General features: G+C 46.4%; 2 protein-coding genes across 2 annotated transcripts; one reads left to right on the top strand and one right to left on the bottom strand.

The window, feature by feature from the left end:
• Positions 1-30,119: 30,119 nt before the first annotated feature.
• LOC103650430 (uncharacterized) lies at positions 30,120-33,212 on the top strand. Its single transcript, XM_035966249.1, has one exon. The coding sequence runs from the start codon at positions 30,366-30,368 to the stop codon at positions 33,051-33,053; it is 2,688 nt and encodes an 895-aa protein (XP_035822142.1). The 5' UTR covers positions 30,120-30,365; the 3' UTR covers positions 33,054-33,212.
• A 10,059-nt stretch (positions 33,213-43,271) lies between these two features.
• Positions 43,272-60,710, bottom strand: LOC103650429 (E3 ubiquitin-protein ligase UPL1). The gene is made up of 17 exons (XM_008675998.4): positions 60,494-60,710; positions 60,205-60,343; positions 57,379-57,474; positions 57,093-57,296; positions 49,823-56,300; positions 48,575-49,644; positions 48,205-48,498; positions 47,908-48,115; positions 47,541-47,794; positions 47,196-47,464; positions 45,230-46,340; positions 45,000-45,146; positions 44,820-44,900; positions 44,386-44,611; positions 44,163-44,302; positions 43,895-44,001; positions 43,272-43,786 (listed from the first exon to the last, which is right to left on the bottom strand). The coding sequence occupies exons 2-17, from the start codon at positions 60,310-60,312 to the stop codon at positions 43,684-43,686; spliced, it is 10,896 nt and encodes a 3,631-aa protein (XP_008674220.1). The 5' UTR covers positions 60,313-60,343; positions 60,494-60,710; the 3' UTR covers positions 43,272-43,683.
• Positions 60,711-72,089: the final 11,379 nt, after the last annotated feature.

The raw sequence follows: 72,089 nt of genomic DNA, 5'->3' as shown, positions 1-72,089 counted from the left end.
CAATTGTTCCCAAAATCTGGCAACAAATTGGGCTCCTCGGTCAGAAACAATGGTCCGAGGTAATCCATGCAAACACACGATCCGGTCGATATACAATTCTGCATACTTCTGAGCCTTATCAGTGGTGTGCACAGGAAGAAAATGCGCCACTTTCGTCAATCGGTCCACAATAACCCAAATTGAATCATGATGACGAGAGGTGTTGGGTAGACCCACAATGAAATCCATGCTGATGTCGTCCCACTTCCACGAAGGTACGGACAGTGGTCGCAAAGCTCCAGCGGACTTCAAGTGGCTTGCCTTTATCCTCTGACAGGTGTCACACTCTGATACATACTGGGCTATCTCCCTCTTCATTCTGGTCCACCAGTATAAAAGCTTCAAATCATGGTACATCTTGGTGCTTCCCGGATGCATAGAGAATTTGGAGAGATGAGCCTCATCCAAAATTTTCTTCTTGAGATCCTGGTCCTTAGGAATCACCAATCTGCTTTTGAACCATAATACACCCTTCTCATCCTGGCGGAAACAATTATACTTTTCAACCTTCTGATGGAGATTCTTCTTGATAATCTGCACTCCCTTGTCACTGAGCTGGGCCATGATAATCTGGTCTTGCAAAGCTGGCTCAACAGAAATGTGAGACAAAGAACCAGAAGGAATCACTTCAATTTGCATCTTGCTCAACTCATCACACAAGGTGTTAACACGAGAATCCATCAGAATACAGTTGCATTGCATCTTCCGACTCAAGGCATCAGCTACCACATTAGCTTTCCCTGGGTGATAATGTACCTCCAGGTCATAATCCTTGATCAGCTCTAGCCATCTTCTCTGCCTCATGTTGAGATCAGCCTGAGTAAAAATGTACTTAAGGCTCTTATGATCAGTGAAGATGTTGCAGTGGGTTCCCATCAGGTAGTGCCTCCACATCTTCAATGCATGAACCACTGCTGCTAACTCAAGGTCATGAGTGGGATAATTCTGCTCATGAGGCCTGAGTGCTCTTGAGGCATAAGCAATGACTCGGTTGTCTTGCATCAAGACACAACCTAGCCCGGTGCCAGAGGCATCGCAATACACATCAAAAGGCTTGCTGCTGTCGGGTTGCGCCAATACTGGTGCTGTGGTCAGATGCTGCCTTAACGCATGGAAGGCATCTTCGCACTTCTGACTCCACACGAACTTGACCTCTTTCTTCAGCAACTCAGTAATAGGCTTCGCAATTCGAGAGAAGTCCGGAATAAATCTTCGGTAATAACCAGCTAATCCCAGAAAACTCCGAATCTGGCGAACAGTCGTTGGTGGCCTCCAGTTCATCACCTCTTGCACTTTATCAGGATCAACAGCTATTCCATCCTGAGAGATAGTGTGACCCAAGAATTTGATTTCCTTTAGCCAAAAATCACACTTGGATAACTTGGCATAAAGGTGGTGCTCTCGCAGACGTTGAAGCACTACATGCAAATGCCCGGCATGTTCTTCTTCGTTCTTTGAGTACACCAGAATATCATCGATGAAAACCACCACGAACTTGTCCAATTCCGGCATGAAAACAGAATTCATCAGATACATGAAGTATGCTGGTGCATTTGTCAGCCCGAATGACATCACCAAGAATTCATATAGCCCATATCTGGTTGAGAATGCCGTCTTCGGAATATCACTTGCTCGTATTTTGATCTGATGGTAGCCAGAGCGAAGGTCTATTTTGGAAAACACCTTAGCCCCGACCAACTGGTCAAAGAGAACATCAATACGAGGCAAAGGATACTTGTTCTTGATAGTTACCGCATTAAGAGGGCGGTAATCTATACACAGCCTCAAGCTTTCATCCTTCTTCTTCACAAATAGTGCTGGACATCCCCAAGGCGAAGTGCTTGGGCGAATGAATCCCTTATCCAGCAACTCTTGCAACTGCTTCTTCAACTCTGCCAACTCAGCGGGTGGCATTCGGTAGGGCCTCTTGGAAATTGGGGCCGTTCCCGGTTGCAACTCGATGGCGAATTCAATATCCCGGTCCGGTGGCATTCCTGGCAATTCATCAGGAAAGACATCTGCATACTCACAGACCACTGGGATCTTCTTCAGGGGTAACTCCATCATAGAGAAAGCACATGACTGAGAAGAACCCTGACTAGGCAGAATCAAAGTGAAATTCCCGCAGAAAGGAGAATTAACTTCCACGGTACGACTGGCTACATCAAGCACAACTTGGTGCAAGGTCATCCAATTTGCTCCTAGAATAATGTCCACATTTTCCAATCCCAACACAAGAAGAGTGGTTTTGATAATGTGGCTTCCCAGTTGAATAGGCAGACTTTGGTTTAATTGATTAGTTGCAATTTTACCCCCAGGTGTGACTATCACGAATGACCCTTTTGAGTGAGAGAATGGCAGTTTGCATTTATCACTAAACTTTTGGCTAATGAAACTATGAGATGCACCAGAATCAAACAGAATTAAAGCAGGTTGATTATAAACTAAAAAGGTACCGGTCATGATAGGAGCTCCTTCTGGCACTTCCTCTAGAGCAGTGAAGTTGAGCTTCCCTTGCCTGACTTGCACCTTCTGCTTTCTTCCCTTGTCTTGATTCGGTGCTGGCATCTGCCTCTGCTGGTTCCTGGGACAATTCTTGGCATAGTGGCCCACATTGCCACAAGTGAAACACTTGTTCCCATTGCCCTGGCGGAACTGCTGCTGCTGCGGAGGCTGATTGTTTCTTGGGGCGGGAGCTAGATAGCGGTTGGGTGCCGGCTGCTGCTGCTGCTGAGGTGGCCTGATCACCCATATGCCTGCCTGCTGCTGAAAACCCCTGCTCTGATTGTGAGAAACAATCTGGAACCTCTGAGCCTGAGCGGATGGTGCTGCCATTGGTGCCTTCCTCTTCTTCTCTGCCCGGTGAGCAACAATGCAATCCTCCTGAGAGATGGCCATGTTGACCAACTCATTGAAGCTATCGGCCCGGACAGTATTGAGTCGTTCCCGCAGTTTGGTATTGAGACCCCTGCGGAAGCGATCCCTCTTCTTTTCATCAGAATCAGCATGATACCCTGCATACTGGCATAAGTCGTTGAAGGCTTGCGCATACTACAGTACCGTGCGGGTTCCTTGATTGAGGGCCAGGAATTCATTCAACTTCCGATCAAGAATGCCAGCTGGAATGTGGTGTCCTCTGAAGGCAGTCTTGAATTCCTCCCAAGATACTTCACGATCAGTGGGGAGCATAGCACGGAAGTGATCCCACCAAGTCCGAGCTGGGCCACGAAGCTGCTGTGCGGCGAAGCGAGCCTTGGCCTCATCAGGGCAGTCTCCCGTGAGGAGGGGAAACTTGGACTCGACGACGCGAAGCCACACGTCGGCGTCCAACGGATCCTCTGCCTTGGTGAACAAGGGTGGCTGCGTGCTCAGAAACTCCTGGTATGTTGCCATAGCCGGAGGTCGCTGATGCTGGCCTCCACCATGATGCTGTTGGTGGGGCTGGCGCTGCAAGAGCTGTCGCAGAATTTCATTCTGCTGGGCCATCAGCTCCTGCACTGTGGGAGCTGGAGGAGGTGGCGGGGGAGCTTGCTCATTTTGCCCGCGACGCTGCCTCGCTGCCATCTGAAAACAGAGATTGTCGCCATTGTTATCCCAACTCACATTTCCGAACGACAAGATATCGTCTCATATGGAAGGAAAATGCCATAATCATAATATTAGGTTCGAAATGAAGATAACATGGTGACAAGGATCCCACAGATGTCAAAAGTTTACAGGGTTACATTAATTAGGGGAAGGTACCCACAAGCCTAGTCCAAAATGTGATACTACTAAGCTCGCATAGGTTTCTATCCACCTAAAAATGTCAAAGCGACTGCTTAACCCTGAGCGGTGGAAGCGACACTGGATACGGGTGAAGGGGGCATCGCGGAGGTAGTCCCATTGGCACCAGGGGCTGGTCCTAGCTCCTCGGGAGCCTCTTCTCCCTCGCTTCCTGCTTCATTGGCCTCCATCTCCAGGTGGTGCATGTCCAAGTGGTCATTGGCTTCCTCAAGTTCCCTCTGCACGTCGTGAAGCTGGTTCTCCAAGACATCAATAGTGTTGTCTCGGATCTCCACTTGCTGCTCCAGGGTGGTAATACGCTGGCTCAGCCTTTCCACCTGCAGATCCTTCTCCACCAACTCTGTGGATAGGTCGACCACAAAATCTTCCCGACTGTCGAGAGTGAGCTTGGCAGTCTGAGCGGTGTTAGCAAGAAGTGTCATAGCATCGCTCTGAAGGGCCTGAAGGCGGTACAGCGCACTCATGCACTGAACAGTGACCCTCCCAACCAAGTCAGGATACATTGCCCACACATCCTTCACATGGCTCACGCGGTTACACCACATGGGATCATCCTTCTTCTCAGCAGGGAAGAGTCCCAAGGGGTGCATCACCATCTCCAGGGGATGGTAGCCACAGAAAGTCGTCAGAGTCTTCATGGCTGCTGCCTCAACGGTGTCGTCCGTCCTGAGTCCAATCGTCTCAGAGTCAAGAGAACGCCAACCCGGCTGAAGGGGATGAGCCTCCAAAGTTAGCCAGACCCGACAACGAGGTACCCGATGCTCCTCATACAACTGCACTGTGTACAAAGGGGGCGTAGGGTAACCGGCGGAGTTAAGCACTTCCCACAAGATGGAAGGAAAGCCATCGCGAGAAAGGAAGTCAGAACTGAAACGAGAGTCTCCTCCACTGGCGGGGGTGGGTGAATTCATCTACGGAAAGGAATCAGGATAAAGATTATGGTGGAAGGAAAAAGAAAAAGAGAGCCCGGATGATTTTGAAGAAAAAGGGGGTTAGCTCAATTTTTAATTCCTCTTTGTGTTTTATAATGCATGCATGCGGAAAGAAACGTTGCCTCTCAAAAGGAAAATAGGGTGCCTTTTTAGGGCATCCCAAAATATAAGTATTGGCCCACAGGGCCTAATTAATTAGCCACCTATTTCTCCCTCTATGCCTAAGGCCTTTCGTCCTAGGTCTAGCGGTCTAGTCCTGACGATCCGTAACAGTTTCTAGGCAAGTTTTAGATTTTGAAAATTGGTATTCATGGTTTATTGTCCTTCTCTGTGGTGGAATTTGCTCCGATACCAGCTGTGGCAGAACCACCCGAATTATTCCAGCTTAAGTGCCTAAGTCACGCCTCAGGGGCCGTAACACACTTAAATCGGAATAACCCGTCAGTCCCTCAGATCTAGTCTGATAGAGCCACTTAACCAGGATCAAATTCCACAATCTCACTCGAAGGTGAGTCACAGAAGAGATACAATAAAACAGGAAACCTCAAATTAAGTACTGAGTTATTACATAAATCGGAGTTTTTGGAGTAGCAATTAAAGTTCACAAATTAAAATGCAGCGGATAATCGATGTCGTCGGTAACGAGGAAATGGGCAAGGCCTAGCCCACTACTCCTCATGCTCCTCTCCTGCCGGAGCAACATCCCACTCGACCGTCCAACCCGGTGGCAGGGTGGTAGGCCAAGTCACACCATCAACTACATCCTGCATGGTACCTGCAAAAATGGTGCCACAAGCAAGGCTGAGTATACTAATACTCAGCTAGACTTAACCGGTGCGAGGAGTCTACTCCTCTACCTCTAGACTATGCAGCTGTTTGGCTGAGGGGTTTGGTTTGCCAAAAGCACTAGCTGTTTCTAAAATCAATTTTTAGCTTTTCAAATTCTACCATCATTAACTTAGCTAGGTTTGCTCCTTCTAAGCATACATGGTAACAAGCAATTAGCTCAATCAACAAGTTATCTCATGTAACCCACATTTCACTTCTTACTCGATGCAGTACAAGGAATCAAGCAGTCTCATTAGCTGCGAGAAGCAGACGATTCGAATCGAGTTTTAACCTTGCAAGGTAAACCTAAACACACGGCATGTCAGGGTACTCCGACCCCACACATGACAACCGTCCCCATCGATTCCCCGTTCGCGTCCAGGCCTCACCGCCTTGGCATACAATGCTCCACTGACCCCGGCTGCCGCCGTGCAGTGACCGCACTTGTACCCACCATAGCTAGCATGGGAGACCCTGTCTCAGGTCGCATGAGGGATAAAGTCCGCGCCCGGCTTCACTCAGGTACTAGGTTTACCGGTTACCATTTTTCCCGGCATGTGCTTAGTACGTTCAAAAGCTTGACTCAGGTATCCACACATTAATCCTTAATTCATTTTTCCCGTCTTATGGACAAGGCATCCTCCCTGGATCCAAGTCCATAGACCAACATATATCCCATTATCAAGATGAATACAATCAATTCCTGACCTCGCGCGAGTGCTAGAAAAATCACTCGACTTCTACCGAGATCCTGATTAGCAAGCAGCTACTCGACCTGGCATACTAGTATTCATCTCAAAAAGGAGTCCTAAGTTCATGCAACTAGAGGTTTCAAGCAACTCCTACACTTAAGTGCACATTACAGTCCTACAAGCATTAAGTGTAGTAAAGTAGCATATATTAACATGGTTATGCATAAAACCGGGGCTTGCCTTCAATTGCTGGGGCTGCGGGGAGATCTTCAATAGCAGCCTCTGAAGCCTGCTCCTGGTCCTCCTCTTGGACAGGTCCTTGCTCGGGGATGAGCACGTACTCTCCGTCGGCAAGATTACAATCTAATGAATGCAATGCGTAAGATATATGCATGATACTATATGTGCTTTAGAATTTACAACTTTAAAGATGTATGGTCTTTTGAGTTTAAACAAGTTAACCTTACTTATGTAAAACCCTTTAGTGGTATACTTGGTAAATTGGGTTAGTTTTAGTGGGATGAGTTTTATTCCTTCTTCTCTTTTCCTTTATTCTCTTTAATGTTTTGGAGTAGGTTTGAACTACAAGTTGCTTTTATAAAATTCCAAAAATTCTGCAAAAATTACAGTGGCTTTCTACTGGTGTATGATTCTCTGTCTCAAAATTTGGGGTTCAGAAAGTGAATGGTTTTCTCTGGACAAAATTACCAAATTTTAGGGCAGAAGGGGTACTTTGAACTACAACTATTATTTAACAGTGGGTAATTCTTTAAAACTTATTTTTTCTGGCTTTTAGGTGTCATAACATGACTTGATACAAATTTCTAGTCATTAATACCTTTTAATTCTTTTCCTATGGTTTTCTTAAGGTTTCTAGCCAAAGGGGTGCTTTCTACTACCACTATACTTGAAAAACATCAAACAACAGAGTTCTTATTTTTCTTAGCTAGTATTTTGTGCAAGAGCAATCATTCTGGAGTTTGGCTTCTTTTTGCTTAAGGGAAGGGGTGGTATGCATTATTTGAGCTAAATGGCCTTTCTCACAAATTACTAGCAAAAGGTATGGGTTCACTTCTTTTTCATGGGTTTGCATTTTTCTCTGGTGGTTTATCTCATCATGGACTTAGCTAATTTTTGGTTGCCCATTATCACATTAAAAAGGGGTTGCTTATGATTTATTGGAAAAATGCCTTATTATCATTCTGTATTTATTTTCCCTACTTAAAAAGTTAGGCTGGGGTGTTCTGTATTTTTGTAGTGGGGCTCTGGTGGTTATAAGTTCACTGGATTTTTGTTAACCACTTTGGTTATGGTTTTGCAATTTTAATAATTGATTTTCAGTCTTCATAAGGCTAATTAAAGCATCTTAATTAGAAACTGGTCCTAATTAATGGTCTCTGCATTTTTCCTAGGTTCTTGGTTGCATAAGTAAACTAGGAAAAATATTGCTAATCACTGTTCAACATTTTCAAATGCTTTTCTGATTTTCTCTAAGTTTTGGACAAAATGGCTTTAAATGAATAACTACATCATAATCTCTAATGCTGGGGCTCCTACTATTTTTAAACAGTGTCTAATTAAGGTATAAGCATCTACAAATTTTCTTAAGCTCAGCACAAAAGAAAAACTAATTTTCCTTAATTAAACAAGGTTTAGGGGGTTTCTGTTTTTAATTTTAAACTCTAAAATTTAGAACAGAAAGCATATGGTTCACTATTTTTAAATGAAGGATCATAATATTCCAGAGTTAGCAAAATTGGTTTGACAGCTTTTCATTAAGATTTCATCAAGTTATGGATTTTCTAAGTTCTCTGGTTATTTTAAAAGAATAACAGAATTGATAAAAAGGAAAACCACTTTGCACTGGGGTCCCTGGCGGTTTTTCTAAGTTTTCCTTCGCGAATCAGTCCTTAGGTTACTATTCACATGAGTCGCTGACATTACAGAAAACCCCTCGGGTTCTACAAAACCTAACCCGAGGTCCTTCTTCTACCTCAAACAGTAGTCGCGGCGAAGAAAAGGGCGGAGGGGCTTACCGGCGGCGAGACTGTTCCGGTGAAGTGGTCGAGGATGAAGGGGAGGTCGCGGGGATCACAACGGTGTGCGGAACGCCGTCGGAGATGGCCGGAGTCGGTCGGTCCACGCGCGCAGGCGGGGATGCTCGTCGGCGGCGAGGAGACCGGCCTGGTCACGGCGAGGTAGTTCAATCAAATAGGTCAGGGAGGTCCACGGGATGCCAGAGAAGCTATGAGCGCAAGGAATTGGTCGGAGACTCACTGGATAGCTCGGTCCACGCGCGGCGGCGGAAGACCGAAGTCCGGTGAGGTCGATCTCGGGCCTCCGGTGAAGTCCGGTCGGGTCCGAGGGCTTGGCAAGCTTCACGGGCTACTGGCGGAGCTAGCCGAAGCACTGGTTGGGCTGGAGGGTGGCTGGAGTGAGCTGGCCACGGCGGCCGAAGCTCTGGCGGCAATGGCGGGCGGAAAAAACGCTCGCCGGAGCTAAGGAACGGTGGCTGGCCGGTGAGGGTGAGTGCGGGGCGAAGTGGGGCGCGCCTGGGGAGGCTTTATAGGCACGGCGCGGTGCACGGGCGGTCGTGGACCGGCGGGTGCGCGCGGGCGTGCACTGGGAGGGCGCGGTGCGCGAACGGGCGTGAACCAGGGGTGTCAGCCGCGGTCGAACACGTGTTCCCGTTGCCTCTGCCCCTGTTCAAGCGCCGATTGGGAGCAAATCTTCGCGAATTTGGGCAAGATCACTGCAAGGGATTTGTTCACCAGACCAACCTTTGTCTTTTGTGTATGGATGACGTGCGGTTTTAGGCTAGGGACAGGGAGTTGTAGCGTCACCAAGGTGCCAGTGTCAGAATGCCTGGTCCCGAGGTTGAGCTACGCCAAAACCGTGTCAAATGGATTTGGTTTGAGTTCAAATTTTCCCAGAATGTGTTCAAGGTAATTTGGCACGACTTTGATATTTGGATCTTCTGGCTTTGAGTTTGGAAAAGCAGAGAACACAGATGATCTTTGAGAAGAGGTCTGAAATTCAGAAATTCAGAAACCTGAATTTCCCTAAGGGTTCATTGATCAAGGGCTGTTTTGGGGATTTAATTGAGTTATTTTGGCTAAGCCTTCTTAATCTTTCTTGTTACTTAGTAAATATACTTTAACTTATATAATTGGCTCAACTCAAAATTTTAAACTTTTCATTCTCTTTTTCACATTTCCTTGAATCTTGTTCATGGGGTTCACTTAGGGTTTTGAATTAGGGTTTCACATTCTTATCTTTCAAAAGTCTCAATTGTTTTGATCATGACACTTTAAGTATATATGCTTGGTGAATTCTTTCTCACTTAAATTGTTTTGATGCTCATGCTTACTTTGGTTCACATAAAATGATGGTTCTTGGTTTAGCTTTTTAAGAGAAACCCTAGGTGACACTGGGGTGTCACAGCCTTCCCCCCTTAAAGGAATCTCGTCCCGAGATTCGGGCCAGAGTCCTCCCGGGGTGAAGCGAAGGGTGAGACTGATAGGAAAAAGGGTGATGATTGTTATTATTAGGGCAAAACTGCTCTTCGAATGTCATTCTCTTTGCAACTTCAGAAGGAAGTCCTTTTAAGTTTTACTTTATAGTCACTTCATTCTGAATTAAGATCATATTTTTAGAAATTAGATTCGAAAGGCAGGAGGAGGGGTTGGGGGTGATTACATACCAGCTTCCTTAGGTAGGCAATCGGGGAAGTTGGATCTTAAGAATTCCTCGGTTTCCCAAGTAGCTTCCTCCTCTGAGTGATTACTCCACTGGACCTTAAACATCTCAATCGATTTAGCCCGAGTTGATCTTTCCTTGCAATCCAGAATCTTGGAGGGGTACTCTTGGTACGAGAGATCTGGCTCTATCTCCAATTCTGGCTCTGCTAGAATCTCGGTCGGCAATCGAACACACTTCTTTAGCTGAGATACATGGAATACGCTGTGAATGGCAGACATCTTTGAAGGTAACTTCAGCTTGTATGCCACGGGTCCACATGCTTCAATGATCTCATAAGGTCCAACGTAACGAGGGGCTAGCTTGCCTTTGATCCCAAACCTCTGCACTCCCTTGGTGGGTGATACCTTGAGGTATACAAAACTTCCCACCTCGAACTGGAGAGGTTTCCTTCTTCTGTCATGATAGCTCTTCTGCCTGGCCTGAGCAGCTTCTAGATTCTTCCTGATCAGCTTGACCTTCCTTTCGGCTTCAGTCACCAAATCAGGTCCAAAAACTTCTCTTTCACCAGGCTGAGACCAATTGAGTGGTGTCCTGCACCTTCTTCCATAGAGAGCTTCAAAAGGTGCCATCTTTAGGCTGGACTGATAACTATTGTTATAAGCAAACTCTGCCAAGGAGAGGTGCTTATCCCAGTTCTTGCCACAATTGATCGCACAAGCTCTCAGCATATCTTCCAGAATCTGGTTTACCCTTTCCGTCTGACCATCAGTCTGTGGGTGGTAAGCTGAACTCCTGATTAGCTTGGTTCCCAAAGACTCTTGCAATTGTTCCCAAAATCTGGCAACAAATTGGGCTCCTCGGTCAGAAACAATGGTCCGAGGTAATCCATGCAAACACACGATCCGGTCGATATACAATTCTGCATACTTCTGAGCCTTATCAGTGGTGTGCACAGGAAGAAAATGCGCCACTTTCGTCAATCGGTCCACAATAACCCAAATTGAATCATGATGACGAGAGGTGTTGGGTAGACCCACAATGAAATCCATGCTGATGTCGTCCCACTTCCACGAAGGTACGGACAGTGGTCGCAAAGCTCCAGCGGACTTCAAGTGGCTTGCCTTTATCCTCTGACAGGTGTCACACTCTGATACATACTGGGCTATCTCCCTCTTCATTCTGGTCCACCAGTATAAAAGCTTCAAATCATGGTACATCTTGGTGCTTCCCGGATGCATAGAGAATTTGGAGAGATGAGCCTCATCCAAAATTTTCTTCTTGAGATCCTGGTCCTTAGGAATCACCAATCTGCTTTTGAACCATAATACACCCTTCTCATCCTGGCGGAAACAATTATACTTTTCAACCTTCTGATGGAGATTCTTCTTGATAATCTGCACTCCCTTGTCACTGAGCTGGGCCATGATAATCTGGTCTTGCAAAGCTGGCTCAACAGAAATGTGAGACAAAGAACCAGAAGGAATCACTTCAATTTGCATCTTGCTCAACTCATCACACAAGGTGTTAACACGAGAATCCATCAGAATACAGTTGCATTGCATCTTCCGACTCAAGGCATCAGCTACCACATTAGCTTTCCCTGGGTGATAATGTACCTCCAGGTCATAATCCTTGATCAGCTCTAGCCATCTTCTCTGCCTCATGTTGAGATCAGCCTGAGTAAAAATGTACTTAAGGCTCTTATGATCAGTGAAGATGTTGCAGTGGGTTCCCATCAGGTAGTGCCTCCACATCTTCAATGCATGAACCACTGCTGCTAACTCAAGGTCATGAGTGGGATAATTCTGCTCATGAGGCCTGAGTGCTCTTGAGGCATAAGCAATGACTCGGTTGTCTTGCATCAAGACACAACCTAGCCCGGTGCCAGAGGCATCGCAATACACATCAAAAGGCTTGCTGCTGTCGGGTTGCGCCAATACTGGTGCTGTGGTCAGATGCTGCCTTAACGCATGGAAGGCATCTTCGCACTTCTGACTCCACACGAACTTGACCTCTTTCTTCAGCAACTCAGTAATAGGCTTCGCAATTCGAGAGAAGTCCGGAATAAATCTTCGGTAATAACCAGCTAATCCCAGAAAACTCCGAATCTGGCGAACAGTCGTTGGTGGCCTCCAGTTCATCACCTCTTGCACTTTATCAGGATCAACAGCTATTCCATCCTGAGAGATAGTGTGACCCAAGAATTTGATTTCCTTTAGCCAAAAATCACACTTGGATAACTTGGCATAAAGGTGGTGCTCTCGCAGACGTTGAAGCACTACATGCAAATGCCCGGCATGTTCTTCTTCGTTCTTTGAGTACACCAGAATATCATCGATGAAAACCACCACGAACTTGTCCAATTCCGGCATGAAAACAGAATTCATCAGATACATGAAGTATGATGGTGCATTTGTCAACCCGAATGACATCACCAAGAATTCATATAGCCCATATCTGGTTGAGAATGCCGTCTTCGGAATATCACTTGCTCGTATTTTGATCTGATGGTAGCCAGAGCGAAGGTCTATTTTGGAAAACACCTTAGCCCCGACCAACTGGTCAAAGAGAACATCAATACGAGGCAAAGGATACTTGTTCTTGATAGTTACCGCATTAAGAGGGCGGTAATCTATACACAGCCTCAAGCTTTCATCCTTCTTCTTCACAAATAGTGCTGGACATCCCCAAGGCGAAGTGCTTGGGCGAATGAATCCCTTATCCAGCAACTCTTGCAACTGCTTCTTCAACTCTGCCAACTCAGCGGGTGGCATTCGGTAGGGCCTCTTGGAAATTGGGGTCGTTCCTGGTTGCAACTCGATGGCGAATTCAATATCCCGGTCCGGTGGCATTCCTGGCAATTCATCAGGAAAGACATCTGCATACTCACAGACCACTGGGATCTTCTTCAGGGGTAACTCCGTCATAGAGAAAGCACATGACTGAGAAGAACCCTGACTAGGCAGAATCAAAGTGAAATTCCCGCAGAAAGGAGAATTAACTTCCACGGTACGACTGGCTACATCAAGCACAACTTGGTGCAAGGTCATCCAATTTGCTCCTAGAATAATGTCCACATTTTCCAATCCCAACACAAGAAGAGTGGTTTTGATAATGTGGCTTCCCAGTTGAATAGGCACACTTTGGTTTAATTGATTAGTTGCAATTTTACCCCCAGGTGTGACTATCACGAATGACCCTTTTGAGTGAGAGAATGGCAGTTTGCATTTATCACTGAACTTTTGGCTAATGAAACTATGAGATGCACCAGAATCAAACAGAATTAAAGCAGGTTGATTATAAACTGAAAAGGTACCGGTCATGATAGGAGCTCCTTCTGGCACTTCCTCTAGAGCAGTGAAGTTGAGCTTCCCTTGCCTGACTTGCACCTTCTGCTTTCTTCCCTTGTCTTGATTCGGTGCTGGCATCTGCCTCTGCTGGTTCCTGGGACAATTCTTGGCATAGTGGCCCACATTGCCACAAGTGAAACACTTGTTCCCATTGCCCTGGCGGAACTGCTGCTGCTGCGGAGGCTGATTGTTTCTTGGGGCGGGAGCTGGATAGCGGTTGGGTGCCTGCTGCTGCTGCTGCTGAGGTGGCCTGATCACCCATATGCCTGCCTGCTGCTGAAAACCCCTGCTCTGATTGTGAGAAACAATCCGGAACCTCTGAGCCTGAGCGGATGGTGCTGCCATTGGTGCCTTCCTCTTCTTCTCTGCCCGGTGAGCAACAATGCAATCCTCCTGAGAGATGGCCATGTTGACCAACTCATTGAAGCTATCGGCCCGGACAGTATTGAGTCGTTCCCGCAGTTTGGTATTGAGACCCCTGCGGAAGTGATCCCTCTTCTTTTCATCAGAATCAGCATGATACCCTGCATACTGGCATAAGTCGTTGAAGGCTTGCGCATACTGCAGTACCGTGCGGGTTCCTTGATTGAGGGCCAGGAATTCATTCAACTTCCGATCAAGAATGCCAGCTGGAATGTGGTGTCCTCTGAAGGCAGTCTTGAATTCCTCCCAAGATACTTCACGATCAGCGGGGAGCATAGCACGGAAGTGATCCCACCAAGTCCGAGCTGGGCCGCGAAGCTGCTGTGCGGCGAAGCGAGCCTTGGCCTCATCAGGGCAGTCTCCCGTGAGGAGGGGAAACTTGGACTCGACGACGCGAAGCCACACGTCGGCGTCCAACGGATCCTCTGCCTTGGTGAACAAGGGTGGCTGCGTGCTCAGAAACTCCTGGTATGTTGCCATAGCCGGAGGTCGCTGATGCTGGCCTCCACCATGATGCTGTTGGTGGGGCTGGCGCTGCAAGAGCTGTCGCAGAATTTCATTCTGCTGGGCCATCAGCTCCTGCACTGTGGGAGCTGGAGGAGGTGGCGGGGGAGCTTGCTCATTTTGCCCGCGACGCTGCCTCGCTGCCATCTGAAAACAGAGATTGTCGCCATTGTTATCCCAACTCACATTTCCGAACGACAAGATATCGTCTCATATGGAAGGAAAATGCCATAATCATAATATTAGGTTCGAAATGAAGATAACATGGTGACAAGGATCCCACAGATGTCAAAAGTTTACAGGGTTACATTAATTAGGGGAAGGTACCCACAAGCCTAGTCCAAAATGTGATACTACTAAGCTCGCATAGGTTTCTATCCACCTAAAAATGTCAAAGCGACTGCTTAACCCTGAGCGGTGGAAGCGACACTGGATACGGGTGAAGGGGGCATCGCGGAGGTAGTCCCATTGGCACCAGGGGCTGGTCCTAGCTCCTCGGGAGCCTCTTCTCCCTCGCTTCCTGCTTCATTGGCCTCCATCTCCAGGTGGTGCATGTCCAAGTGGTCATTGGCTTCCTCAAGTTCCCTCTGCACGTCGTGAAGCTGGTTCTCCAAGACATCAATAGTGTTGTCTCGGATCTCCACTTGCTGCTCCAGGGTGGTAATACGCTGGCTCAGCCTTTCCACCTGCAGATCCTTCTCCACCAACTCTGTGGATAGGTCGACCACAAAATCTTCCCGACTGTCGAGAGTGAGCTTGGCAGTCTGAGCGGTGTTAGCAAGAAGTGTCATAGCATCGCTCTGAAGGGCCTGAAGGCGGTACAGCGCACTCATGCACTGAACAGTGACCCTCCCAACCAAGTCAGGATACATTGCCCACACATCCTTCACATGGCTCACGCGGTTACACCACATGGGATCATCCTTCTTCTCAGCAGGGAAGAGTCCCAAGGGGTGCATCACCATCTCCAGGGGATGGTAGCCACAGAAAGTCGTCAGAGTCTTCATGGCTGCTGCCTCAACGGTGTCGTCTGTCCTGAGTCCAATCGTCTCAGAGTTAAGAGAACGCCAACCCGGCTGAAGGGGATGAGCCTCCAAAGTTAGCCAGACCCGACAACGAGGTACCCGATGCTCCTCATACAACTGCACTGTGTACAAAGGGGGCGTAGGGTAACCGGCGGAGTTAAGCACTTCCCACAAGATGGAAGGAAAGCCATCGCGAGAAAGGAAGTCAGAACTGAAACGAGAGTCTCCTCCACTGGCGGGGGTGGGTGAATTCATCTGCGGAAAGGAATCAGGATAAAGATTATGGTGGAAGGAAAAAGAAAAAGAGAGCCCGGATGATTTTGAAGAAAAAGGGGGTTAGCTCAATTTTTAATTCCTCTTTGTGTTTTATAATGCATGCATGCGGAAAGAAACGTTGCCTCTCAAAAGGAAAATAGGGTGCCTTTTTAGGGCATCCCAAAATATAAGTATTGGCCCACAGGGCCTAATTAATTAGCCACCTATTTCTCCCTCTATGCCTAAGGCCTTTCGTCCTAGGTCTAGCGGTCTAGTCCTGACGATCCGTAACAGTTTCTAGGCAAGTTTTAGATTTCGAAAATTGGTATTCATGGTTTATTGTCCTTCTCTGTGGTGGAATTTGCTTCGATACCAACTGTGGCAGAACCACCCGAATTATTCCAGCTTAAGTGCCTAAGTCACGCCTCAGGGGCCGTAACACACTTAAATCGGAATAACCCGTCAGTCCCTCAGATCTAGTCTGATAGAGCCACTTAACCAGGATCAAATTCCACAATCTCACTCGAAGGTGAGTCACAGAAGAGATACAATAAAACAGGAAACCTCAAATTAAGTACTGAGTTATTACATAAATCGGAGTTTTTGGAGTAGCAATTAAAGTTCACAAATTAAAATGCAGCGGATAATCGATGTCGTCGGTAACGAGGAAATGGGCAAGGCCTAGCCCACTACTCCTCATGCTCCTCTCCTGCCGGAGCAACATCCCACTCGACCGTCCAACCCGGTGGCAGGGTGGTAGGCCAAGTCACACCATCAACTACATCCTGCATGGTACCTGCAAAAATGGTGCCACAAGCAAGGCTGAGTATACTAATACTCAGCTAGACTTAACCGGTGCGAGGAGTCTACTCCTCTACCTCTAGACTATGCAGCTGTTTGGCTGAGGGGTTTGGTTTGCCAAAAGCACTAGCTGTTTCTAAAATCAATTTTTAGCTTTTCAAATTCTACCATCATTAACTTAGCTAGGTTTGCTCCTTCTAAGCATACATGGTAACAAGCAATTAGCTCAATCAACAAGTTATCTCATGTAACCCACATTTCACTTCTTACTCGATGCAGTACAAGGAATCAAGCAGTCTCATTAGCTGCGAGAAGCAGACGATTCGAATCGAGTTTTAACCTTGCAAGGTAAACCTAAACACACGGCATGTCAGGGTACTCCGACCCCACACATGACAACCGTCCCCATCGATTCCCCGTTCGCGTCCAGGCCTCACCGCCTTGGCATACAATGCTCCACTGACCCCGGCTGCCGACGTGCAGTGACCGCACTTGTACCCACCATAGCTAGCATGGGAGACCCTGTCTCAGGTCGCATGAGGGATAAAGTCCGCGCCCGGCTTCACTCAGGTACTAGGTTTACCGGTTACCATTTTTCCCGGCATGTGCTTAGTACGTTCAAAAGCTTGACTCAGGTATCCACACATTAATCCTTAATTCATTTTTCCCGTCTTATGGACAAGGCATCCTCCCTGGATCCAAGTCCATAGACCAACATATATCCCATTATCAAGATGAATACAATCAATTCCTGACCTCGCGCGAGTGCTAGAAAAATCACTCGACTTCTACCGAGATCCTGATTAGCAAGCAGCTACTCGACCTGGCATACTAGTATTCATCTCAAAAAGGAGTCCTAAGTTCATGCAACTAGAGGTTTCAAGCAACTCCTACACTTAAGTGCACATTACAGTCCTACAAGCATTAAGTGTAGTAAAGTAGCATATATTAACATGGTTATGCATAAAACCGGGGCTTGCCTTCAATTGCTGGGGCTGCGGGGAGATCTTCAATAGCAGCCTCTGAAGCCTGCTCCTGGTCCTCCTCTTGGACAGGTCCTTGCTCGGGGATGAGCACGTACTCTCCGTCGGCAAGATTACAATCTAATGAATGCAATGCGTAAGATATATGCATGATACTATATGTGCTTTAGAATTTACAACTTTAAAGATGTATGGTCTTTTGAGTTTAAACAAGTTAACCTTACTTATGTAAAACCCTTTAGTGGTATACTTGGTAAATTGGGTTAGTTTTAGTGGGATGAGTTTTATTCCTTCTTCTCTTTTCCTTTATTCTCTTTAATGTTTTGGAGTAGGTTTGAACTACAAGTTGCTTTTATAAAATTCCAAAAATTCTGCAAAAATTACAGTGGCTTGCTACTGGTGTATGATTCTCTGTCTCAAAATATGGGGTTCAGAAAGTGAATGGTTTTCTCTGGACAAAATTACCAAATTTTAGGGCAGAAGGGGTACTTTGAACTACAACTATTATTTAACAGTGGGTAATTCTTTAAAACTTATTTTTGCTGGCTTTTAGGTGTCATAACATGACTTGATACAAATTTCTAGTCATTAATACCTTTTAATTCTTTTCCTATGGTTTTCTTAAGGTTTCTAGCCAAAGGGGTGCTTTCTACTACCACTATACTTGAAAAACATCAAACAACAGAGTTCTTATTTTTCTTAGCTAGTATTTTGTGCAAGAGCAATCATTCTGGAGTTTGGCTTCTTTTTGCTTAAGGGAAGGGGTGGTATGCATTATTTGAGCTAAATGGCCTTTCTCACAAATTACTAGCAAAAGGTATGGGTTCACTTCTTTTTCATGGGTTTGCATTTTTCTCTGGTGGTTTATCTCATCATGGACTTAGCTAATTTTTGGTTGCCCATTATCACATTAAAAAGGGGTTGCTTATGATTTATTGGAAAAATGCCTTATTATCATTCTGTATTTATTTTCCCTACTTAAAAAGTTAGGCTGGGGTGTTCTGTATTTTTGTAGTGGGGCTCTGGTGGTTATAAGTTCACTGGATTTTTGTTAACCACTTTGGTTATGGTTTTGCAATTTTAATAATTGATTTTCAGTCTTCATAAGGCTAATTAAAGCATATTAATTAGAAACTGGTCCTAATTAATGGTCTCTGCATTTTTCCTAGGTTCTTGGTTGCATAAGTAAACTAGGAAAAATATTGCTAATCACTGTTCAACATTTTCAAATGCTTTTCTGATTTTCTCTAAGTTTTGGACAAAATGGCTTTAAATGAATAACTACATCATAATCTCTAATGCTGGGGCTCCTACTATTTTTAAACAGTGTCTAATTAAGGTATAAGCATCTACAAATTTTCTTAAGCTCAGCACAAAAGAAAAACTAATTTTCCTTAATTAAACAAGGTTTAGGGGGTTTCTGTTTTTAATTTTAAACTCTAAAATTTAGAACAGAAAGCATATGGTTCACTATTTTTAAATGAAGGATCATAATATTCCAGAGTTAGCAAAATTGGTTTGACAGCTTTTCATTAAGATTTCATCAAGTTATGGATTTTCTAAGTTCTCTGGTTATTTTAAAAGAATAACAGAATTGATAAAAAGGAAAACCACTTTGCACTGGGGTCCCTGGCGGTTTTTCTAAGTTTTCCTTCGCGAATCAGTCCTTAGGTTACTATTCACATGAGTCGCTGACATTACAGAAAACCCCTCGGGTTCTACAAAACCTAACCCGAGGTCCTTCTTCTACCTCAAACAGTAGCCGCGGCGAAGAAAAGGGCGGAGGGGCTTACCGGCGGCGAGACTGTTCCGGTGAAGTGGTCGAGGATGAAGGGGAGGTCGCGGGGATCACAACGGTGTGCGGAACGCCGTCGGAGATGGCCGGAGTCGGTCGGTCCACGCGCGCAGGCGGGGATGCTCGTCGGCGGCGAGGAGACCGGCCTGGTCACGGCGAGGTAGTTCAATCAAATAGGTCAGGGAGGTCCACGGGATGCCAGAGAAGCTATGAGCGCAAGGAATTGGTCGGAGACTCACTGGATAGCTCGGTCCACGCGCGGCGGCGGAAGACCGAAGTCCGGTGAGGTCGATCTCGGGCCTCCGGTGAAGTCCGGTCGGGTCCGAGGGCTTGGCAAGCTTCGCGGGCTACTGGCGGAGCTAGCCGAAGCACTGGTTGGGCTGGAGGGTGGCTGGAGTGAGCTGGCCACGGCGGCCGAAGCTCTGGCGGCAATGGCGGGCGGAAAAAACGCTCGCCGGAGCTAAGGAACGGTGGCTGGCCGGTGAGGGTGAGTGCGGGGCGAAGTGGGGCGCGCCTGGGGAGGCTTTATAGGCACGGCGCGGTGCACGGGCGGTCGTGGACCGGCGGGTGCGCGCGGGCGTGCACTGGGAGGGCGCGGTGCGCGAACGGGCGTGAACCAGGGGTGTCAGCCGCGGTCGAACACGTGTTCCCGTTGCCTCTGCCCCTGTTCAAGCGCCGATTGGGAGCAAATCTTCGCGAATTTGGGCAAGATCACTGCAAGGGATTTGTTCACCAGACCAACCTTTGTCTTTTGTGTATGGACGACGTGCGGTTTTAGGCTAGGGACAGGGAGTTGTAGCGTCACCAAGGTGCCAGTGTCAGAATGCCTGGTCCCGAGGTTGAGCTGCGCCAAAACCGTGTCAAATGGATTTGGTTTGAGTTCAAATTTTCCCAGAATGTGTTCAAGGTAATTTGGCACGACTTTGATATTTGGATCTTCTGGCTTTGAGTTTGGAAAAGCAGAGAACACAGATGATCTTTGAGAAGAGGTCTGAAATTCAGAAATTCAGAAACCTGAATTTCCCTAAGGGTTCATTGATCAAGGGCTGTTTTGGGGATTTAATTGAGTTATTTTGGCTAAGCCTTCTTAATCTTTCTTGTTACTTAGTAAATATACTTTAACTTATATAATTGGCTCAACTCAAAATTTTAAACTTTTCATTCTCTTTTTCACATTTCCTTGAATCTTGTTCATGCGGTTCACTTAGGGTTTTGAATTAGGGTTGCACATTCTTATCTTTCAAAAGTCTCAATTGTTTTGATCATGACACTTTAAGTATATATGCTTGGTGAATTCTTTCTCACTTAAATTGTTTTGATGCTCATGCTTACTTTGGTTCACATAAAATGATGGTTCTTGGTTTGGCTTTTTAAGAGAAACCCTAGGTGACACTGGGGTGTCACATACAAAATTACATTCATGCCCTTTACATTTGATAATAATTCTATAGTAATTCACCAAGGTCTGAATAGCCTTTTCATCTTTAAGTCGGTTTCATTTTCTGCTACCACGCCGAAGCTTTCCCGCTCACATCTTCGGCGCTGTATCAACCTTCGTATTATTTTGGGCTTCTCCTACTATGATACCGACTCGAGTCCAAAGATACCTGTTCACACATTATACTCCAGAAATACTGTTAAATCCTGTTTTTGAGGACCTTCGTAAGCCGAAGGCCCCCAACACGGAGAGGTGCGAAGTCCATCGCCCCTGGCAGCAGCAAACCACCGCCGGCGGCGAAGCCTGCCGTCCCCGGGCCCAACAAGTCTTCAGCGGGTCCGAGGGCTGCCGCTTCCGGCGTGGGCAAGCCGCCCTCGGCTGAGCCTACGAAGGAGCGAAGGCCACCGTCGCCGGTGCACACCGACAAAGCGGCAGCAGGTGGTGCCGACTTTGACACGGACATCTGTGTGGATGATTACCTTGTTGGTGAGTTTTTTTGGATTGCAATGATGGACAAGGTTATGGTGCAGGGTCGAATGCGGGGCAGCTGGCTGTTGTCCCGGGTTCGGTGGCGGCCACTTCGCCTACGACGGCAGGTGGAGCGAAGGGTACTTCACATGACCCATGGTCCAAATTCTGCGCTAGCGGTGAGATTTCATCGGCCGCCGCCGCAAGGGACGTGGCGGGCTTTGTGTCCCAGCAGCTGAAGCATGTAAGTCAACTTAGACTTCGTTGGTTCGTTGTTTTGATGTGGTTGTGAATCTGATGATTTTTTTCGTGGCAGGCGGCCGCCTTCGTCGACCATGTTGCGTCGGGCGCCTTGACTTCGGAGTTCGCTGCCGAGAGGCAACGACTCGAGGGCAGGATCGAGCGCCTCTGAGCGCAGCATGTGGATGTTGTTCGGGACAAGTAAGCTACGGAAAACAAGTGCCGCAGGCTGTCGGAGAGGTTGGTGGATGTGGAGGCCGAGAAGGCAGATCTTAGGCGTCAGTTGGCAGAGGAGAGGAGGGACACAAACAGAGCCTGTGCTGAGGCGCAGGTTGCACAAGCTGAGGCCAAGCTTGCGCAGGCGGAGGCCATTCTCGCCCGCCAACACGCCGAGGAGATGGAGACAAGGCTCGGCAGCCTACGCGACCTCCTGGACAAGATGGAGGCCTCGACGCGCGCGGAGGTCGAGCGGACGCACACGCAGCTTGTGAACGTGTACCGGGAGCTGGGTGTGCGGACCACGCCTTTCGAAGCACCCGGTCAGGAGGTGGGCCTCCGCTTCCTTGGATGGCTACAAGAGGAGCTGGAGGTGCTCCCGACCATTGTGACGGGCCTCATGTCTTTCGCCTCCCTCGTCACCTGCAAGGGGGCCGTGAATGCCTTGTCCCGCGAGGGGTGCGGGCACTTCGAGGCCTTCGACCAGTCTGACGAAGGCTTCGAGAGTGAAATCTTCCAGGTCAAGGACCCAGTGCTGAAGCGGTCGGCTGGGGCGCTTTTTGATAGGATGTGGGGCCCTCACGGCCGAGAGACTGTCCGGGAGAGGTCCGACCAGGTGATAGATCAGGTAAAGGTGCATTTGTGTGATTAAATGTGTGGGTGTGTGTGGTTTGCTGAATGAATGTGCTATTGCTGTAGATGGCGCATGACAAAGAGGTTGAGGACCTTGGTGATCTAGACAGCACGCTGCCCGAGGCGTTGAGGGTGGAGCTGGCGCCGCCATCCGATGCAGGCGAGGGCCCCTCGGCGACCCCTGCACCAACTAGAGCTGGCGGAGACCCCGCGCCAGCCACTGCGCTGACGGGTGAGGACGCCTCGAAGGTGGTGGGCGAACCAGCTGCCGAAGCCCCAGCGGCGTCGGTCGAGCCTTCGTAGGTGGCGGAATACGGGCTAGGGATTTAAGTGTAAACATTTGTTTTTGTGATACTGAACCTCGGTTACTGCGCAGGTTCCGACGTTTGGGCCTGCGCAAGCAACCGCTGCTGGCAATACAGATTTTGTGGCGGCCTCAACCGTAGTGCCTGCCGATGATAATTTATTTGGCTCTGTATCTGAGTGTTTTGAGTCTGATGGTGAATCTGGGAGTTCGTTTTCCTGGACGGAGGAGTCCTCGGATGAAGGCTTGGATTATTTTGCTGCGTTAGATGTGGCTGCAGCGGAGTCTTCGTCGCGTGTGGAGGGTGCCCGGGATCTTCCTAGTGCGAGTGCTGGGTATAGGCGGCGAAGGGTGGTGTCGAAACACGGTGTGGGTGAGTTTTCGCGAAGTGGTAGGCGCCGTTGTATGGGGATGGAGCATGGCCATCTTTGAGTAAACCGGATTGGTAAACGAGAATTGTTGTCCTCGCCGACTGGGCGAGCATAGGTGAGGGGGATCTGCGAAATCTTTTGAGGGTGAGGAATTGAGGATAATGTTGTTCAATTACAGGGAGATGGGTATCATCCCGAAGGTTGAGACGATGTAATATATGATGCCCTCGCCGTGTGTATGTAACTGTAATTTGTATAGTAATGTGGCATGTTGGCCGTATTCGCACGCCTGTGCTGATCCGGCTGCACCCGTGGGCGACTTTTGCGTGGAGTGTATTTTAGTGAGAGACTTCGATTAACGCACTTGTGCTATTCCGGCTGCACCATTAGGCGACTTTTGCGCGGAGTGTCTTTTAAATAAAAGACTTCGATTAACGCACTTGTTGTGCTATTCCGGCTGCACCCTTAGGCGACTTTTGCGCGGAGTGTCTTTTAAATAAAAGACTTTGATTAACGCACTTGTTGTGCTATTCCGGCTGCACCCTTAGGCGACTTTTGTGCGGAGTGTCTTTTAAATAAAAGACTTCGATTAACGCACTTGTTGTGCTATTCCGGCTGCACCCTTAGGCGACTTTTGCGCGGAGTATCTTTTAAATAAAAGCCTTCGATTGACGCACTTGTTGTGCTATTCCGGCTGCACCCTTAGGCGACTTTTGCGCGGAGTGTCGCACGCGAGGGTAGTCTACGCTGCCTCTCGCGGTGACTTCGGAGTGGTCGAATGCTGAAGACCGTTGATGCGGTCTTTTTCAATATGTTGCATCTGAGTTTTTGTTTTTGCGGGGGCTTTTGCATGTATATTACATGGTTCTGCCTTGTTAAAAACCTCACCCCCTGGGAGGAAAAGAGTGCGGGCCGGAATAGTATTGTTTGGTGGATTACAAGGGCGTGTGGGCCCTGAGGGTTAAACAAAAAATTTGCGGAGATTATCAATGTTCTAGGAGTGCTCTAAGTCTTTGCCGGAGGGCGTTGATAGCCTGTACGCGCTGGGGGATGCCTTCGTCTTGACGATGAATGGACCCTCCCATTTCGGCTCTAGCTTGCCCCGTGACTCTGTCAGGGTGGTCCGGACGAGTACGAGGTCTCCTTCGTTGAACTCTCTTGAGATGACTGCGTTGTCGCGCCAGGCCTTGGTTTGAGCTTGGTATTTGTTGAGGGCCTGCAGGGCGAGGACGTGGTCTCTATCGATGAGGTCTTTAGATGTTGGTTCGTTGACGTCGGGGACTGCTGATGTGCTTGTTCGGGGCGACCCATGCTTTATCTCCTGTGGCGTCATGGCCTCTGATCCATATAATAGACGAAAAGGTGTGAATCCGGTTGCCCGGCATTTGGTCGTGTTTAGGGCCTAGACTACTTCAGGTAGTTGGTCGGCCCATTTACCCTTCTTGTCGTCGAGAAGTCTTTTCTTGATGGCAGTGAAAATCTTGCCATTGGCACGCTCGACGACGCCATTGGATTGCGGGTGGTATACCGAGGCGAAGGTAGGCTTGGTGCCAATGGAGAGGCAAAAGTCCCTGAAGTCCTGGTTGTCAAACTGTTTGTCGTTGTCGACTGTGAGCTCGGACGGGACTCCGAATCAGCAAACAATGTTTTGCCAGAAGAACTTCTGGGCAGTCTTCGACGTTATTGTGGATACTGCCCTGGCCTCGATCCACTTGGTGAAGTATTCGACGGCGACGAAGGTGAACTTGAGGTTCCCTTGAGCCGTACGTAGTGGCCCGACAATATCTAGCCCCCAGCGTTGAAGTGGCCATGTGTGGGCGATCAGCTTGGTGAATTGCGAAGGGTTGCCCGAGCGGGGAGAAAACATCTGGCAAGCTTTGCATAACCTCTTGACTTGATTCGCGGCGCAGATTATCGCGACCAGTAAAATCCTTGACGGATCACCTTGGCAGCGAGGGCCCTGGGCCCTGAGTGGGAGCCACAAGTTCCGCTGTGGACTTCGTGAAGGATTTGAATGCCTTCGGTTTCGGTGACACATTTTAGCATGGGTTGACTGATCCCCTTCTTGTATAGCTGGCCCCCGACTAGTACGAAGTCCCGGCTTCGGTGCTTGAGGCGCTTGGCCTCATTGACGTCACTTGGGTGGTAATATCCTTGCAGAAACATGGTTATTGGGGCTCGCCAATCTTTAGTCATAATGAGGTTGACGATACGATGGCCTTCGGCGTCGTTGGTTACTTGTAAGCCCTCTGGGTTGCGGACGGCTGGTGTGCCAATGACGTGGTAGAACACGTCGGAGGGCAAGGTTTCGCCTCTGGCCGCTGCCTTAGCCAACGTGTCGGCCTCATCGTTCCTGGCGCGGTCCACATGCTGTAAGGTGAAGCCCTTGAACTGTCTCTCGAGACTGCGAACGGTCGTAAGATACTGCATGAGTGCGGGGTCTTTTGCTGAATATTCTTTTTCGACCTGGCCGGCAACTACTTTGGAATCTGTCTTGACAATGCAGGTGGTGACACCGAGCGCTCTCAGCTTGCGAAGGCCCAGGATGACGGCTTCGTATTCTTCTATGTTGTTTGTGCAACTGTCGAACTCCAAAGAGAAGCTAAGGCGTGTTGCGCATCTATGCTTGACGCTTGTGGGTGACATGATAATTGCAGCTGCGCCTGCCCCCACCTGGCACCATGCGCTGTCACAGCGGATGGTCCACACCTTCTCTGGAGGTTCTTCTTGCTGTCGTGTCGGCCCAGTCCAGTCGACAATGAAATCTGCTAGGATCTGCGACTTGATTGTTGTCCTGGGTTCGAAGGTGATGTGGTACCCGGAGAGTTCGGCTGCCCATTTGGCAATTCGGATAGACGCCTCTGGGTTTCTGAACAGTTCTCCTAGTCCCCTGTCCGAGGTGACCCGCACCTTGAAGGCCTCGAAGTAGTGACACAGCTTGCGCGATGCCATGACGACTGCGTAAGAGATTTTTTCCAATTCAGTCATGTTGCACTTGGAGGTGGTGAGGACTTCGGAGACGTAGTAGACTGGACACTGCCGGGTCGTGCCCTCTCTGTCTTGCTCTTGGACTAGCGATGCGCTGACTGCATATGGTGAGGCTGCGATGTAGAGCAGTAGAGGCAGCTTGGAGTCTGGACTGGTGAGAATTGCCAAGTCTGACAGGTGTTGCTTGAGCGAAGCGAAGGCTGTCGCCTGTTCTGGTCCCCATGCGAAGTCTTTTGCACCATGCAGTGTCTTGAGGAAAGGTAGACTCCGCTCTGCGGACTTGGAAATGAATCTGTTAAGCGCGGCTAAGCTGCCTGTCAGAAGCTAGACATCCCTGGTTGACTGTGGAGGTGTCATGTTGATGATTGCTTGAATCTTGGTCGGGTTGGCCTCAATCCCGCGGTGCGACACCAGGTAGCCCAGTATCTTCCCCTGGCGAACTCCGAAGACGCACTTCTCGGGGTTGAGGAGAAGTTGTGTGTCCCGCATGTTTGCAAACGTCTCTGCGAGGTCAGCCAGGTGGTCTTCTTTATTTTTGGTTGCGACAACGATGTCGTCCACGTACGTGAAAATGTTGCGGCTCGCTTGGCTCTCGAGCACCATCTTAGTGAGGCGAGAGAAGGTTGACCCAGCGTTCTTGAGTCCCTCCAGCATCCTGATGAAGCAGTACGTGCCGAAGGGTGTGATGAAACTGGTGCTGGCCTTGTCTTCCTTCTTCATGTATATCTGGTGGTAGCCGGAGAAAAAGTCGAGAAGTGACATAACTTCGCATCCGACTGCACTATCGACTATCTTGTCGATCCGTGGTAGCGGGAAATTGTCCTTGGGACAGGCCTTATTGAGGCTGGTGAAGTCAATGCACATGCGTCACTTGTCATTTTTATTTTGTACCATGACTACGTTGGCGAGCCACGTAGGGTAGGCGATTGGTTCAATGAAATTGGCCTCCAGCAGGTGGTGCACTTCGGCTTTGGTGGCTTCCGTTTTTTCATCGGACATTTTGCGCAGCCGCTGCTTTTTTGGGCGCACCGAAGGGTCGATGCCCATATTGTGCTCGATGACGGTGCGGCTGACTCCGACTAGGTCGAGGGCAGACTAGACGAAGACATCCTTGGTTCTGGAGAGACAGGAGATGAGTTTCTCCTCGTCTTGCGAAGTCAGGTCTTCATTTATTACGACTGTTTGCTTGGGTGTCGCCGAGTCGAGGGGAACTATCTTTGTACTGTCGTTGCTCTGCAGCTGTGCTTTTACTTTTTCGTCGGTGGTTGGGCGGGTAACCTCGGAGACTTCACGCTGTGTTGTAAGGCAGTGTATGTTCCATTGACCTGGAACGAAGTCTCTCTCAATGTTGCGCGCGGTCTGCTGGTTACCGTAAACCGTTATCACACCTTGCGGGCCCGGAATTTTCATGCAATTTTCATGCAGAGGTACAATCCGTGAATGGCCGGTTCAAATTTATTGATGGAGCCCCGACCCATTATAGCGTTGTAGGGATATACCATGTCGATGATGTCGAAGGTGACCAGTTCGCTTCACGCATTGGGTGCTACGTCGAACGACAGGGGTAGCTCTATCTTGCCCATAGGGAAAGTGCCTTTGCCGCCGAAGCCATATAAGGGGTTGTCCGAAGGCTTGAGTAAGCTGTGGATGATGCCCATGTGGTCAAAGGTGTGCAGGAAAATGATGTCCGCTTGGTTGCCGTTGTCAACTAGGACTTTGTGCAGGTCCCAGCCTGCTATGCTGCAATTGATCACCATAGCGTCGACGTGGGGTGCGCTGCGTAGATCGACATCTCTGGCATCGAAGGTTAGTGGCACATGTGACCACTTCGTTTGCACGACTGGGCCAGTGAGGGCGACGTGGTTGACACTTCGGTAATGATCCCTCTTTTGCTGCTTCGTCTCGAAGTCGACGTTGGACCCTCCGGTGATCATGTGGATGACTCAGCGATATGGCTGATCGGCGAAGTCTTCTTGTTTTGGTGCTTGGGGTGATTTTTGTGGTGTGGGTTCGGTTGATGCGGAGATGAGAGTGGGGATGGTACAACTTGTACCTCCTGGTGGTGTTGATATGCGTGGTTGGGTGGATGCTGGGCGTGGTCGTTGTTGTATGGTTGTGGGTGGTGGTGGTGATATGTGTGCGCGACAACTCTCTGGTTGTCGGCTGGTTGTGCCCGAGACATTCTGTCCCTGGTGGCCTTTGTTTCTGGGCAATCCCTTGTTGGATGCGCGCAGTCTTCGACATGAAAGAGGCAGTAATATTTGCGTGGTTGCTGCGCCTGTCCCCGGCCCCGGCCTCGCGTGCCATTGTCGCGGCCCTGGGGGGATATTCTTGACGGCGAACGGCCTCGCCGGCGGGGTGCTGGTTGGCTATGTTGTGCACCTACTGCTGACTGCGGCTGCCCCGTCTGGAGTCTGACTGCGAAGGCCTTGTCCAGGTTTGGCTGGACTGCGGAGGGTCCTTGGGCTTTCTCTGAGACTCGACCTTGCGCTGATGGAGCTCTTCGGATCTGGCGTACTTCTCGAACAGCTGATAGAGCTCTTGGAGATTTTTGGGTGGGTCCCTGATGCAGTGACTGTATAGGACGCTAGCCCGAGGGCCACTGATGGCATAGTGTATGGCAATGTGGTCATTGACCGAACGCAGTTGTGACTTGAGAGTCAGGAACTTGCGGTAGTACTCTCGTAGGGTTTCATTCTCTTGCTGTTTGCAGAGTGATAGCTCAGCCAATGCATTGGTGTCGGGTTGGTACCCTTGGAAGTTGAGCAGAAACTTGTCTCAGAGTCCTTTCCAGGAGTCGATGGACAATGGGGGCAACCTGGTGTACCAGGTCAAGGCTGGACCCTCGAGGGCGATGATGAAAGACTTGGTCATTGTGGCATCGTCCCCTCCAGATGATGTGATGGCGACTTGATAGCTCATGATGTATTGTGCTGGGTCGGTGCTGTCGTTGTACTTGGGGTAGGTCCCTGCCCTGAGGTTGGCGGGCCATGGTGACACTTGGAGTTGCGGAACCAGGGGGCTTCGCTCATCAAGGTAGTTGATGCCTTGGAAAGCTGTGGCGTGCGGGATGAAGGGTCCGCGCTGGGGTATGAATAAGTCTCCGGCTAGCGCGCGCTGTTGGAGGGGCGGGCCGTGCTGCAGATCGTGCTGGCCTTCGCTCTGCATGAGCGCAATCTCTTGCTCGAGTTCCCGGGCTCTATGCTCCTTGTCTCGTATCATCTGGCACACCTTGGCTTGCGCGGTGACACGTTGGCACTTGGCCTCGAGGATGTCTTTCTGATTTTGGAGGTTGATGTTCTTGATGCGCAGGGCCCGTAGCTGTAGCTGTTCTTCGGCTGAGACGCTGATGACTTCGCCGTCCTCTGTTGTGTCTTCGCTCTCTGGTGGAGAGAAGCCTGGGGGTGGTACTTGTGGTTGTCCTCCGGAGCTGCAGGTGCGTAGGGTGCCTTCGGGAGTGGGTTGTTCGTTGCGCTGTCTCTTGCTGAGAGCTTCTTCTTCGCAGGCTTCTTGGGGGGTTTTGTCTGCGAGGGCCTTGCCCTTTTTCTCGGCTAGCAGCGCTGCCTTCACTGCTTCGTCGACGGATGGGGCTGCCTTCGAACTAGCTCTCTTGGGTGCCATCGCGGGTGGTTTGTTCGTAGCACGAACGGTGGGCGCCAAATGTTGGAACTTGCTCTCCTGGGCAAGTTGATCCAACAGGGGAGTGGGGAGAATGCTAACAAAGTTTACTCGTGAGATGGCAATTGCTCTGTTGATCTAGCCTCTCAAGGGCACTGTACGGAGGTATTTATAGGTACCCGAGTGTCTTTCGTCCCAAGACAAGGACGTTTTTGCCCTCGGGTACCCGGACTATCCCCAGAATATTCTCATAAAGAGAGGTTACAGACCGTCATTACAGAAAAGTTATTATAAATGAGGCCCGTAATATGCTTGCCCACGCGGGGCCCGTTACAGTGGGCTGAATTCCACGTGGGCCTCCGGACGAGATGAGGATGCGGGACTAGCAGACTCCGTCAGAGTCTGGTCTTCGCCTTGTAATGGAGAGGACGAAGGGCAGTCACGCCGATTGTCTCGCATTCATTGGTGTAGCGAGGCGACGAAGACTTCGCGCGAAGGGTAGCGCGTCTTCGCCTTCGCTCCAACAAAGAACTCGCCTCAAAACTACTTAGTCGCACTAACACTTCTATAACTAAGTTTTGTGACTATTTAGTGTTTAATTTTATAGGATCACCTATTCACCCCCTCTAGGTTCTCTCACATGGTCGCACGGTGGTTTTGAGTGCCGCGTCTTCTGCTGACCCCTGTTCCCACCAGAGGAAGCGCCGGACGGTGGGGAGCTTGTTAGGAGTGGCTGCCATGTGGGGCCATTGCCAGGGGGCAAGTAGATTTCTACAGCTATAAAAGAACAGTTGTATAGGCTAAGAGGGAGATCAATTACCAATTATCATAATACAAACACTATCGTCATCTATTTTCTCATCTTCTTCCTAGCTATTCCCTTCTCCAAGTCTCATTCTTCTCTGAGCTCTTCCTCTCTGATCCCCTTTCCCAGGTGTTGCTAACATTTGGTATCAGACTAGGACTCAATCTCGATGGAGGCCACGATGCAGGATATTCTAGACGCACTGGCGCGCATGGAGGCACGCTTGACCGATGCGCTGGTGGGTCGCTGCGGCGAGCCGTACGCACGCGAGCACACTTCCCCCTTCGATGGATCCGCGCCTCCTTCTTCCATCGTCAACACACAGTACCGCGACGAGGCAATCCTTCCGCCTCTCGTCCACGACGACGCTGCGAAGGTGGCGTCCTTGGATTCGGGAAACGACTTTGGCCTGCAGCAGACCGCCACGGTGCTTGCGTCCCTGGGGTCCGACGAGATGTCTTCGTCGACCACGCTCCTCGCCGGCTCCATATCCGACCGCTACATTCCGCCGTTCTACGACGACGACTGCTACACCATGCCACAGCCGTTTGTCGATACTCTCGCCAACCCCGACGATGACCTCCTCCAGGAGCTCGACGTGTTGGACGAGGATGCCGCGAGCGCCAACGCGGCTGACGACGATTCAGGCGCTGTCCTCGTCTATGCGCCGCTCGACTCGAACATCGACAGCAGCGGATCACCGCGCTACCCGTGCCTCCCCGAGGGTGCGGTGTTGTTCCATCGGGACCCGGACGAGAAGGTCCTCATCGGCGGGACGGAGTTGTCCGGCGAAGTCCGCCGCCTCCGTTTCTCCTTGCCGTCACCAGACCAGGCGATGAACCCCGCGCTCGTCCCCAACACCGACGCAGAGGAGGAGGAGGTTCTCACCATCACGCCCACCAAGTGTTTGATGAGAGTCCTCAACCGGCGCACCTACTCCGTCCCCAACCTCCCGGAGGAAAAGGTGCAGAACTTGATCCGCGTCGGCGGCGACAAGCTCAGGTTTCCCGATGACAGGACCATGTTTCCCAACAGCGCCAACGCCTACACCGACGACATTGGCAGGCTTGTCCTGTCCCACGGCTCCATCCACATCGCGCTCGACATCGAATGCGGGGTGACGAGCTGGGCCGCCTACCTGTTGTCATGGGACATCCTAGCCATGTCGTTCGCGCTGCGGGACTCTCACGAGGCGCGGATGCAGTTCACGCTGGTGCGCGGTGTGCCAGTCATGATTGGTGTGCTCGCGTCCAAATGCTTCGCCTACCCGACCCGTGCCTTACATATGGCGCACTGCTTCTGCTGCTACAGCCCTTTGCAACTCTACGATGGACTGTACTTGATCGAGGATGATCGTGTACTGCATCCCAGAGGGTACTGGATCCTGTCCGGCCCGCCAATCAACTGGAAGAAGTACTGGAAGGGGTGGGAGCGGACGAAGGAGGATGCAGCTAACAACTGTGCCCATGGCTACTACACTGCTGGAAAGGGAACTGTGCTGGTAGCTAACAATTTTGGTGATGACCTCTTTGCTGGCAGCAATGAGATCAAACAACCATGGCCTCCACCTCTGGAGTTAGCGTGCTTGGATTGGAACATCATGGTCTTCTTTGTGTTTCGTGTTTCCACGACCCTCTTCATCGACATTGACTCAGCTGGCTTTGGCACTGGTCTCGAGCTGTGGTCTAGCAGGGCCAGCGACAAAAACAAGTTCATGCTTGAACAACTGCATAGGAACAAGATGTCCAATAGGGCCACCCATGGGTGTTATGCCTGTCGACGGCCAATCCACCTTCGTGGACAGGATACCATTTGTTCCGGCTGCAATGATGGTTTTATCCAGGAAAGCAGTGAGATGGGTGGCGTACTGAACACTTATGGGCTCCTTGAACCAGACTTTGAAGAGCGTCGAGCCAAAAGAATTGGAATGATGGACGCCATATCTGCCCTTATCCAGCAACAGATGGCAGAAATAGGAAGAGATAGTTTGTTTGATATACATGGTCGACAAGGGACTTGTACTGAACATAGAAGGAGATCAACTGCTATTCATACTCTCATAATTGGGTGCATCCCTTCTCCTGCAGTTGGTAGTAGTGAATCTAGTGATGTCAATATTATCATGAGGGGAGGCTCTGGAGTTCGCGCTGTCCATCCAAATTTCAGTAGTCTAGTTGTTGGTTCAAGTCTGGAAGCTCTATTTGAGCATCTACTACTCCAAAACAATCGTCAAGCCACACCTCCTGCTCCACAGTCAGCTATTGACTCCATGTCGATTGGGTACAATACCACCATATCAGTGCCACAAATGCATGCAGTTTGCCTGAAGCTCCTCGAGAAGAATCTTCAGCCGGGAATGCGAGCTCTCGACGTTGGTTCAGGGATTGGTTTGGCCGCTGGCCTTGTTCCTTCTGGTCTGAGTGCTGTCAGCAGTGGCCAAGGTAATTTTTCAGTATTTGTTTGGGATCCTGGTGATAGCGGCTTGGTTACCTCTAGTCTGAGTGCCGTCAGCAGTGACCAAGGCAATTTTTCAGTCTTTGTTTGGGATCCTGGTGATCGTGGCTTGGTTACCTATGGTCTGAGAGTTGTCAGTATTGCAAGAGTTACTGCTATTATGTCAGGCACATATGCAAGAGCTGCTGCTACAACTTCCTCTCCGAAGATGCGCCAGACCCAGTTCAGATGGCGGGCCGAAGAGAGGCGTGATGCATTCAACAATGATGCTAATCCACAGATGAAGTTGATTCTACACCGTCAGCGTCTTGGGGGCAAGCCGCGTTTCAAGGAGTGGGGAATGTTAGGAGTGGCTGCCATGTGGGGCCATTGCCAGGGGGCAAGTAGATTTCTACAGCTATAAAAGAACAGTTGTATAGGCTAAGAGGGAGATCAATTACCAATTATCATAATACAAACACTATCGTCATCTATTTTCTCATCTTCTTCCTAGTTATTCCCTTCTCCAAGTCTTATTCTTCTCTGAGCTCTTCCTCTCTGATCCCCTTTCCCAGGTGTTGCTAACAGAGCTCTTTGGGTGGAGCAGAGGAAGGAGCCGAGGAAGGTGGCTGGAGGGAGATGGAGCAGAGGACGCCGAGTGGAGTTAAGGAAGCAGGTGCGCGCTCGTGGGGAAGAAGCTAGAGTCTTCAGCGGCAAGATTTTTACAGTGAGCGGCGGATGAGGGAGAGAGTAGCGTGAGAGATAGAGATGAAGAGAAGATCTTTTTTATTTTTCTCACGTTCCCTTTTTTATATAGAAAATTATAGATATTTCGAATTTGGATTTTTAGTGATGTATAATGGGTCGACTATACAAGCTACACATTTCATTTAGGAATCACAAAACTGAAACTCAAAGAATACCGGTTCACACGGTTCTGGCTAAATTTCGGTTGGATAATTTTTGTGACGATTCTGGAAAAGATGTAACAGACAGAACCAGACTACATCGGACTCGACATTTTACTCTGCGGCTGATCCCTATTGAAATTGACCTGATTAGCAATTATTCGATTTCGACTCTATTTATCTTGGTTCTGCTTTGAACGATTTACTACCAAATAACTCATGATTATCAATCTTGCGCACGATTTCTCTTGGACCATGCGCGATTTAGATTATTTTTCACTGAAAATTTTAATCGTCGAATTCTAACAAATTTATTTTGTTTGGGATGAACTCAGAAGGCTGAACTAAATTCTTAAATTCGCCTTTGCTCGATCGATGAATTTTAAATAATCGCTAGACTGAGCTAAGTTTTTAGATTCGTGTTCGCTCAGTCGTTAAATTTTTAAACGACCTCAATACTAGCTAATTCTTGGACAATTACGTTCTGGGTTTCGTGAACACTTTAAGAAGAGTCCAAATAGATAAAGATAAAAATGATGCCGAACTCGCGACAGACGAAACAGATGCGATATTAAAATCGCGATAGGCGAAGATGGTTAAAATTTAGCATCTGTTTTATTCACTGATATTACGTGCTTAAATCTATACTCGTTATCAAGCGGATTATAAACACCAGGGGTGTTACATCCGGCAAGTGCGAGAGAGAGTGAGCTTGCGCGAAATGAAGCAGAGGAGAGAGAGCGGGTGCGGGCGATGCTCAAAACAGAGCTGGGGTGTGTGGACAGGCGACGTGGTCGGGGTTCTTGGCGTGTGTGCGCGCTGGTACACGACGGTTCACGGGGAAGGCAGATCTGACAGGGAGGCCCCACGGCGCAGCGAGGGAAAACGGGCTCGCGGAGGGAACGACTCGGCGTGCTGAAGGGTTGGGCCCACGAGAGAGAACGTGGGCGCGCGGGCGAAGGCAACTAGGGCCGACAGACTGGCCCCACTGGACAGAGAGAGGGAGAGAGTGGGAGCGGGCGAGCATGAGCGCGGTGCCGACGGGCGGGGGGCGCTTGTCCGCGAGGGCGGGCGCGTGCGGCTTGACTAGGCTGAACTGGGCCGGTCGAGCTAAAATGTGGTTTTCCATTTTCTCCGAATTTCCTATTGCCTTTTCTTTTTAATTTTCTCTAGTGAACTCAATTCAAATCCAAACACGAATTCAAATAATTCAAATATGTGCATCAAAAAAAGAATAATTTAGGCTGAGCATGATACAACAATTCATGACTCACTTAGTTTTCACAAATTAAATAATTACTCCTCAACCTAATTACTAAAAGAGGAGAGAGGAAGTCTTGGGAGAGAGAGACAAGAGGTAACACCTAAATTTGGTAGGCATTTAGAAAAGAAATTTTATACCCCCAAACTCAGGGTGTTACAAACCTATCCCCCTTAAAAAGAATCTCGCCCTCGAGATTCAGGGTTGGCTAGCAAAGAGTTCAGGGTACTTGGCTTTTAGATCATCTTCTCTTTTCTAGGTTGCTTCTTCCTTTGAGTGATGGCCCCACTTGACTTTGCACAACCTGATGGTGATTCTTCGAGTGACTCTGTCTGCTGTTTCCAGAATCTGAGTGGGCTTCTCAATGTAAGTCAGATCTTCTTGAAACTCAAGATCCTTGGTTGGAAATTGCTCCTCTAGCACTCGCAAGCATTTCTTCAGCTGAGAAACATGGAACACATAATGCACGACTGATAGACTTTCTGGTAGGCTAAGCTGGTATGCCACTTCTCCACGTCTTGCTTGAATCTGGTACGGTCCGATGTATCAAGGTGCTAGCTTGCCCTTGACTCCGAACCTTTTGATTCCCCTGATCGGTGACACCTTCAAGTAAATATAATCTCCCACTTCAAAACTCAGGTTTCTTCTCCTTGTGTCAGCATAACTTCGCTGTCGAGACCACGTTGTCTTTAGATTCTGTCGAACCATCCTGATGTTCTCTTCATCTTCAAGCAAGATATCTGGACCGAACACCTGTCTTTCGCCGGGTTGGTCCTAGTGCAGCGGAGTTCAACGATTTCTCCCATAGAGTGCTTAGAATGGTGACATCTTCAAACTGGCCCGATGACTGTTGTTGTAGGAAAATTCTGCATAAGGTAGCCTCTTGTCCCAACCTACTTGTCTTGCAATGCACAAGCTCTCAACATATCTTCAAGAATTTGGTTGGTTCTCTCAGTCTGACCATCTGTCTGTGGGTGATAAGCTGAACTAAACTTCAAATGTGTGCCCAAGGCTACATGTAATTGCTGCCAAAAATGAGAAGTGAATTGGGTAACTCTGTCTGATACTATCTTCTTTGTAACATCGTGCAAGCATACAATCTGAGACATATATAGTCCTGCCAACACTTCACTGTTATAGGTGGTCTTGACTGGTATGAAATGGGTCGCCTTTGTCAAGCGATCTACTACTAACCAGATGGAGTCATAACCAGCACGAGTGTGAGGCAGACCGACTATAAAGTCCATCCCAATCTCATCCCATTTCCACTGAGGAATCTGCAACAGCTGCAACAAACCTGCGGGCCTTTGGTGCTCTGCCTTGATCCTCTGACAACTATCGCATATGGCCACATACTCTACTATCTCCCTTTTCATATCGTACCACCAGAATCTTTTCTTCAGATCTTGGTACATCTTCTCACTACTGGGGTGTATGGAATAATGTAACACCCCGTCCAATCCCTGGACCGGCGGTACTTACTCCTGGCAGCTCTCTAAAATCATATATTGTCCCCATAGACCAACACAGATCTTTTGTGCACACTTTGTCCTCACTCATGCACACCTGAGAAAACTTCTCAGTCGGTCACCCATCCCAAATTGCTCCAAGCCAAGCACACTTAACTTGGAGGTTCTTTCGAGATAGGCTTCCGAAAAAGAAGATGCACCTTGTTGATATGATTACTCTATTAATTCTATTAAGCCTTGGGCCAGGATATCCCATCCCAGGGGCCAGGATATCACAATCCACCACCCTTAGAAGACCGATGTCCTCGTCGGTCAACCCCAATCTAGGAACCTCCCCTCTTAGCCACGTCTATGTGTGTAGTATCGTCATATGCCATGCCATGTGACCACTCCGGGCCCACATGCGTCATGCGCCATATACCCGAACCCCCTAGCCCACACACGCCCGTGAAACCTCGAGGGTCGGCTCTGATACCACTTGTAACACCCCGTCCAATCCCTGGACCGGCGGTACTTACTCCTGGTAGCTCTCTAGAATCATATATTGTCCCCACAGACCAACACAGGTCTTTTGTGCACACTTTGTCCTCACTCATGCACACCCGAGAAAACTTCCCAGTCGGTCACCCATCCCAAATTGCTCTAAGCCAAGCACGCTTAACTTGGAGGTTCTTTCGAGATAGGCTTCCGAAAAAGAAGATGCACCTTGTTAATATGATTACTCTATTAATTCTATTAAGCCTTGGGCCAGGATATCCCATCCCAGGGGCTAGGATATCACAGTACCTCTGTCAGGTACCAAACTTTGGGTTTTAAATAATAAAGCTAAGACCGGCAGGTGACTTGCACGAGAAGAGAGAGTCTCGGTGTAGTGTCTTCGTCTGAGTCGATTAAGGACCGTGTCGATGTAGGCTTGATGATCGAGGACCTTTTAACTGGCCACATGCCTCGTCATGGGTAAGCTTTGCCTCGGGCAGACCAATACCAGAAAGGCCAACACGCAATGGGAGTGGAGAGATGGCGAGAGTATCATGTACCCTCCATGGCAAGAGGCTGGACGGTGGTGTATCTGTGCTCTCGGTTGGCGTGAACCCGGTCTGGTCTTGAGAAACCCGGTGGTGAGTTGACATATGCAAGGGTTATGTGCTACATATGTCGTGTGGTTGGAGATCCCCAGCTGGGTATTAATCAATTCGGATCGTCGTTACTTCTCGGACATGAAGACTTGGTCACTGACTTATACGTAGCAATCCAGTAAAGTAAAAAGGGGTAACAAAAGACGGCTAGTGTAGGCCAAGTGCTTGAACTAGGGTAGAAAGAACTCTAGCTACAGGTAATGACTTAACTTGACAATAAAACTGGATTTTTAAGGATCCACTGATAGTAAGCATTTCTGCAAACATAGTCTTTGATTTTTTGATTAGCCTTACCTTGACTCCCTCAAGCCAGCATATCCTTGAAAGTCTTTTTCTTTTGTCGGGTAAGACTTGCAAAAGTACACTCCGTACTCAGGGTTTTCGAACCCATGTTGTTGTAGGTGAGGAAACAACAGAGTTTTGCTGTTTCTGTTCAAAGGTGGTACCCAAGGAAGAGCCCCAGCAGTGAAGTTGGTCGCGGGAGGATGTTTGCCTCCCACCTTGAAAACAATAAACTTTTGTGCGGGAGGGTGTTTTGCCTCCCTGGGTTGTAATAATACTTTATGCACTCTTAATACCCTGGTATTGTAATAATAATACTCTCTATATATATATATTATGAATGTAAATTAAGTTATTATAATCTGCTTCTGCTTATCCTTTCCTCCGATGTGATGTAATATCTGTGTGATGGGTAACACGCTCTTGGGCGATGTAAGGAAGATACAGAGGACCGAACTTGTCGAGTGATTATGCGCAGCTACAGGATTGTCCGAGGTCCTTAGAACAAGGACAACTGTAGGTGGGTCTAATACCTTGGGAGGTTCTGTGACATCCATCGTCAACCTAGGTATAACCTCTATTTCCGCATCATGGTCATAGATCACGTAAACCAGTTAGGCGTCTCCCGTTCTAAAGAGATACGATGTAGATATGCAGATCTTTGCATATCCACAAATTTATCTGTTTCGAATTGTCCATGTTTTTTGGACAGCCCGCGGTTGCGTAGATGGTGTTAGTTTCCATGCTCTACTCCGGTCCGAGACAGAGTTTCGACGTCACCTCCATGTTGTTCTCCGGACAGTACACTCTCCCTGTCAGGGCGTGTATCCAGATAACAACGGGGAGGTGCTGCCGAAACTCTGTCTAGGATTGGAGTAGAACATGGAAACTAACCCCGTCTACGCAACCGTGGGTGGGATTAGGACCTATCCTCACCTATTAGAAGGTAGGAACGTATTATACATGCATTACATGTTTATATTAAACTATACTCGGTTATATATGTTAGAGGATGGAATACCGTGAGTGGATGTACATGGGTCGTGTTGGAAGGAATGATGTCACCCCTGAATGGATTAGAAAGACCAATGCTTTCATGGAACGGGCATATGGCGAAGCTGCTAAAGGAGCGAGTCTAGTCCCATGCCCGTGCAGCAAATGTGCCGACCAGAAAAGAAAATCAAAGAAGGCCATGGTAGAACATATTTGGAAAAATGGATTTACGCTGGACTATACTCGGTGGATCTTCCATGGTGAAGTGCATCGTACGAGAGAGGAGGTGGTGAGACAACGTGTCGAGGATTATAATGCTGATGCCGGGGTAGTGGATATGTTGAACGACTATCACGAGGTATAGTTCGTCGGAGGATGTACGCAGGACGAGCCAGAGCCGACCGCAAAGGCATTCTACGACATGTTTGATGTGGCACAGAAGCCCCTTCATGGCCAGACAAATGTTTCTCAACTGGATGCCATTGGGTGTTCAAGTCGCAGTATAGCATGAGTCGAGACACATCCGATGGCTTGTTGACAATTTCTTCATGAATTCTGGCGTCGATCAAGGGACCCAACTCCATAGGAATATGATACCCTTCTTAGAAAGGGTGTGGGAAATGGATTGCCCGATTTCATTTCCTGGTTCAAACATAAGGTATGTGCTTAATTTGTCAAAGAGATCCGCTTTTGAACTCAATTTAGCGTCTTTTAACTTGCGATTACTTGCAGGGCCAAAGAGATCAGTCTATGAGTGTCGAGTTGAGACAAGTATCCAATGACTATGTTTATAGGGTCAAGAAATATTCTGGGTATGACGTCAATGGATACCATTTTCGCACAACAAGCTACGACCAAAGTCGGCCCAATCGAAAAACAATATGTTCTGGAGTCTTTACGCCCAGCCTTGACGAGGTCGATTATTTTGGACAAATCGAAGAAATATATGAACTCAATTTTCATGGTTTGAAACCTCTTACTCCAGTGATATTGAAATATCATTTGTTTGACCCTCAAGTGATGAGACGAACACATTCTAATCTTGGGATAGTCGAAATTCGACAAGATTCCACCTTACCAGGAGACCATGTCTATAACGTGGCCCAACAGACCACACAAGTGTATTATCTCCCATATGCGTGATGTTTGTCACTCGTTCTCAAATACTGCGAATAAAGAACGAGGCAACACAATTGTTAGTTATTAGGGACCTTCATCTTCCGAAGCATTATCTTCCTGAGGATATAATGCTCATCAGGCGAAGGTCATGAAGGACATACCTTCTTCGTTTAATGTGTGAACAAGAATGCAAAGGGACGAAAGTAGTAACTGCATCTCGTTAATTCATTCATATTTGCATTATCTAAACTATGTACAAATATTGATAGAATTCATATTACATAGGTACCTTCGGCTTGCTCGAAGCTGAAGACGCGAGAGAGTGATTACAATCATCGTGAACAGTACGATGTTACTGTTCATCTATTTATAGGCACGGGATGCAGCCCGGGGAAAATTACATTCATGACCCTCAACATTCATCCATAGACAACCTAGATTACCAAGGTCTATCAGGTCTTTTCTTCTTCTGCTTGACTTGAACCGAAGCTAAATGGTAGCTTCGGCATTTGGCAATGCTGCTTCCATGTAAGGTCTTCGTCTTGAGAATCTTCGGTAGAAGTAGGAAAGACTTTTGTATCATTTTGTCGAAGGTTTTTTTTACTTGAGGACCTTCGGTAGAGAAGAAGACCCCCAACAGTAGCCCCTTCGTGGTGCTAGATCGTTTTTTTGTAACGAGCTCGGTCAGCGAAAAACAAAAAGGCTTTGGAATGCCGAAGGTCCGAAAAACACCTTCTCTGAGCTTGTTATCAAAAAACGATTAAAATATTTCGTGTGTTGGCTGGTCCACCGTTCAGCCAGTATGCACGCTTTGGTGGTTCGCCTTCTTCTCCTGCAGGACTATATAAACAGACAGGTTGGTGAGAAGTTACCACAACATTCATTGTCATTGCACTGTTGTGCTATTGAAAATTTTAACCGAAGCCAAAGCTCTCTGCATTGTTCTTTCAAACAAGCGCTTCGTCACTTAAGATTAGCTTCGTCTGAAAGAAACTGAACATTGAAATGGCCAGAGTAAGATCCACTGCCAGGGTGTCCCATGAGGGAGACGAGACTGAAGTGACTGAGACAGCACCCATATCAGAAGTGATGAGGCGCTCAGGTCTGGTTGTGAAAGAGGGAGCTACTACCGAAGGTACCTCCAATGCCGAAGCTGAACAAACTGAGGCTGAAGTCAGGAGTGACAACGAAAGTGAAGAGGACAATAGCATTTTGTGCCCAACCAAACCTAGTCATAGAGAAGAAGTAATTCCAGAGCCGAAGGAAGATGAGGTTATTGTGTTCAAGAGCTTCTTCAGGGCAGGGCTTCGGTTCCCCCTTTACGATATGATAGGGGAAGTTTTGAAGAGATTTGAGATATGCGCATAGATCCTCGACCATCGCTCTGTCTCTCGTGGTGGTACATCCGTCGACCAAGTACTTATCCGCTGGTCTTGCCTCGACGCCACCTTGGCGACCTGCGAAGATGTCGAAGCCCTGAAGTTGGCATTTCCAGAGGCCGACGCTTGGGGGCAAGCGCCAACTCAAGCAGGGGGGATGTCAGCCCCTCAACAGCACCCGTCGAGCAGGCAACTGGGACAGTGGTCGCTACACCAATGGGCCGTCGAGAGAGAAGGCCCAATGTCCGCTATGCCGGCCCAGAGTGGCGGCTGTAATAGGCGAGAGTGTGCGTGGGAGTGGTAGGAGAGAACAGAGTATTATTACGTTCTGTATTTTGTACTAAGTAGATACTCTCCTCACCCCTAAAACCCTCTGTTCCTACCTTCTTCCTCCTCGCGGTGCCATCGCACACGGCGGCTGCTAACAAAGCATTAAGTGACGATAGTCAACAGAAAATTGATATGTTTGATCTTTATTTTTTAAGAAATGATTGATGAAGCAAATTCACTATGGCTATGTTTAGGGATGGCAACGGATCGGATTCAGATCGGATATTGCAAATATCCACCCTCAACCAATATTTGCCTGTGACCATACCCGCGGGTAGAAATTTATATCCATGCTCGTGCCCATCGGATTTTAGACGAGTTTCGGATATCCGTCGGATATGACAGGCACAATCATTTTTCAATAATTTAATAGCATAATTAACGAAATTTCTACCAAATTCACCATCATACACAAATAAAAACTTAATAAAAGAATTATTATGGGCATGTAGGCTGTGGCCAAGGGCACTAGAGCATGAAATGGACAGTGGTCGTCTAGCTACCAGCTGTGCTACGACCTATGGGACTTGAAAGGGGGCACGGGGCACAGCGCAGGAAGCCAACAAGGCTAGAAGGGGCGACCAATAGTGGAGAATTGCGAGCGTTAGACGTGGGGTTCGTTGATTTAGGGTTTACTCTTTGCTATGTAAAATGGGCTAGACTAAAAAAGAAACTATGGATCGATTTCGGATATCCAACGGATAACCGGCAGGTGGAACGTGATATCCTAATCCATGTCCGTCCGACTTCGGGTCGGATACGGGTTTGACCAACGAGTCGAAAATTTGACATCCCTAGCTATGTTGAATGGTTCTCGTCTGCAAGATATCATCAACTTGTTGTTCAATCTCATTCTTTAAAGCAGGAGCATATCTGTAGGGCCTCATCTGGACTAGTCGAGTCCTAGAAATTAAAGGAATCTGATGATTACACTCTTGGTCGGGAGGCATGCCTTGTGGTACTTCAAATACTGAAGGAAATTGACGAAGTACACTTTGCATGTCGTCAGGAAGATTGTTAAGAACAGACTATTCCTTGTTATACAACTCATGTAAACTACAAATCTGAATAACAGTCGTGAGACCAATGAACCAGCATAGGACTATGGGCCTCTAAACTATCCATGCCAACAATAGGTCGACAATGGTAGTACTTGAGAAAACTCCACCGGTACACCAACATGCATTGATAATTTGATGGAGGCATTGCAAGTGTGGCCAATTGGCTACCGCAACTTGTAATGGTTTGACAATAGAAGTGACCCTGGAAGGGTATTAGCTACAACAGTACTGATAAAAGAATGGGAACTACCCGAATCAAGAAGGGCAAGAATATCCACACCAGCAATGTGGCCTATAAATTACATAGTCCGAGGGGCATCTGAACAATAGCTACTTGAGATGATGTCAACACATTAAGCTCGGGATCATCTTTAGAAACAGCCGAGTAAGGATCAAATTTAAGTAATTGTACCGTTTGCCGGACTTCCTCCACCAAATGCAGTTGAACTGTGTGACGATGGCCAAGAGAATATTGTAAACCACATTTATAAAAAAAAAGCGTTAATTAGAAATATGCCACTTCAATTTTGAAAAGTTTAAAATTAGAGAGAAAGCAAACCATACAATATCACAGCATCACGACACAAAAAAGGCCGGAGCGGCCACACAATAACAACATTAATGACAAAGGTTTTATATATAACTGAAAGAACGAAGCGTAAGAGAGAGACGACGGAATAAGAGGCAGTAGGAGATGGACAGGATTGGGAGAGCGAAAGAGAGAATTTTCGCTCTAATAATATTAGAATAAATAGTCCTTCGGAATTTACAGTTGTTTTAACAGATTAGGGGAGGTATAACATTCCAGCGTAAGATGACCTGCATTTGACATAATGTTCGGTTACAACTTACACCAGTCTATGAACGAAAAGAAGGGGAAAAACTTCGGAGCAACGACCAATGTAAGGCAAAAACTACAAACAGACAAAGATTATAAACACAAAATAGTCGCTCTCTCTCTTAACAGTAGTACCTCTCCCACGGGCATTCGTCTATCCTGGACATGTTCTCTCCGGCCATCTCTCATCACACACGTGGAGTTCATAATGTGATCAGCCACACACGTGCTGCTCGCCTATTGCAGTTCTCAGGGCACGGACAAACGAGTATAACTGATTAGCCAAATCCGAAACCTTCATTTGCTTCGTGGATTGCCAATAGTAACCGCTCCTGGAGCTGCTCTTTGGATGTGTACTCAGGCAAGTCTAGTTGGTTAAAGCTGAAATTCAGCAAAGGTATCTGGTGTCAGTAAACTAGACAAATAATAATGGTGACTGCAAAATCTTTCACGGTAGTGAAAGGAAGCAAAATAAGCAGATTAGGTTACCAAGTATGAGCTGAAGGCAGATGGTTCGTGCTGCCGTAGGCCTTATGTATCTGAAACCTTTGTGGCCCAGAGATCCCTTGAAGTGCACTAAAACCTTCCAACGGTACCTACAGATAGATAAACTCAAATGTAAGCATAACACATGATGTGGCACCATAGATTCCAATATGGCAATTAACAAATTGTAAGCTTGCTAGAACTGGAGAGTGAGATGACAATCCAGAAATTGAATCAGTGCTGCAAGGAATCAGGGAACGAGCCACCATACCTTTGAAGTGCCAGTGACGAACTGGAGGAACCGGGCTTTGTCTTCCTTGCTGAACCCCTGAACGATTTCCCAGAACCACTGGATGACTGGAGAGGCTATGCTGTAGCCAGAATATTCTGTATTTGCTTTCAAATCGTCCACTAAAAGCAATAGGTAAAACAGGTCAATTAGATGGTAACATAACTAGACTAACAACCCTAAACCATATATTTGCAAAACTTACAGTCAATATCTGGAAGACCGCTAATCAGAAGTTCAAGCTCTTTGTCGTTGAAGATAGATATCAGCTCCCGTGGAATGAGTTCATTAAACCCTTCCAGGAAGGCATTAATTTGAGGCCTGATTGCAGTCGTCAGTCGATGCTCTGCTACCCGATCTACATATTGATGTTTATTCTCCTCAGTAACCCTGATGTTACGCCCTCCTGGAATCAACTCACAATCAGTGACCTGCAAAGATAACTTAGGATTTAGATCATAGAAAAGATTAAGGGCATGTTTGGTTCGTTGACTAACTTGCCACACTTTGCCTAACTTTTCTGCCTAAGGTTAGTTCTTCAATTCAAACGACTAACCTTAGGCAAAGTGTGACACATTTAGCCACGAACCAAACAAGCCCTAAGACCACAAATCGTTGTGACACAAGCACAGCAAATACCTCTGCCTTCTCGTACAATATCAGTTTCTCTTCGTCCGCATCCATGCTGAAGGTGAGATCCAAAACATCACTTATGTCATTCTACAAACAGAACATAGAGATGGTTACATCTGAATGATCAATTGTCAACAAAATTACAGGAACATGCCGCACAACTTATGTAGGTAGAGTAAAGCATACCTCGAGCATCCATTTCAAATTCTTGTAGTATGCAGGATCGATAGCTTCAATGTCATGGTATGTAACCCTGACACCAAGTATGTGTTTGTAGAAAGATCTAGTAAAATGAGCATCTAAAAGCTGACCATCGAAGAGAGCTTTGCCAACCTGGTGTAAGTAAACATCAGAAACTAGAATAATACTCATATTATGTAATATACAAGTACACAAATAGGAGCACCAGAACTCACCACTCGTCCAGCAAATTTAAAGTATGAGAGGTGCTCAGTTTGATATACAGAATTAGGATTCGGTTGAAACGTCAAATCATTCCCGACTGTTGTAAATAGAAGGGCACTCTTGTCAAAAATGACTCGTGAAAGCGATTGGTACCATTCCCTTGTCAGCCCACCAGCATCAATTCCTTCTTCTCCTTGAAAATGAACAGTGAGTCTACCCTTCAAGTCCTGAGGAGAGCGCATCCTAAGCTGATTGTAGGAGTCCTCAAGAATATATGAACGACGCACAGAAATTCTAACAGGATTATGATGATGATGATCATACTGATGCTTGATTTTAGACCGGAAATATGCACGTTTGTTGTCAAAATCAATCAGGCGAGGAATTTTTAACATCAGCGAGAATGACTTCTCCAGTAATCCAGGGTTTTGATGGATGAATGCATTCAGCAATCTTCTGTGCTTCTCTGAGAATTTCACAAAAGCATTTTGCTTCTCGTCAAGACTAGCTTGACAGGAATATGATCTCTGCCCACCACTAGATGTTGAAGCATCTTCCATATCAGAAGTCGAAGCCTCTTGTACAGCATCAGGTTGCCCAGGACGCAACTTCTCACATGTCACAAAAAATGACTCTATATATGGTAATATGTTTTGAGTTCCTGCAGGCAATGGAGGTGCTACTCCTGCTGTTAATGTAGCTGCACTTGCAGAAGCAGGAGTTAGATTTGATGCATACTCTGAAGAGCTTTCTATTTTGCTTATGCAGTTGCTCAATTCCAACCACAAAGCATCCAATGCTGTGTTAATTTCAGAAATCTGGGAAACTGCATCTGAATGGTCCTTCTCAGCAGGCTGTTCTGGATCCTTTCTATCTTGAAGAGTACTGACAAGAGAACTCAAAGCCTGCACAACTCTAAGAATCGCAGTTCCATTGGCTGATGTAGAACTAAGAAGAGCCTTTTCAGAATTCTCGTACAAACGAAGCTCCTTCATTGCACAAAATGTCAAGCTTTGCATTGATCGTGCAAGCTCATTTATGAAATGGCAACAGAAGAAAGGGGCCAGAGCCACAATCTTTTTCAACACTTCACCTACAAGGAGATAAGCGCTGTCCGACAATCTGAAAATGACAAAAGGGCCATCCACCATCACATTAGGTAAAAGAGAATACAAGGGAACAAAAAACTGATGTAAGATAATTCGATACAGTATAAAAAATGACAAAAGAACAGAGCATTGTCCTCATGTTTTTTCCCTTGAACCCCAAAGAAAGTAGAGTGGTTTTATAACAGCCAAAATGATCATGAAAGTAGAATGAACCATCAAAAAGGGGTACACCAGATGCAGATTATGAATTAGCAGGCAAGAAAATATTTAACTGTGTTAGAGATAGACACAGGTTTTTGGGGCAGATTTTACTTTTTCATTTGAGCCACACCACAAACCATGTCAGAATTGGGTACATATACAAGTAGCAAACATGGAAACCAAGAAACCTTCAGCATATGCTAAACTAGATGCTAATCTAAAAAAAACTCGGCCGATAGACCACCCACACGGCCACATATCCTCGACCGAGAAAGGTCACGAAAGCTTGACCGTCGTGCAGCATGAGGCTCCGCCCACTATAGGCCAGATCTTTACTCGTGCTTTGAGCCCTCCCAGACCCTACACGAGGATCCACCCCCCATAAGTCAGTCCATCTTGTGTGCACACAAACATGAGAACCAGCTAGTGACCTTTTTATTAACCTCAGCCTAAAATTCGCTTCCACTGTGATTCACAAACTCAGGACCTGAGGAGTGCTAATCAGACCACCTAACCAACTCAGCTAGAAGCCCTTTCGCAAAGTAGATGCTAATCTTGCTAAAGGAAGATAAGGTGCTTACATATGCACCAACTACTACTAAGATAAGCACGAGACTTAGTCTATCAAACTGTACAAAACACTGAAAAAAATCACCCATGCACATACCCATCATGCGCAAGCAATGAACATAGCAATCTAAGCTCTGATTGGGGAAGACTTCGCAGAACAGCTCGCAAGTTACTTTTATTGTCAACAGCAAGGGCTTTGCTACCATCCTCAGGATTCGACTTTGATCCATATGAATCAGAAATGCTGGTGTTATCTTTGACATCTTTCACTGCATTCTCAGATGGCTTCTCAGATGACGCTTCTAGCTTAGCTTGATTAATTTCATTCTCAGCGTTATGCATGACAACTTCAAGGAGGTTTAGTAACTGCACATGTTACAAAATGATAAGAAAACGCGAGCCAAAATGTTAAATGAAATACCCAAAAGAAAATATAGTTCACCTGTTCAAGATGAGCTACACTTCTCATATAAAGTGGCTGATTCAACAGAGTTAACAAAAGAACAACCGCAAAGGCTTTCCGTTCTTCACCATCTTCTAGAACAGCCTTGCCATGCCTATGATCATGTGCTTCAGAGCGACATCTTGATGGGCAAGGGAACTCAAGAAAGAGCAAGAGTTTAGCAACATTTGGATGGCTTCTTGCCAAGTTTGTCAGTGTTTCGAGCACACGACGTGAAACCAATGGAGGAACACCTACTTAAAGCAACAAAGAGAATCCACGCATTAATATACATTGCAAATCAGAAGACCAGAAAATTAGGCAGTGCAACCTGCTAAAAGGATTGAAGATGGAAAAACTTAATTACCATTTGAAGATTGAGGACGTGAATATGTGATATTTGCATGGCATCCATACAACCTAAATGGTGGCTCAGATGCATCTACTGATTTCTTTGAAAACCCCTGCAGATCAAGCATAAGCATGTCCACCAGAATTTGAACCAAGGCCTGTCTGTTATCCCGATGCGTGCAAAGGTTCACAAGAAGCCTCTGCAGCTGACCCTTGTATAGGGGCTGTAAATAATAATTTGAGAGGCAATTACATAAAGTATTACTGGCATTCCATACCAAAAGAGAGCGAACAGAAGAAACAGTATTATTACCTGAACAACTCGAAGTAACCGAATAAGAGCTTTAAGGCCATCTTCATCAACAAGAGGAGCACCTTCAATCTCAATTGGTTTGCTAGTTGATCTGGAGGGATCACCTGTGTTCCTATCAAGTCCTGCTGCCATTATGTCACGTCGGGAGGACTCACCTCTCCTGTTCCTGGAGTTCATACCAAAAAGAGAACTACTGTGATACCGATGAGCAAATCTCTCCCTTAACATGTTGGCCTCAGCAACTAGTGCAGGTGTGAGTGTAGCTAGGAGGGTGTCAGGAGATGTCAAAAGGACCTGCCATTAGAATAAAATTTGATAAACAGTTAGAGAAAAACATCTGAAATGGGACAGGAATTGAAAACTGCTATACCTCTTCCCGAATTTCTGAAGGGAATGTTGCAATAATTGAAACAGCATCCATTTCAACTGGTTGTCCTTCTAATTCTTGTGATTGTTGTTGTATCCTTTGACTACGTTGTTGAGCTAGCACCTCCTCTCTTATATCAAGGGGGAGTGCAGCAAGGAATTCAGGATCAATATCACCATCATTCTGAGGTTGGTCATTAGAAGTCTGAGTCACTTGATTTTGACGTGAAGAAAGAACTTCAGCTCGCAAGTCCTCAGGAAGAGCCTCCAAAAATGTAGGATCAATTGTGTCAGCACCAACCCCTCTAGGCTCCTGATTCCCCTCACTAGCATTATGATCAGGTTCTTGATCTGGATTTTGAGGAACCTCACTAACACTCTCCAGAGACATATCTCTACTGCTTACAGCCACAGCATTTCCAGATGGCCTGCGTGATCGAGCAGCAGCTTGAATATCACCCAAAGGTAATCGTTCTGAGGCCCCTGAAGTTCCATGCCGGTCACCATCATCATGCCCTTCAACACTTCCTATTTCAACCTCTAAACTTCTGAGGCTCTCCCCTAAAGTAGCACCACTGCCACTGCTTGCTTGGCTCACTGCTTCAACATCACGTGTTATAGTGTCGCTGCGTTCATACTGCATCTCCGTAGCATGCTCAATACTTGCATTGGACACAACTCTTTGAAGTGCATCACTATCAGGAGGTGCAGGGCCAGCACTTTCTGACAGATCTACAGGATTCGTTGTATTTTCACTGTTCTCATTTTGCTGAGCTGGCGATCCTTCCCTTGCCTCAGCAGCTGAGCCATGTTTGGGTTGGTCATTTTCTTGAGTACCACCAACAGTCTGGGCACCAGGTTGTTGAGTGGGCCGACTCAAATGAGAGATCAGCAATTCTTCAATGCCTTCAGGTACTGCAGGGGCAGCAGATCCATTGCGTTGTGGACCGTCATCTAGCCACATATTAAAGCGATGTCCATTACGCCCACTTCGCAAGCTGCGGAATATAGCATCCAAACGGGAGGAGCTACCTTCGTGATTTCGATCAGAGAAAGCCATCTCAACAAGATTCTCTGAAGAAATAATATAAATCAATCATGTATGCAAGGCATGGCATGATACTATCTACATACTACTACCAGTATCAGGCTAGGAGGATTAAGTAAATAACAATAGCAATAGCATGTTCTTCACAAATGAAAAACGCAATTTCATGGGATGGGGGTAGGCTGTAATGGAGGCGAGAGATACCTGGTTGTTCTTGATGTGAAAAATTCAATGTCGAGGAAGGCTCTTCAAGAAGTGGGTGATCAAGAACACCATGATCACTAGCCCTGCCAAGAAGATTGTATATGGAGGTACTTCGGCCTTGCCTTCTTGTACCAAAAATGTCCAGAGGCATCACACGCAGTGTATCCCCAGACAAATTGTTGCTACCACCAAATACTTCAATATGGTCAAACACATTAATGCCATTAATCCCCTCCTCCAGGCGAAGGATGACTCCCTCCTCATCCTCATCGTCATCATCTTCTAGTAGATCCTCGTCAAATTCTTCTTCATCCATTTCACGGTCTTCCTGGTCTGTGTCAGGATGAGACATCTGATGGGCATCATCTTCCTCCAAATTGTTATTCTCCTCATCTTCGTCTTCATCATCTTCATTAACCTCCTCATCATCCTCTGCAGACATATCTTCATCAGTGTTGTCATCATCATCATCATCATCAGCCATATCGTCTCTATTGCGTGAAATTTCAAATCTGATTTCCATTGTAGATTCATTACCAGTTCCATCGCCAGCCATCTCATGCATAAAATCATCTTCACCATCACGAGCAAAGCCACCATCCATATCACGATCATGATCCATCTCATCTGCCACTGAATCTGAACTTTGTGAAGTTTGGTCAGCATTAAATGTTTCCCTGTGATCAGTAATCATCTCTGTGGGCTGAGAAGTCATGTCAAGAGCCTGGAACCTATTAGGTGATGAATTCACATTGTTGCTGTCGGAAGCAATCTTTGATGAGTTCTCTCCTTTTGCATTATCTGCTGAATGAACATGTTCCTTACTGACGAGTTCCAGGGCCTTAACAATGGCAGTAACGATCTTTGCAGAATCAGGGTGATCCAAATCAAGATTTTGAAGCATTTTCAATAATGAAGGAGCAAGACCAACTTCAACAAATGTAACTGCAGATTCTGCTGACAATGAGGAGCCAGTTGGTGATCGGGCTGACAGAATATCATTCAGTAAATCAACATACACATTCATCCTTGCTACTGGGGCTTTGTAAGCTGCAGACGAGTCGGTGAAATCAAGAAGTATATTGCAGATTTCAGAAAAAACTTTTTTTCGGGCCTCTGCAGAACGAATAGATGAAGCCACCAAGAACTGATTAGCCCTTGTTGCCAATTTATACATCCAATCTCCATCACTTTTTCTCTCTTTCTTTTGCTTTGTGGCATGAGGAAGGAAATGCTGCAGGATATGGTTAAAGATTCCACCACTAATTAGACCAGAATTTGTTCGATTTGGACCGTGCATGTTGCTCAGATCAGCATCATGACGAAGAACAACTTGAATGGATGATGTGTAAGTTAACAACACATCTGTCATCAACTTAAGGAAAAATGAAGCTTTGGCAAGGGATGCAGTAGACTCTTGGATAGCATGCTTGCTCTCTTCAGGTGGGACAGACACAGCTTTCCCTTTCCCTTTTGCAGAACTGCAGTCAATGTCCATGTCAGAAGATAAGGCAGTACCAGAGACAACATCAGCTTGATCCTCTGGACGGGGTGGCGGAACAAAGGACATCACCAGATCTAAGAGATGCTCTATAACAGTGACAAAACTTTGGGGTGGCTTGCGGTGAGATTTCACGTTTCTTGAATTCAAATCAGACTGTTTCCCCTGAGCATTTGCAGGAGATCCTGCAGCTGTGTCCCCGGACACTACCTTAGCGACTGCACCTGTTGCTTTATCCTTATCAACTGATTTGTCCTTATCCTTCTCCTTGCTCCTTTCTTTCTCACGATCCTTTAACAGAACAACATACGGTCTATCTCCAACCATCTCAATCTGGCACACAGACTGGACAGCTTTCATAAATATCACTGGGTCCCTATATATGACAAATGCCAAATTCTGGACAAAATTGCGTGGGGTAACCCTGGGATTTGTATGTCGATTAGCAGCTGTGACAAGACTGTGACGTATCTCTAATTCCATTGCTTGCTGAAGGGTGTGAGGGTCCTCCAAAATATGACGAATTATTGTAGAAGCCACACTGTTGAACCCAGAAAACAAACTACTTGTTGGCAATGATAGCAATGCATTCAGACCACCAGACTCAAGGAAACAAATAGCAGCTGCATGAACTTTTGTCAGTGTTGCAGAGAGCTGAAGAATAGCATGCATGGAAGCCGAAGGCAACTGTTTTTCTATGCACTTGCAACAGATCTTCAAAAGTTGATACTGGTCCTCCATGTCTAGTAATCCAACACTTGACAAGGATTCTGAATCTTTTTTCTTGCTCTCATCAATCACAAGTGATGTTTTTATATTTGAATTATCCCTTTTCAGAACATCTAGCTCTGTAACATCTGGCAACTTTGGTTCCAACTGGAGCATCTGATCAACAGAAAGGAAACAGGAACTTACCCAATTAGGAACCTCAATCATGCCACTTTCCCTAAGTTCCAACTCCCAGCTGGAAAGCAGATCTAAAGCAACCTTCACAATTCCTGCCTTTGAGGCAACTTCACGAGCAGCAGTATCTCCATGGAGAATCAAAGCAAGAACATGTAAAAGAGCAGACAGTGCAGTATCATTTGAAGGCTCAGATGCCACCACACATTGTTTCAGATTTTCAATCAAATATGTAAGCACCTTTACTCGGTTTTGGCCATCCTTCTGTGAGCTGATAGTAACAAGCATATCCCTGACAGGGAAAGCTAATGCTTCCTTTGTCTGAAGTAGCTGAAAACATGAGTGTAACATTTCATCTATAGGAGGCAGCTGGACTGTTACTTCCTCCAGCTCAAGGTCATTGGACCTACCATTTCCCTCTTGTGCAGGTGTATCAGAATTCCCAAGAGACATTGCGAGCGCCCGAGCAAGTTCATCCTCTGGGTGTGAGAATAACCAATCAGTTGCTATTTCAACACTGTTGGTTCCAACTTGTCTTAATGCTTCTTCAGCTCTTGCACGAGAAAACCCCATCTCTACAATCAATGAAATTGCACTCTCATCAGGAGGTGGACCAGTTAAACGAGCACCATCATTGCCAACAGTGTTTTTCACTTCCACCCCAGAGCAAACATGCCTCATGATGGACATGACTGAACTAATCAACTCAATGTTGCATTCTGGAAACTCAGGATGAGCCCAGATGGGAAGAACTGTCTTCAACACCTTAGACTGAAGTAACTTCATGAACCTCTCAGCATCTTGAGGAAACCTTACAGATCCATTAAAAATAGGCTGCTCAAGTAATTGTCTAGTTGATGAAGAGAGAATAAAAGACGAGGTCACAAGATGATCCATAATTGCGCCATAGCTGATGAGGGGACCATAGATCCATGAAGAATTCATATCCTTTCCATCCTTTCCAGTTTTACTATCTGTCTCCATAGGTGAAGATGGTGGCCTGCTCATTGTGAAGAGCAACTCACTGGTGGCCTGAAATGTGGTCAGGATGGCCTGAATGACACCACAGCAATAGAATGAATTTACCATAATTGGATTACAGGATTCTGGCCGATCTAATAATATCCCATCAATAAATTCAGCTACCTTTCCAAGATATTGGCATTTTGTGGTAACAGTCATCTCCCTCTCAGAACTTACCGAATGTCCTTCAAAGTTGAGGTGTTCCAACATAATAGAAGCAATGTTGTTAGCAACAGATATAACGGATGGGGATAGGTTTACAGGACTGTTCTCCCGACGAGATGTAAGAAGCATTGCTTTACCAAGCTCCATAAAAAGATGGTTGATATGGTAGGAGAGAGATCTCATCATGTCAAAGCAGGAGGAATGCTCAGAATTTTTCTTTTCCTCTTCTGATCTTGTGCTGACATTTGCATCAGATGAACTGGAAGACTGGTCCTGGGAACTTGAGGGCAAACCCAGACTAGAATATCTATCAGAACCAACTCTCTGAGAGTCACTAGCTGCACTGCCAATGTCTCGATACATATTAATGAGGTCAGACACTTGAGACTCTATGTTCCACCCAGAACCCCTTCGCCTTAAAATTGGATCAAGATATTGCCTGAAAGAAGTGTATCTGCTATCACCAATGTCGCTGGCAGACAAGTCAGGCTGCTGGGCTTCAGATGTGGAAGAAGATAAACTAATTTCAGCGTCAATCTTGTTTTCTTCAAAAAGCGAAATTTTCCAAAGCACTTCCCGGTGGACTCGCCCAATATCTTCCAGGACCTCCCTGCTAGCATCGCCAAATTCTGAGAGCAAAGCATTCATCCAACGATTGTCTTTTGAGGCAGCTAAAAATAGCAGAAATTCAACAACAAACAAAGAAGGTATCGCTCCTTTTTCAATCTTGGTCATCTCAAATGAGTTAGAAACTTTATCAAGTTCCCCTAATGCACTCTTCAAATGCTCCCTTAAAGACGAGCAAAATGCACGTGCAAGTGGAGTAGAGTGATGCTGAGTAAATCCCTTGAACACCATTGTGCTATGCAAAGCAATAGGCATCCCTCCAGATGACAGTGTAATGCTAGGCCTCAACAAGAGTGTCAAAAGAGCATTTAGACCTCCCTTTTCGACAAATAACCGGCAGGTTTCAGAGTTTTCCATTGTCCGGTGAACCAATACCATCACATGGAAAATGCTCAAATGAGAAAACTGTTCATCATTACTGCCCTCCACACTGGAATCCATACCACCTACCAAATCACGACCTTCAACATCAGTTTCCATATCTGTTTTTTCTTCCAAGATGGCTGTTTCATTGTTTCTATCTTTCAGAGATGAACTTAGTTTATTGATTATTTCAATAATGATGTCAACACCAATACTTCTCAGGGATTGCACATGACGAAGAAGCTCTTCTGCTGCATTAGCTAGAAGAACAACGCCCTCATTCAGTGGTATCAAGTATTTCCTGCTAGTGAAGGTATATACAAGAAATCGTAGTGCTGAAGTTTCCCTGACAGCCTCAAGTCCTTGGTTATTGAGGCATATTGCACCCAGGCCATTAGGAACACAGATCAGGGCTTTACAAGATGGTATTACCCCAGCAGTCACTGATGAGAGAAAAGCATCTGGAAGACCAAGTTCTTTCAAAGCAGGAAAGCATGTAGGATCTTTATGGATTATTTCGCTCATAACTGTAACTGCTGAAAAATAAATGTCGCCCCCAAACTTTTCTACATTCTGAAATATAAGGGAAAGTGACACAGGCAATGAATTATCTTGGGAGCTTTGAGAACGAGCAGGAATCCCAGGGGAATAAGTAGAAGACCCCAAAGCCTTAAGCAAAGCTTTAATCAATCGCTTCTGGGAGTACAGGTGGTCCTCTTTTGATTTAACTGCATCAGTAACCATTGAATTATGACCATCAGCAGTACCAATAACACGCTGCACTTCTACATGTAACCTCCGAGACAAAAGGTCTACACCACCCAAGTCTTTGAACAGAGAAACAGCAGGGCTGCTGTACTCCATAAGCTTTTGAAGAGTCTTCACTGCCAAGCAGACAAGATGCATATGAGAAGAATCATTATCTCGCAGCAGGGGCAAGAGAGGAGGAACCATGCCTGAGCCTCTAACCGTAGTCCCTGAACTTGATGAGGACAATACATGGAGCAGAAAAAACTGAAGAAGAGCATCAACAATTAGAGGAGATGAGGCATCATTTGGGCTATTGAGTGAGAATATTGCTTTCTGCAAGACACTGAGCAACACCATACGATTTCCACCAGCAGAAATGATACTTGAGCCACTCAATATCCTAGCACGCTCATGAGATGATGCATATGCTGCCAGCTGTGCTCCCAGTGCTAGCATAGCAAGTGCACGAATGGGCCCAGGGACAGAATCTTCTGACCGAACAAGCCTGATTAACTCGTTTATGTATTCTGGTTCATTTGTAAAGAAATATGTGAGCTCATCGTGAGCATCACTTGATTGCACAAGTACAATGAACGAAAGAAGACTTATGCGGCTATAGATACTACAAGTCCGTGTGGAGTTGAAGGCGCGGGCATATCTTATCCTTGTAAGCAATGCAAACCTGTGCTCTGGAGGCACATTGAATTTGTCCACGCATTGCTTCAGTATGCTCAAGTCATCCTCTTTCTGAAGATGCATGTCTGGAATATGTATCACACACAAATTAGATGACTTGCCCTTGTCACTAGTTTGGTCAGGGTACTGTGCAGAACCCAAATTATACTCAAAATGAAGAGTTGAACCAAGACGATGCTGATATTTGCTCTCCAAGTCTACTGGGAACAAGGACAGGCCCCCCTGCTGGTTTCCTTCATTTGCCACAACACAAGAATATATGCCTAGGCCTTCCTCCTTGCTGCCCCATCCTTGGGCCAATGATAGAAGATGGGTGTTTATGGATCCGCAGCTAATTAGCTTTCCATTCATATGCAACTTTGAAGGATTTATTTTGACCAAGGCAACAAGAGTTTCCAATGCTGCTACAACTATCTCAGGGTCTGACGATGCCAGGAGAAGCTTAAGATGCTGACAAAGAAACAGCAAAGAATTAACACAAAGTGAACAAAAAAGCATGGATGGTTATAGGCAAAAACTGTTGTGCAATCAAGCTATCAAAAGTCATGAAAAAATCTTTAAAAAAATTATAAGTGTACTTCGTTATTTAGTCTATTAATATATCAAATTTCAATTTCTAATTCACCCTAAGTTAAGGTAGTGTTTGGTTGATGAGCCAAGTAGAACGGAGCCGTTCCATCCCTGATTCTAGGAACGGAGCCGCTCTGTTCTGTGTTTGGTAATCTGGAACGGAGCGGCTCTGTTTTTTGTTTGGTTGCAGAGTGAACGGAACAGAGCGTGACTGTGAGAGCGGGATGGTAACGGAGCGGCTCCGTTCGGTTGATTTTTTGGAGCAGAATGGTTCCGGATCTGAGGAGAATATTCCCTAATTAGAGCCATTCCGTTCTAGTTCCTTTGTAACCAAACAGCAACAAAACTAGGACAGAACGGCTCTGTTCTACTTGGCTCTTCAACCAAACACTACCTAAGAGATAAAAAATAGAAAATTCTATCCAATATGAAGGATTAAAAATGATAGAATTTTCTCTTTTTCTATATCCCTTAACATAGGATGAATTAGAACTTGAAATTTGATTTATTGGGAGAATGAATAATAAAGTACATCTATAAAAAAATTGAGAATTTTCATGACTTTTGGTAGTTTGATTGCACAAGAAGCTTGGTTACACAACAGTTCTTCCCATGGTTATAATACACATATTATAAAAACAGAAAGAGAAAACAACACAAACAAAAGCTCACCTCAAGACCAGTAAAAGAACTTCTATTCTGACAGTTCTCCAAAATAATCTGCATAACTATTAAAATTTTCAAGATGGCATTCTTTGGCATAGGTTCAGCCTCAGTCATATCATCAGATAAAAGAAGATCCTTCCGAGAAGAAATGTATGTCTTGAAATATGTGTCAAAATGAATAAATAAAGGCTTCCAGTGGTGGAAATTTCCCTGTTTCCAGGTACATAGAGTAAGCTACAGACACAAAGTAAAGTGAAAAACATAAGATGGGTTGTCCTTTCGAAAAGTTCACCTTATTGAACTCCCAACGGAAGCCTGATAGCGGTATGGCAATGTCATGTAGTGGAATATTGATTACTTGATCAATAAATGCTTTGACATTTGCGGGCTGCAATGCAAACACATGCAGGATAATTCATCAGCAAGAAGTTTTTCACAGGTGCACCAAGGATAACAAATCTGGAATCAGAAGAGGAAAGCTCTCGAAATAATTGATAAAAGTAGAATTTGTAGTAAAAAGCAAGTTCTGTCAACAACAGTTACAAATCAGGTTTAGTACCAACAATAACATGCTATTCATAGTCTCTGTCTTACAACTATGCAATAACATTGGTAGAGGTGGTAATGGATCACGATCCAAATGTTTCTTCACAATAAGTTAGGGCCCTTAATTAATTTTAGTTCAAAAATGAATAGGAATAGAGCCCGGTCCTAATCCGATTCGGTCCTTAAATTTTATAGTGTAAAATCTAGAGCCCATTACCACCCCTAAACATTGGTTATGTTTCAGAATAGGACAATAGGTATCCAAATCAAATGCATAAAACCACATTGGCCACAAATCACCTTGAAGGACAGGTGGCCAATAATTGATAATTGTCACCAGGAAACTGGAAGTAGATGTGATTGCAGTGTTAGCCTAAACGTTTAAACAGACTAAACGGTCACTTACTGTTTAGCTACTTATTCAGGCTAAATGACCACGTAAACAGACTTAACGGTGATTAAACGGACAAACGGCTCATTAAACGGACACATAAGTCGTCACTGTGTGGCGTTTACACGGCGTGTACATGGGCTAAACAGCCATGTACATGAACAGTGTGTGACAGTGTTATAGAGCCACCAAACTGGGAGTAAAATGTGTTTTACAATTGTTCCACAAATTTATCAGAACTGCTTGCATCAACCAAGTTCATAAAAAGCTCAGCCATAATATTGCACGGTATGGCATCTGCTATGACTAAAAATTATTGGGTTGGACCAATAATTGACTAAGACCAATGAAGAATGTTAAATGCCCAAAGAATAACAGACCCATAACCCACAGTGAGAAAGGAGTCTGAAACTCCTTAAAGCTAGAAAAGCAGCAACTGAAGAACATAGGCAGAAAGACAGCCAATTAAATCAGGAAGCTAAAACCTATGACAAACGGGAGCAGCAGGCGGCACAGTCAGTTGTGAGTTGTGCTTAGACTATCTCCAGCAGCTTACCCATCTGCATACCATATTCAAACTCCACTCTGTGAACAGGTAGTCTACAGTGCAAAACAGTGTTTTGGGTAAACTATGGGTAAACTGTTGGACACGGTCTTAGCGACCAAGCTGGGAGCTGCACGAACTGATAAGGTGGGAGGGGAGGTTAGGAATAAGGTTTGCTCTTCAGACTTGGGCCTGGGACTGTTTTCATGGCCTTTCTATATACCCCTTGCCCCTTGGCCCACTGGTCTCCTGTTCCTTCATTTATTGTAAATACACAGTATAAAACGCCTTCGAAACACCTAGGCGCACCTAGGCTCGCGTAAGCTCTAGGAGAGAGCCACCGCCTAGAGAGCGCCTAGCACCTTTTGTAACCTTGGGTGCCAGCGATGCTTGATAAACCATCTAATGATTGGATCTGTGCATTATTGGGTTTGTGGTTTGGAAATAAGTTTACGTACTGCTGTATTCATATGCATATATTTCTCCTCTCCATCCTACTGTGTGCTACTGATATAAGAGAGACAAAATAATTTCTTGCAGTATAAAATTGTAGATGGAAAACAGCAAAGCTATGTAGGATGCAGGCCAAGACTACTTTCATAGATGTTTGCCTAGAAGTAGTTGCCCATAATATTTGATTTGGGAGATGTCTGAACACAGTTGAGTTCTCCAACCTGGAGGCCAAATTCAATGCACGCATAAATAAGAACTATTGTCACCTGCATTTTAGAACTAGATGGAAGTCCTTGAGATACAACTATGGAACATGGAAGAGAATGAATTTGAATGTCTGTGGCCTCAAGAGATCCTACAAGTGGTAGCACTATTGTTGGTGATGATTACTGGGACGAGCAAGAAACAGTATGATCTATTCCAGTTCTAACATCTTGCATAAGAATATGAAGCTATTGACATGTGAATTTGTTATGTTTTTTAGGTCCTACCAATTGTTTTAAGTATTGACACACACAGCTTGAGAATGAAAGGAGCTACAATTGTTATTTGATGGCTTAATTCGAGTTTTAATCCCTTTAAATCTGATTTTTTTTTTTTCTTGTGAAGTTGCTGAGATTATATTCCGTGTAAAGAAATATCACGTGAGTGACAATTCCAAATTAATTCATGTCATGTTGTATTGGTATGCAAAATTGTACTATTTTCACTTTAAAGGAAAACATATAGTATTATTGGTTTGATTGATGTAGGCGCTTATTCATCAACCAAGCAAGTCATCATCAGCACTAGGGGTCATCACACTCATGACAAACAATTTCTTCAGGAGAATCAGTGTTGCCAAAAACTTAGATTCAAGATGATTCTCTAGCCAGCCAGAAAAGCTCTAAAGAAAAAAAATTGTTGTTCCAAACAGGGCTAAAGTAATAGAGATTCTACCATCGCCACCTAGCACCCCTTCAAACAGAACTAGCCATCAATCCTGAGAGATCACAATTCACAAGCAAGCCCACAACAGAGAAACTAAACCCTAACTGATATACCAATAGACGATAAGTTTTATCCAAAACCACGAAAGGCAAGTCGCATACGCACACGCCCGTTCACTATCAAAACCCTAGAACGAAGGCGGCAATCAAAGCAGCCCGGATGCGAGGGGGCGGGGAAGAGAACAGGGGACTCACCGGCTCAGACTCGACCTTGATCGCAGGTGAGACAGCGCGGCTTCCAGCAAGGATCTGCTGCAGGCGCAACGGGAAGCTGGCTCTATGTGCGGCCGCCGCCGCCGCCATCTCCGATCGGAACCCCTTACCTGCTCGTCACCTGCAGAAAAAAAAAACCACCAGAACCCATCAGTGTAAACAGGACAAGAATCACCGCTAAAAATCCCGCGAAAACCCTAGGACGCCAGGTCCAACCGCCGCCCACCAGGGTCGGGAAGCGCGGGCGGCGGGAGGCTGGGCGCGCGCGTACCTCTAGTGTTTTGGGCCGGCGGCGGGGCACACACATCGGTCGCGGAGGAGGCCGACGGGAGAGCAGAGAGGTGGGGATTCAGAGGCGGCTACGTGAAGGAGAGGGAGAGAGAGGGTTGTGATTGTTGTTTGGGGCCGGGTGGTGTCGCTTTTTTTTCTGGTGAAGTGAAAGGATGCGCACTTGGCGCGGTAGGTCACGGGCACAGCGCGTGAGGGACGACGAGGCTCTCGAATAAGATGGGAAATTAATATTAGAAATTGATTTTTAATATAAGCTGCATCTGAAGATCATCATAGAAGCTGGAATCTCAAGTCCTAGACAAGTTGTGCCCTTTATCACTTCTTTTTATCTAGTCATGTTCTGATTAATCATAATGATCTGCATAAATTAATTCTGATGGGACTCAATATGTTACCCTAGTTTGACTATCTTTATATCTTGTTTACCACAAAATTTGGGGTAGTACCTACTATTGCTTTTATGTGGTTTTGGGTATAAAGATACATATTATTCATGATTATATTTTTATTATCAGTTGTTATTTATTGTTCATGTTAAGATCATTATGTTAATTGGAACATGGAGAACCACCCGGGAAAACAATGCTACCACAAGGGTGGTATGAGACGCCCTTGGCTGACTAATTAGGAAAGCTAGTGGAGGACTACCTTACCCGAAAGGTGCAAGGGCAGTAGAGGAGTGGTCAGTGTAGGGAGGTCATTGGGTTGGTTTTGCTACGATGGCGGTCAGGCGAGGGGTCCCTGCATTGGAGCTTCCTATAAACTGTAGCGGGTTTTCTGAAGCTAGTGGAACTTTGTAAAGGTCTCGTAGTGTTACCCTGCCTCGCCTCCTCGGTAGAGGTGTATGGGATCGGCTGTCTCTTGGCAGATGGGTAACATGACTTGTGGGTAAAGATGTGCAACCTCTAAGAGTGTAAAACTGGTATACTAGTCGTGCTCATGGTCATGAGCAGCTCGGACACTGACATGATTAATTTATGGAACTAAATTCAATTTGTCATATGCATTGTATCGCAGATGTTGTTATTACTTTTGTTCTACTACTTAATTGGGTTGGTATTTACTTATTGAAAGGGAAATAGGGTTTAACCTTTTCCTATAAATAATTTTGGTGGTTGAATGCCCAACACAAATAATTGGACTAACTAGTTTACTCTAGATTATATATTCTATAGGTGCATAAAGGTTCAACAAAAACCAATAAAAAGATTAAAGAAAGGGTTCAAAAAGAAAGGAGCAAAGAAACCCAAGTGTGCCCTAGTCTGGCGCACCGGACTGTCCGGTGTGCCACCTGACAGTGTTCGGTGCACCAGGACCGTACAACTCTGAACTAGCCACCTTCGGGTTTCTCCAGCGCCACTCCGCTATGATTTACCGGACTGTCCGGTGTGCAACCGGACTGTCCGGTGTGCCACCGGACTGTCCGATGCACCAAGCAAAGCAACGGCTCTCCAGCACAACGGTCGACTGCATAGTGCCCTGACAGTGCTATAGTACGCGACAGAAGTCAGAACAGAAGTCAGAGGCGCACCGGGCAGTGAACAGTGCCTGTCCGGTGTCACTAGAAGACAAAGCTCCAACGGTCGTCTGCGTCCGAACCCTAACGGTTGGGTGACGTGGCTGGTGCACCGAACAGTGTCCGGTGGCGTACCGGACTGTCCGGTGCGCCCATCGACAGCAGCCAACGGTTGTTTTGGTGGTTGGGGGCTATAAATATGTAACGCCCCGAATTTTGCAGTTGAATTTTTTCTTTTCTTTACTCGCCAAAATTCGGGCGTTACCTTTCCCTTTTCTTTTTCCCTTCGCTAAACCTTGACCTTTTCCAAAGTTCTAAGCGGGATTCGGTTTGGAATTCCCGTGTAAGAAAAACCCTAAATACTTTATGTTGTTTGATGCACCATGCCGAACCTTGCATTTCTTTTGATTGCTTTGAAAGCGCAATTGCATTCATGTAGAAAGATCGGATTTCGAAAATGTGGAGAAGATCTTTTCTTTCTTTTTTCTCCCTCTCTTTTTCTCTCCTCTTTTTCTCTCTCTCCCGCGCCGTGGGCCGACCCCGGCCGGCCCAGCCGCCCCTGGCGCCCCCCCCTTGGGCCCAATAGGCCCATGCCGCCCCCACCTCCCCTTTTTCCCCAAACCCTCTCCCTCTCCCTCTCATTTTTTCCCTCTCTCATTCTCTCCCTAGCCGCCGCCCCTACCCGCCCCCTGCCCTAGCGCCGCCCCTACCCTAGGCCGCTGCGCCGCCCCCTGCCGCCGGCCGCCCCTCGCCGTCGATCCCCGCCGGTGAGCCCCCTCCCCCTCCTCCCTCTCCTCCCTCCCCTCTTCTCTCCCCACCCCGCGCGCCCCCTGGCCGCGCCGGCAGCCGCCCCAGCCCCGCCGTGGCCCCTGGCCGCCGCTGGCCGGCCCTCGGCCGCGCCCAGCCGCGCCCCGCCCGGCCGCCGCTGGCCCGCCCCGGCCGCCTGGCCCCCTGGCCGCGCCCCCCTGTCCCGGGCCGGTTCAGCCGGCCTCGGCCCCGGCTCAACCGCCCCCGGCCCCAGCTCGGCCGCCCCCCGCGCTCGGCCGCCCCAGCTCGGCCGCCTGCCCCCGGGCCGGTCCAACCGCCCCTAGGGCCGGTTCAACCGCCCCCCCCCCCCTCTGTTTTTTTTATTTTTTTTATTTTATTTTATTTACTTTCTGTGATCATAATTACTGTATTTTAAGTAGGCTAATCACTGTTCATGCTATGGGAAAATAGGAAGTTTAATTTAAAATTCCGTTATGTTATTGATTCACGTAGTTAATTGTTTACCCTGTGCAATGTTGATCAACTAAAAGTGATTAGGTTTCCATCAGTATATATAAATATATATAACAGAATTATTTTGTTAAAAACCAATTGTGTCATTAGTGCATAAGATTTAACCCCCTGCGAGACCTTTCCCGTTTCTTTCTAACCATAACAAATGCGTTATCGAATGTCATACTTGGTGCATATTCACTTTATTTGTTATCTTGTATGGTGTACTGTTCTTTTGTATTAAATATGTGGATGGATGTATGTATGTTTGCGCTCGCATAGAGAACGATCCGGTCGAAGAGCCCGAGGAATTCGCAGGAGAAGCCCCTGAGCAGCAGTCGGTTGGTGGAGGCAAGTGTCCTTTGACCTATCTCTGTCCTATTCATTCTTTAATTCACCTCCCGCATTACACATTTATACCTAAGGATTGACTAGCTTTTGTTATCCATGTCCTTGTTTACCTATTTGGGTCGGATTATTACTACTTAGTCTGATGCTATTGCTCAACTCTAATCAATGAACATGATGTGATTATCTATGATACGCTGTTTTCCCGTTCTTCTTTATGATTATACTTGTGGTTTTCAGGGGGACTCGAGCGGTTTCTCGAGTGCCTCTCCGTAAGGACCTGTTCTATGGATGACCGCCCGGGAAAACAGTGCAACCATGAGGGTGGAATGGGGTGCCCTTAGCTGAATAATTAGAGGATCCGGGATGTAGTTCACTTAGCCGTCGTGCCGTCAATGGGGCTCGGTGTATGCGGCTCGCTCTGCCAAGTTTGGGTTCGCCCCTTGGGGAGGAGTGCGGTGCATTTAGGAAACCTAACGGGTGGCTACAGCTCCGGGGAATCTTTGTAAAGGCTACGTAGTGAAACCCTGCCTATTCACCTTGGTAGTGTTTAAGGGTTTGATCGGCCCGAGGCAAGAGGGAATCACGGCTTGTGGGTAAAGTGCACAACCTCTGCAGAGTGTTATGAAACTGATATATCAGCCGTGCTCACGGTTATGAGCGGCCAAGGGAGCTCCAGAGATTAGTGATACTTGATCAGAGACATTGTGGTACAGGTGGCAATGAGATTGATGGTTCTGGTTATGATTATGGTATTGGTAAGTGGTATTCTTTCCGTTTGGAAAGGATACATTGGGTTAATAACTTGGGTTAATGTTAAAACCTGGCTTTCTACTAGTAAGTAATAACCTGACCAACTAAAAGCAACTGCTTGACTTATCCCCACATAAAGCTAGTCCACTACAGCCAAACGGGATGCTTGCTGAGTATGTTGATGTGTACTCACCCTTGCTCTACACACCAAACCCCCCCCAGGTTGTCAGCATTGCAACCACTGCTCAGGCGAAGATGAAGCTGTGGAAGGAGACTTCCAGGAGTTCCAAGACTACGACGAGTTCTAGGTGTGGGTTAGCGGCAACCCCCAGTCGGCTGCCTGTGAAGGCCGCGTTATCTACGTTTCTTTTCCGCACTTTGATTTATTGTATGAACCATATGGACGTCTCAGACGTATGATGTAATCGACTATTTCCCTTATTAATACTATTTTGAGCACTGTGTGATGATGTCCATATTATGTAACTGCTGTGTACGTGAATAACTGATCCTGGCACGTACATGGTTCGCATTCGGTTTACCTTCTAAAACCGGGTGTGACAAAATACCCCTCAACCACCTCCACTCCAACCATCCAAGCATTCATCACTCTCCATTCAATACAAGAGCAAAGTGCAACACTCCAAGACAAATCAAAGCCATCGATCCGATCAAAGTCCCCAATTCAATTCTAGTGCATTAGGACTTGTGAGAGGATCACTTGTGTTTATTGTTGCTCTTGTTTGCTTGGCTTGGCTTTCTTTCTTTCTCACTTCTTACTCTCAAGTGCTTTGTAAGCGAGGCAAGAGACATCAATTGTGTGGTGATCCTTGCGGGGTCTAAGTGACTTGTGAGATTAAGGAAGAAGCCTCACTCGGTCTAAGTGACCGTTTGAGAGAGGGAAATGGTTGAAAGAGACCCGGTCTTTGTGACCACCTCAACGGGGACTAGGTTCTTTAGAACCGAACCTCGGTAAAACAAATCACCGTGTCATCCGTTTTATTTTCTTGGTTGATTTGTTTTCCCCTCTCCCTGAAAGGGAAATGTGTCCTTGGACCATTTCTATAATGTTTTGGTGATTAAATGCCCAACACGATTGATTAAGTTCTTATGTGATAAATAAAGAGAGAAATACAAATCATATTACAAGGTATGTTTCTAGACTTAGTACATTGTTTTTCAATACTAATGTGTTTGTCTAAGTGCTAGAAACAGTGACAAAAGAAGGAGAATAGAAATGGGAAAGAGTTGGTTGTATGCAGCCAACTCCAGCTCAGCCTGGCACACCGGACTGTCCGGTGGTGCACCGGACAGTGTCCGGTGCCCCAGGCTAGCCGACGGTGAACCAGTTGCTTTCGGGAATCGACGGAGTTGTACGGCTATAAATCACTGGACTGTCCGGTGGTGCACTGGACTGTCCGGTGAGTCATCCGCAACGAACTCGTCGGTCTCGGGAAATGAAAAAGGCGACGTGGCTATAATTCACTGGACTGACCGGTGGTTCACCGGACTGTCCGGTGAGCCAACGGTCGCCAGCGCCAACGGTCGGCCGCACAAACTGCGGGCGACACGTGGACTGCTCCAACGGTCAGCTGGTGCACCGGACTGTCTGGTGCGCATCGGACAGTGTCCGGTGCGCCAACGGGCCCGGAGGACCAACGGTCAGATGCGCCTGATTTGGAAGGAGATCGCGCACTGGACATGAACAGTGGTTGTCCGGTGGTGCACCGGACTATTCGGTGCACCACTCGACAGAAGGCAGGAATTGCCTTCCAAGATTGTCTCCAACGGCTCCTAGCTGCCTTGGGGCTATAAAAGGGGGCCCCTAGGCGCATGGAGGACAACACCAAGCTTACAAGAAACATTCTAAGACTCCGACTCCACGCATTTGATTCTCTGTGTTAGTGATTTGAGATCCATTTGAGTTGTGAACTCCGTGTGTTGTGTTTCGAGCTCAAGTCGTGACTTGTGTGCGTGGTGGTGGTGCGAATTTGAGTCTTGCGTGTGTTGCTCTCCCCAACCTTACTCTGTGCTTTCTTTGTGATATCTATTGTAAGGGCGAGAGACTCCAAACTGTGGAGATTCCTCGCACACGGGAAAAGACTCTGAAGGAAAAGACCGTGGTATTCAAGTTGATCATCGGATCACTTGAAAGGGGTTGAGTGCAACCCTCGTCCATTGGGACGCCACAACGTGGAAGTAGGCAAGTGTTACTTGGCCGAACCACGGGATAAAACTCGCGTGTCTCTTGTGTTGCTTTCTCTGTGATTGTTGTGTTCACAAGAACTCGCTTCAAAGCTACTTAGTCGCACTAACTCTCTAATAAACTAAGTCTTGTGGCTATTTAGTGTTTAATTTTACAGGATCACCTATTCACCCCCCCCTCTAGGTGCTCTCAATTGGTATCAAAGCCGTACTCTTCATTTAAGGGACTAACCGCCCGAAGAGATGGATCATAAGGGCAAGGGGATGGTGGTCAACGACAAGGAGAAGGAATCCATCTTCAACGAGCCAAGGGACAACAAACCCACTGACTCATGCTCGAGTCATAAGAAGAGGGACGGGAAAAAGAAGAGGCGCATCAAGAAGATCATCTACTACGACAGTGATGCCTCATCTTCTTCACCAAGGGACGATGACGACGACGACTCTTCGTCAAAGAAAAAGACGGTTAATCAAAATTATTCTTTTGATTATTCTCGCATTCCCTATAATTCAAATGCACATTTACTATCAATTCCCCTTGAAAAACCTCCACACTTTGATGGAGAGGACTATTCGTTTTGGAGTCATAAAATGCGTAGTCATCTATTCTCTCTCCATCCTAGCATATGGGAAATTATAGAAAATGTGATGCATTTTGATAGTACTGTTAATCCTGTGATTATTATTGAGCAAATCCACAAAAATGCCCAAGCTACTACCATTTTGTTAGCATCTCTATGCAGGGATGAATATAATAAAGTGAGTGGCTTGGACAATGCCAAACAAATCTGGGATACCCTCAAGATATCTGTTGGGGACTTGTTCTCAAATGCTATGAGTTAAGAATAAGGCAACACAGAAAATGTTAACCGATAAAGTCCTTCGTCCTTCGAAGCATTATTTCCCTTAGGATATAATGATTTTCGGACGAAGGTTATGAAAGACATACCTTCATAGACACAGCATATAATAGCGAAGAATGAATCATAAGGAATATGAAGGATAACATAGATAATCATATATGTATTATTAACTTATTTTTGCATTATTATTATTATGAAGAAACAGAAATGACATCGAATTACAAATGTACCTTCAGCTTGGAAGGAGATGAAAGTACAGGTGTGACGCAAAAGCAAATGCCAAATCAGTGTGTACAGTACGGGGGTACTGTTCACCTATTTATAGGCACGTGACACAGCCCATACAAAATTACATTCATGCCCTTTACATTTGGTAATAATTCTATAGTAATCCACCAAGGTCTGAATAGCCTTTTCATCTTTAAGTCGGTTCCATTTTCTGTTACCACGCCGAAGCTTTTCCGCTCACATCTTCGGCGCTGCATCAACCTTCGTATTATTTTGGGCTTCTCCTACTGTGATACAGACTCGAGTCCGAAGATACCTGTTCACACATTATGCTCCAGAAATACTGTTAAATCCTGTTTTTGAGGACCTTCGTAAGCCGAAGGCCCCCAACAGTAGCCCCTCGCAATATTAATTTGTTTAAAATAATAAATTTAGATTGCGACATGGACGAAGGCTTTAAGCCGAAGGTCCGAAAAAACACCTTCCCTTTGCTAGAATAGCAACATTCACTAACAGGCGGGGTCTTTCAATTTTCAACACACTGAGCGTATAAATAAGATCATACCGCGAGCTCATTTGGCACGCTCTCTTGCCATCTGCTCCCGCTCACTCAATTTTTAGCTCTTGCGCACCAAGATTTGCTTAGCTTTTAAGTTTTGAAGCTTCGGCATTGAAAACAGTTTTTTAGTGTTTCCGAAGATGTCTGAAGATAAGAAGGCGGCTACCGAGATGAAGCTGAGTCTCGATGAAGAGAAGAATCTGGGGTTTCTTATAGCAATGTCGAAGACCAATACAGAAAAAATCACCAAAGAGATTTTAGAAGGTTTGTCTGAAGATACTGGTGACAATGACAGTTATGATGTTTACAGTGGTGGTGAAGACTCCGAAGATCGCCCTTGGCGACCAAGCCATGCGGTTTTCGGCAAATCAACTATAAAAGAAAATCATCTTGTCAACATGAGAGGAAGGTATTTCCGGGACTTGTCCGTTGTGAGGGCCGATGAAGGAGAAAAGACTTGTCCAAACCCTGAAGAGAATGAAGTCGTAGTGTACCGAAGCTTTTTGAAAGCTGGACTACGATTTCCCCTGAGCGACTTTGTCGTAGAGGTGCTGAAAATATTCGAAGTCTATCTTCACCAACTTACCCCCGAGGCAATCATAAGGCTGAATATCTTCGTGTGGGCCGTGAGAAGCCAAGGTCTGGAGCCTGATGCGAAAAGTTTCTGCAATATACACGAATTATCATACGAGACAAAACCTTGGGGTAAAGAACAGTATCACAATAATTTTGGCTGCTACAGTTTCGTTTCTCGGTCTGGGTCAAGCTGTCCCGTGCCAACCTTTCGGAAGAGATGGTCCGTCGACTGGATGACAGAATGGTTTTATGTGAAGAATGACCTGATAGTATGGGAAGATATCAAAGGTATAATTATGCGCCCTATTTGGCAAAGCTTCGGCCTGCGGAGGCCGAAGGTTGAAATGAATGAAGCTGCCGAAGGATGCCAGAGAGCCTTCGGTGTTATTTGTTCTTTTATTGGAACGAGAGATTTGGTACAAGAGCATATTACCTTCAGAGTATGGCCGCTCGCGGAGAAATGGGAAATGCCGCAAGAAACCATAAAGGAGGCCGACGAAGGTGGACTTATCAGGCTGAAGTATACTTTCAAGTTCGGAGATAAATTCGTTGAGCCAGATGACGACTGGCTAAAAGCATTGAAAATTTAAGTGATGAACTGCTTGGGGCTTACTCGAAGGCCGAAGATACTGCATTGTCAGCAGCCTTCGGAGGCCGAAAAAAGAAAAGACTGAACCGGGTGTTTGACGCAATCGGGTTCGTCTACCCTGACTATCGCTATCCCATTCGAGAGCAGAAAAGAAAAAACACAACCTCTGCGAAAGAAGAAGCTACACCTGCTCCTAGTGAGCCAGCACCGAAAAGAAAAAGGATAAAGGTCCTCACACATCGGCCACGCTATATTGAACCAGCCTCGGTGCCTGAGTTCACCGGAGAAACCTTTTCGGCTACCGAAGCTGAAGAGCCAACCAAGCCAACCTTGCTGCCAGAAGTCGCAGAAATGGCCGAAGCGCCAACAAGAACAGAATCGGAAGAACCAAAAATTTTGTTATCAGAAACCAAAGAGATGGCCGAAGCGCCATCGTCAGAAAAAATGGAAGAAGCAAAAGGACCAGCTGAAGGATCAAAAATATCAGAGATTTTAAGTCCTTCAGCAAATGTTGAGACAACAAAAATCCAAAAGGGGCCAGCGGTAACTCCGAAAAGAAAGAGAATGGTCAATGTGTTAGATGTTCTGGAAACAATTAAGTCCTCAAGCATAACTCCGAAGAAGACTGTTGCAACTTCCGAAGCAAAAACTGAAATTTCTGATACTAAGGCTCCAGAGCAAGAAACTGAAGCTGAAGCTGAGCCCTCAGAGCCCACGAAAGTAAAATCCTTGGAAACCGAGGGAGAAAAAATAACGGAGCCAATTCTTGTTGAAGAAATCAGTGCCGTTGCCCCCGAAGCATCCCCCAAAGTCCTTGATTATATTGTTTGTCATGCTTCGGGGAAAAAATTATCGGAAAAAGAAAAACAAGAGGCCCAGCTTTATGCCCAAAAACTAAAGTATCCAAAGGGGGCGTTAATATTCAACGGCAGTGGAGAAGAAGACTTTTTGTATTGTCTCCCTGACAGCAAGGAGATTTCTGTCTGTCGGGAGATGAGCAAGAGCTTCGGATTCCCAACACTAGAAGACGGGCTCTCGGTACTATCGAAAAACGAACTGGCCGACAGCCTGGCATACAATAGCTTAAAGGTGCGAAAAATGAGATCTTTGTATTTTTTCCTTGAAACCAAAATTTTTCGTTTGCTTAAATCTATTGACGCACATACATTTTTCTTTGCAGGGCCTTATACTTAGCAATGCCCTCAGGGCCCAAAAAGATGCCGAAGACGAAGGGTGCGCTATAGCCCTGAGCAACCTTCGTTCCGAAGTAATTGAACTGAGGAACGAAGATCTCAAAAAAGATAAAATATTACATTCATTGATAAATATAATAAAAGAAGACGAAGCTACTTTTAAGGGTCAAGCTGAGGCTCAGAAGCGTGAAATTGAAGATCTTCGAAAACAACTGGCCAGAGCCAAAGACGAACGCATACTTGAAGAAACGAAGCGAGAACTCAGCGACCAATGGGCAAATCATTTAGAGGGAACTGTTGAAGAGCTTCGTTCGTCCAAGAAAAGATGCTATAACAAATCTATAGAGTGTGTTAAGAAGTTAAAAGCTAGCTTCGCCAGCGTCGGCGCATTCTCGAGTGAAGAAAACTTTACAAGAGGCAACCCCGAAGGTCCCATCGAATGGATTAATCACGAAGCTGAGGCCTTCGAGGAAATTTTAAATAGCCGCGGAGACATATGTGCTTTCTCGGGTGCCAGGGGGATTGCCACCATTTTGGAGAAAAAGGGCTGCGAACATGTAAAAATTTTAGCGCAATCCGAAGCTACCTTGTCCTTCGAAGATGCGAGAGATCCTTCAGCCGAAGCTAGCATGGTTGGTGGAAAATTTTTCACCGATATCTGGGATAATGGTGGTCGAGAAATGGCTCGAGAAATTATCCAGAAAAGCGAGAAGGGTATTCACGATGCTAGAGAAGTAGCTGAGGCTGCTGAAAAAAGCGCAGAGCCCGAAGGGCAAATAGGTATTAACTAATGGTTTTTATTGTGTTGTAATTTTTGGTTTTAAACTTCGCTCGCAATTTGTAATAGCAATGTAGCCGTATCTTGTCCTCCTTCAGATCCTACTAAAGCGTCTCCGGGCCCTCACCCGAAAGGAGATGACGAAATTAAAAAGATGGCTGAAGCCATCATGGATGAAGTTGTTAATCGGCTCCTGAACGAAGCTGCGGAAGTTGTTCTGAGAGAAGATTAAGTATTATTGTAGAAACTTCTGAAATGTAACATGTGTAACATCTTGTAGCCCTGAATATAATATACCTGTTTTTATTGTTCAATTCTTTACGATGCATGAAATCTTACATACGTACCGTTTTTGAGTCTTTGACGAAAAAACACCTTCCCTTCTTTTCATGCTTCGTGAAGAAGAATTTTTATTTATCGCAACAATATCCGTAGTGTTCTGATGAATAATATCCAAGATTCGTGAAGATATTTTCCGAAGCTACACTTCCGAAGATCAATAGTGTATCTCCTTACAACTTAGCATGATTTTCTCCTTTTTCAAAACATTCTTCTGGAGTTCGATATTGTGTCCCCTTCTTGTGCCATACACAGCATAATGTATGATGCTTATGCTATGCGAAATGATGTGATGATGTTATGCTATGCAAGATGATATTTATTCCAAAGACACACACACATCCCTGCGATAAAACACATAATCTTTTT

The sequence above is a fragment of the Zea mays genome, chromosome 3, assembly GCF_902167145.1.
Source record: "Zea mays cultivar B73 chromosome 3, Zm-B73-REFERENCE-NAM-5.0, whole genome shotgun sequence".
Lineage (NCBI taxonomy): Eukaryota > Viridiplantae > Streptophyta > Magnoliopsida > Poales > Poaceae > Zea > Zea mays.
This window is presented reverse-complemented; position numbering and strand designations above follow the sequence as displayed.

Bases quoted from the DNA above. Each gene is read 5' to 3' on its own strand.
- LOC103650430 (XM_035966249.1), top strand. From the start codon at position 30,366: ATGGAGGCCACGATGCAGGATATTCTAGACGCACTGGCGCGCATGGAG.
- LOC103650429 (XM_008675998.4), bottom strand. From the start codon at position 60,312: ATGGCGGCGGCGGCGGCCGCACATAGAGCCAGCTTCCCGTTGCGCCTG. The intron at 47,795-47,907 runs GTAATTAAGTTT...TGCTTTAAGTAG, and splicing joins ACGTCCTCAATCTTCAAATG to GTGTTCCTCCATTGGTTTCA. The intron at 44,002-44,162 runs GTATGGTGGCTC...ATCTATCTGTAG, and splicing joins TCGTCACTGGCACTTCAAAG to GTACCGTTGGAAGGTTTTAG.